At 42.5% G+C, this 72,089-nt stretch overlaps 2 protein-coding genes across 3 annotated transcripts; one reads left to right on the plus strand and one right to left on the minus strand.

Moving 5' to 3' along the window:
* Positions 1–16,304: 16,304 nt before the first annotated feature.
* Positions 16,305–23,609, plus strand: LOC129811375 (GTPase IMAP family member 7-like). Its single transcript, XM_055862623.1, has 3 exons — positions 16,305–17,243; positions 18,993–19,031; positions 20,914–23,609. Exons 1-3 carry the CDS (start codon positions 17,216–17,218, stop codon positions 21,834–21,836), a joined length of 990 nt encoding a protein of 329 aa, XP_055718598.1. The 5' UTR covers positions 16,305–17,215; the 3' UTR covers positions 21,837–23,609.
* A 1,129-nt stretch (positions 23,610–24,738) lies between these two features.
* Positions 24,739–58,244, minus strand: LOC129811374 (probable phospholipid-transporting ATPase IA). 2 transcript variants are annotated; one of them, XM_055862621.1, is made up of 34 exons: positions 57,907–58,244; positions 56,077–56,191; positions 55,820–55,919; positions 55,504–55,602; positions 55,217–55,262; positions 54,813–54,853; positions 52,502–52,575; positions 51,950–52,019; positions 51,665–51,792; positions 50,817–51,094; positions 49,545–49,672; positions 47,779–47,945; positions 45,224–45,296; positions 45,008–45,113; positions 44,282–44,364; positions 44,073–44,122; positions 43,892–43,961; positions 38,416–38,500; positions 37,858–37,997; positions 37,365–37,503; positions 37,171–37,235; positions 36,749–36,921; positions 34,514–34,697; positions 33,803–33,913; positions 33,473–33,547; positions 33,110–33,232; positions 32,742–32,820; positions 32,590–32,651; positions 32,310–32,366; positions 32,098–32,205; positions 31,885–31,973; positions 31,684–31,776; positions 31,083–31,177; positions 24,739–26,167 (listed from the first exon to the last, which is right to left on the minus strand). In XM_055862621.1, exons 1-34 carry the CDS (start codon positions 57,950–57,952, stop codon positions 26,067–26,069), a joined length of 3,453 nt encoding a protein of 1,150 aa, XP_055718596.1. In that variant the 5' UTR covers positions 57,953–58,244; the 3' UTR covers positions 24,739–26,066. The 2 variants fall into 2 exon arrangements, with proteins under 2 accessions (XP_055718596.1, XP_055718597.1); XM_055862622.1 differs by lacking the exon at positions 52,502–52,575 and adding an exon at positions 53,032–53,108.
* Between the last annotated feature and the right edge of the window lie 13,845 nt (positions 58,245–72,089).

Here is a 72,089-nt window from a genome sequence, read left to right on the forward strand (position 1 = left end):
GCTTTCTAATTGGACAGTTTGATTTCACAGAAGTGTGATTGACTTGGAGTTACATTGTGTTGTTTAAGTGTTCCCTTTATTTTTTTGAGCAGTGTATATATAAAAGGTCCCACAGTTGTCAGAGCAGAAACTATATCATGAAGTCCAAGGAACTGTCTGTACATCGCTGAGATGGTATTGTGATGAGGCATGTATCTGGGTAAGGGTATACAACTATTTCTAGAGTGTTGAACGTTTCCAAGAGCGCAGAGGTCTCCATCATTGGCAAATGGAAAAAATATGGAACTACCCAGACTCTGCCTAGAGCTGGCCATCTGACCAAATTGAGCAACCGGGCAAGAAGGACAACCCAATGATCATTCGGACAGAACTACAAAATTACATACCCAATACTAACTGTAATCGCTGCCAAAGGTGTTTCTACAAAATATTTACTCAGGACTGTGAGTAATTATGTAAATGAGATATTTCTGTATCTCAATTTCAATAAGTAAGCAAACCATTTTTTAATTGTTTTTTTCACTTTGTCATGGGGTATTGTGTGTAGATGAGTGGAACAATAAATGTAATCCATTTTGAATTCAGGCTGTAACAACAAAATGTGGAATAAGTCAAGGGGTATGAATACTTTCTGAAGGCACTGTATGTGTTAGGGTTTATAGATTGGTTATTTGTATGTGTTCGGCTTTAGCTGAGATTATTCTTTACAATGTCAAGTCTATTTGTCCAGGCCTAAATTGTTTCTTGACTAGCACCATTTATTCTTGCTGTTGATAATTCAAACTTCTAATAGTAGCTATCAACTAGTGGATTGGGTGTAACGGCTTTCGTTGGTGGAAGGAGAGGAGGACCAAAATGCAGCGTGGTACGTATCCATAATAACATTTAATGAGAATGAAATACAAAAATACAAAAAAAGAATAAGAGAATCAAAATGGAAACAGTCCCGAATGGTGAAAACACTAAAACGGAAAACAACTACCCACAACCCATAGTGGGAAAACAGGCTACCTAAGTATGATTCTCAATCAGAGACAACGATCGACACCTGCCTCTGATTGAGAACCATACTAGGCCAAACACATAGAAATATAACGTATAGAAACAAAACATAGAAAAACAACAGAATGCCCACCCAAACTCACGCCCTGACCAAACTAAAATAAAGACATAAAAAAGGAACTAAGGTCAGAACGTGACATTGGGAGAGAGTGGGGTGATTGCTATCTAAGAGCCAACATATTTTTTTGTTGTGGCATTGCTGACTACCAGATTCAAGGAGCTATCATCGTTACGTAACATAGCAGATGCAACACATTGAATATTTACATTCATGCATTTCTAAATGAATGTACATTTTGTCCCAGAAGCATTTAACTGCAGGGCACTCCCACATCATATGAAGCATTTATGTAATCAAAACAAGTACATAAAGACTTCGTTATTCATAAAGGTCATGGTAACTGACTGATATTATCTCATAGAACAAAATGTTTAAAATCTCTTAAGCCTGTGTTAACCTCTGACCTTATTTTAAGGGTTCATCCCAAACCCCATTCTTTCCCCCATAGGAATGGCTGAACAAACCTAAGGTAACTCATTTCCGGCTTTTAGGATTGCAAGCTGGCTAGCTCTATGATCCTCTAAGTTAGCGCAAGCTGCCTCACGGACTAACGATAAAGAAAGCAAATTACAGGCTACCTTTCAACAGGTTGCATGTGGTATATTGTAGTCAATTGAGCCCTTAACAAACATCCTGTTTTGAAACCGGCAGACAAACACTATTGTGTTTTGTGTGTGTGTGACAAGATCTCAGGCTGTAATACAACAAAATGTAAAAAAAAAAAATGTAAAGAGTTGTGAATACTTTCTGAAGGCAAATTTGTTCAGCGTAGGGGAAAACATTTACACACAACGTTTCAAGTCTTTAGGTCAAACGGAGTGACGGATATGAGGGTTTAAGTGAGATTGCTTATCACAGCGCCACCTATAGGCCAATCGGTGCTATTCTTTTAGACCAAGTTACTCATGGCCTTTAGTTTCTGTGTGCCAAATTAGAAAAAACCGATACCAATCTATATTTGAGTAGGTTTAACCCCGAATTACATTAAATAAATTAAAAATAATAAGAATAGAAAAGTACTTTGTGTGCTTACTATCTTCTTAAGTATTTCTAGTTGTGGAATAAGTTGTAGTAGTAGTGACTGCAGTAGTAATAGTAGAAGTAAAAGTGGTGAATGGCAGTAGCAGTGGTGGCAGTAGCGGTGGTGGTAGTAGCGGTGGTGGTGGTAGTAGTAGCGGTGGTGGTGGTGGTAGTAGCGGTGGTGGTGGTGGTAGTAGCGGTGGTGGTGGTAGCGGTGGTGGTAGCAGTGGTGGTAGTAGTAGCGGTGGTGGTAGTAGCAGTGGTGGTAGTAGCAGTGGTGGTAGTAGCGGTGGTGGTAGTAGCGGTGGTGGTAGCGGTGGTGATAGTAGCAGTGGTGGTGGTGGTAGTAGCGGTGGTGGTAGTAGTGGTGGTGGTAGTAGCAGTGGTGGTAGTAGCAGTGGTGGTGGTGGTAGTAGCGGTGGTGGTAGTAGTGGTGGTGGTAGTAGCAGTGGTGGTAGTAGCAGTGGTGGTAGTAGCGGTGGAGGTAGTAGCAGTGGTGGTAGTAGCAGTGGTGGTAGTAGCAGTGGTGATAGTAGCGGTGGTGGTGGTGGTGGTAGTAGTAGCGGTGGTGGTAGTATTAGCGGTGGTGGTAGTATTAGTGGTGGTGGTAGTATTAGGGGTGGTGGTAGTAGCAGTGGTGGTAGTGGTGGTGGTAGTAGCAGTGGTGGTGGTAGTATTAGTGGTGGTGGTAGCATTAGTGGCGGTGGTAGTAGCAGTGGTGGTGGTAGTATTAGTGGTGGTGGTAGTAGCAGTGGTGGTAGTGGTAGTAGCAGTGGTGGTAGTGGTAGTATTAGTGGTGGTGGTAGTAGCTGTGGTGGTAGTAGTAGTGGTGGTAGTATTAGTGGTGGTGGTAGTATCAGTGGCGGTGGTAGTATTAGCGGTGGTGGTAGTAGCAGTGGTGGTAGTATTAGTGGTGGTGGTAGTATCAGTGGCGGTGGTAGTATTAGTTGTGGTGGTAGCATTAGTGGCGGTGGTAGTAGCAGTGGTGGTGGTAGTATTAGTGGTGGTGGTAGTAGCAGTGGTGGTAGTGGTAGTAGCAGTGGTGGTAGTGGTAGTATTAGTGGTGGTGGTAGTAGCTGTGGTGGTAGTAGTAGTGGTGGTAGTATTAGTGGTGGTGGTAGTATTAGTGGTGGTGGCAGTAGCGGTGGTGGTGGTGGTAGTATTAGTGGTGGTGGTAGTATTAGTGGTAGTATTAGTGGTGGTGGTAGTATTAGTGGTAGTGGTAGTATTAGTGGTGGTGGTAGTAGCGATGGTGGTAGTAGTAGTGGTGGCAGTATTAGTGGTGGTGGTAGTAGCGGTGGTGGTGGTGGTAGTAGCAGTGATGGTAGTGGTAGTATTAGTTGTGGTGGTAGTATTAGGGGTAGTATTAGTGGTGGTGGTAGTGGTGGTGGTGGTAGTAGTGGCGGTAGTATTAGTGGTGTTGGTAGTAGTTGTGGTAGTATTAGTGGTGGTGGTAGTAGTGGTGGTGGTGGTATTAGTAGTGGCGGTAGTATACGTGATGGTGGTAGTATTAGTGGTGGTGGTAGTATAGTGGTAGTATTACTGGTGGTAGTAGTGGTGGTGGTTGTAGTAGTGGTGGTAGTATTAGTGGTGGTGTTAGTAGTGGCGGTAGTATTAGTGGTAGTATTAGCTGTGGTTGTAGTATTAGTGGTGGTGGTAGAATTACTGGTGGTGGTAGTTGCGGTGGTGGTAGTAGTGGTGGTGGTAGTATTAGTGGTGGTGGTAGTATTAGTGGTGGTGGTAGTATTAGTGGTGGTGGAAGTATTACTGGTGGTGGAAGTATTACTGGTGGTGGTAGTATTAGTGGTGGTGGTAGTATTAGTGGTGGTGGTAGTATTAGTGGTGGTGGTAGTATTAGCGGTGGTAGTATTAGCGGGGGTGGTAGTATTAGTGGTAGTAGCAGTGGTGGTGGTAGTATCAGTGGTGGTAGTATTAGTGGTGGTTGTAGTAGCGGTGGTGGTGGTGGTGGTAGTAGCAGTGGTGTTAGTGGTAGTATTAGTGGTGGTGGTAGTATTAGTGGTGGTAGTAGTGGTGGTAGTATTAGTGGCGCTGGTAGTAGTGGTGGTAGTATTAGTGGTGGTATTAGCAGTGGTGGTAGTAGTGGTAGTATTAGTGGTGTTGGTAGTATTAGTGGTGGTGGTAGTATTAGTAGTGGTGGTAGTATTAGTAGTGGTGGTAGTATTAGTGGTGGTGGTAGTATTAGCGGTGGTGGTAGTATTAGTGGTAGTACTACTGGTGGTGGTAGTAGTGGTGGTAGTATTAGTGGTGGTGGTAGTAGTGGTGGTGGTATTAGTGGTGGTGGTAGTATTAGCGACGGTATTAGTAGTGGTGGTGGTATTAGTGGTAGTGTTAGCGGCGGCGGTAGTATTAGCGGCGGTGGTAGTATAAGTGGTGGTGGTAGTATTAGTGGTGGTGGTAGTATTAGTGGTGGTGGTGGTAGTAGTGGTGGTAGTATTAGTGGTGGTGGCAGTAGTATTGGTAGTATTAGTGGTGGTGGTAGTGTTAGTGATAGTATTACTGGTGGTGGTAGTAGTGGTGTTAGTATTAGTGGTGGTGGTAGTATTATCGGTGGTGATATTATTAGTGGTGGTGTTAGTATTAGTGGTGGTGTTAGTATTAGTGGTGGTGGTAGTAGTGGTGGTAGTATTAGTGGTGGTGGTAGTATTAGCGGTGGTGGTAGTATTAGTGGTGGTGGTAATAGTGGTGGTGGTAGTGTTAGTTGTGGTGGTAGTATTAGTGGCGGTGGTAGTATTAGCGGTGGTGGTAGTAGCGGCGACATTATTAGTGGTGGTGGTAGTAGTGGCGGCGGTAGTATTAGTGGTGGCAGCATTAGTGGTAGTATTAGTGGGTGTGTCAGTATTAGTGGTGGTGGTAGTATTAGTGGTGGTAGTATTAGTGGTAGTATTTGCGGTGGTATTATTAGTGGCGGTATTCGTAGTGGTGGTAGTATTAGTGGTGGGGGTAGTACTAGTGGCGATGGTAGTATTAGTGGTGGTGGTAGTAGTATTAGTGGTGGTGGTAGTAGTATTAGTGGTGGTGGTAGTAGCAGTGGTGGTAGTAGCGGTGGTGGTGATGGTAGTAGCAGTGGTGGTGGTAGTATTAGTGGTAGTAGTAGTAGTAGTGGTGGTAGTAGCGGTGGTGGTAGTAGCAGTGGTGGTGGTAGTAGCAGTGGTGGTGGTAGTAGTGGTGGTAGTATTAGTGGTGGTAGTAGTGGTTGTATTAGTGGTGGTAGTAGTGGTGGTATTAGTGGTAGTATTAGTATTAGTGGTGGTGGTAGTAGTGGTGGTGGTAGTCTTAGTGGTGGTGGTAGTATAGTGGTGGTAGTAGCAGTAGTAGAGACTACAGTTAAGTAGTAAACACAGCTATAGTATCTACTGCCTTCTCAAAGATATTGGTACAAATGGCAACTTACAATATAACAATTGTCATGTTTAAGTAATCAATGTATGTTATTGTACTGCTTGATAAATAAAAAAAGATCTGTCCTGGTTTTCCCCAGTATAAATGGATGGAAAATTAATTAACTTGTTTTCCAAATGCACAATTAATATTTTCCTACTTAATTTTTGGTCGTAAAAGTCGAATGCAGCTGTTTTTTATTTCAATATATAAATAATTTCTCTGTAACAATTAAGTATGTTAATGTGATTATTTTTAATAAAAATTGTCCCAAAAAAAACAGAAATAGCTTCTTAGCAAGACCAATTTCTCAATCATGAATTTTTCTGTCTGGGAGTGGTCTGAGTGGGGAGGGGAAAACCGAAAACTAGCTGTTACTGCAATGACTTTTGGAAGTCTCTTTCTTGATGTTTTTGACTGCACTGGGCCTTTAAACAGTCATAATTTGTATCACTTTGGGCTAAAATTGCATTATAAAACGTATCCTAATAAACACATAGTTTTTTATTCAGGCTGTTTATTGTGACACTGAGATTTGAGTCATTATACGGCTGATAGTTTTTCAGAGATAAGGCAGCTATTGCTAGAGTTTCTCAACAGGACAGGAGAATGCTTTGGTTTCTGCAACAGGATGGAAAGTACAGGTTGTTGCGATCATTATTGCTGTGCTGCAGAGGGCCAACCACAACGCCTTAGCAGAGACATGAACACAGAGAAAGAGTTGTGTGGGTGGGGGGGGGGGTGTTGAGGCATCTCTGATAAACTAGGTATATCACAATTAATCTGATAAGACTAACTATATTAGTGCTGCTTTGTTTTCAGCTAGCAGCAGCATTGCTAGGTCTTCTTTGCTGCATCTCACCATTTACCAGACAGTAATCAAGATGGGACAAGACCAGAGACTGAACCACTAGCAGAGCTTTGTGTAAAAAACAAACAAACAACCACAGATCTTATTTTGAAATTGTTTAAAGTAGCCCACAAGTAGTAGTGGCAGTACAGTAGTTTCGTTCCACGAATATTGCCTGGTAGTGTAATTTGTTCAAAAATAACAATTTATTTCACCTAATTCTACAATTCTGTCATAAACAACACGTTCAACTTAATGACACTTTTATTTTACAATTTCAAGAGGTTAATTTGAGAAAGAAATACTAGAAAAGTGACAGCGTTGACCGTAACGGGGTGGACCGTAACGGGGTGGACCGTAACGGGGTTCACGATATTTTCTTAAATTAGCCATTACTCTCCTTGTGACAGAGGGAATGGAAGCTTGTTATGTTCAACAGGGACGGGCAATTGAATTCAAGCTTTAACATTTTTTTAATGTGCTAAAACATTTCTAGCCTACTTACAGTATTTATGAGTAACACGATTGACGTATTATGCTCAATGCAATCAGTTTTTCACAAAACATCAGAAAATGGCCAAATAGTCAAATCATAGTGTTAAAGCAGGGGAGTTGGTTCTACTCTAATAGATGTTCAATGTTTCTTTAGATAAAAAACATTTGATTTAGTTTCCTTTATCTTCTGAAACCTGCACGTAATGTGTGACCTAAAAGCATGAACTAAAACCTATAAAAAGGCAGAGGCTGGATCCGAAGGTAACCACCCCGTTCCACCCCAGTCCCTACACCCCTGAAGCCTCTTCCCCAGAACTGAAGATTCAAATCACGTTTTCCACATGTGTTTCTTTATCTCTAATTTACCCACACATTTTGGTGGTCACCCTCCCTTCAAAATCAAAACAAGTTATTTTTTTGTCACAAGCTTCGTAAAAAACAGGCGTAGACTAACAGTGAAATTCTTACTTACGGGCCCTTCCGAACAATGCAGAGAGACAGACAATAGAAAAATAAACACATAATAATAAAAGTAATAATAAATACACAGAGTAACAATATTTACACGGGGTACCAGTACCGGTCATTGTGCTGGGGTATGAGGTAATTAAGGTAGATATGTACAACTAGGAATAAAGTGACAGATAATAAGCAGTAGCAGCAGCGTATGTGATGAGTCAAAAAAGTTAGTACAGAAAAGGTCAATAGTTTAGGTAGCTATTGGTTAACTATTTAACTAACTACAGTATTTAGCAGTATTATGGCTTGGGGGTAGAAGCTTTTCAGGGTCCTGTTGGTTCCAGACTTGGTGTAAAGAGTACCGCTTGCCGTGCGTTAGCAGAGAGAACAGTCTGACTTGGGTGGCTTGAGTCTTTCACAATTCTTAGGGGCTTCCTCTGACACCGCCTGGTATAGAGGTCCTGGATGGCAGGGAGCTCGGCCCCAGTTATGTACTTGGCCGTACGCACTACCCTCTGTTGCACCTTGCGATCGGATGCCAAGCAGTTTTCATATCAAGCAGTGATGCAGCCAGTCAAGATGCTCTCAATAGTGCAGCTGTATAACTTTTTGAGGATCTGATGGCCAATGACAAACCTTTTAAGCCTCCTGAGGGGGAAGAGGAGTTGTTGTGCCCTCTACAAGACTGTGTTGGTGTGTGTGGACCATGCTAAATCCTTGGTGATGTGGACACAGAGGAACATGAGGAACCCACTCTACTACAGCCCTGTCGATGTGAATGGGGGCGTGCTCAGCCCTCCGTTTCCTGTAGTTCACGATCTGCTCCTTTGTCTTACTGACGTTGCGGGAGAGGTTGGTGTCCTGGTACCACACCGGCAGGTGTCTGACCTCCTCCCTATAGGTTGTGATTAGTTGATCATTCCTGCCACCGTCAACTTAATGACGTTGTCATGCACGGCTACGCAGTCATGGGTGAACAGGGAGTACAGGTAGGGACTAAGCACGCACCCACGAGGAGCCCCCGTGTTGAGGGTCAGCGTGGCCTATGTGTTGTTGCCTACCCTTACCACCTGGGGGCGGCCCATCAGGAAGTCCAGGATCCAGTTGCAGAAGGAGGTGTTCAAGCCCAGGGTCCTTAGCTTAGTGATGAGCTTGGAGGGGAATATGTAGTTAAATGCTGAGTTTTAGTCATTGAACTGCATTCTCACACAGGTGTTCCTCTTGTCCAGGTGGGAAAGGGCAGGTGTGGAGTGCAATAGTGATTGTGTCATCTGTGGATCTGTTTGGGCGGTATGCGAATTGGAGTGGGTCCAGGGTGTCTGGGATGATGGTGTGAGCCATGACTTTCAAAGCATTTCATGGCTACAGATGTGAGTGCTACGGGCAGATAGTCATTTAGACAGGTTACCTTGCCATTATTGGGCACAGGGACCGTGGTGGTCTGCTTGAAACAAGTAGGTATTACAGACTTATTCAGGAAGAGGTTGAAAATGTCAGTGAAGACACTTGACAGCCGATCAGCACATGCCTTGAGTACGTGTCATGGTAATCCGTCTGGGCCTGCGGCCTTGTGAATGTTAACCTGTTTAAATTTCTTAGTCACATAGACTATGGAGAGCGCGATCACACAGTCATCCAGAACAGCTGATGCTCTCGTGCATGGTTCAGTGTTGCTTGCCACGAAGCGAGAATAGAAGGCATTTAGCTCTTCTGGTAGGGTCACATCACTGGGAAGCTCGCGTATGGGTTTACCTTTGTTACCCGTGATACAGTCCTGTTTACAAGCGTCATAGCCGGTGTAGTAGGATTCTATTTTAGTCCTGTATTGAAGCTTTGCCTGTCTGATGGTTTTTCTTAGGGCATAACATGATTTCTTATAAGCGTTCGGATTTGAGTCCCGCTCCTTTAAAGCGGAAGCACCAGCCTCTAGTGGTTAGAGCGTTGGGCCAGTAACCGAAAGGTTGCTGGATTGAATCCTCGAGCTGACAAGGTAACATTTCTGTCGTTCTGCCCCTGAGGAACTTCTTTGTGATAGGGGGCAGCATTTTCACTTTTGGATGAATTGCGTGCCCATAGTGAACTGCCTCCTACTCTTTCCCAGATGCTAATATATGCATATTATTGGATTTAAAACACTCTGAAGTTTCTAAAACTGTTTGAATGATGTCTGTGAGTATAACAGAACTCATATGGCAGGCAAAAACCTGAGAAAAAATCCAAACAGGAAGTGAGAATTCTGAGGCTGGTCGATGTTCAACTCATCGCCTATTCAATTCCCTGTAAGATATGGATCTGTTTGCACTTCCTACGCCTTCCAATAGATGTCAACTGTCTGTAGAACGTGGAATGAAACCTCTACTGTGATGTTGAGCCGGATGGGAGGTGTTTCAGTCATTGGTCTGGCAGAATGCCAGTTCCTGGTCACGCGCGTTCCAAACAATATCGTCTTGCTTTCCATAACTTCTAGAGACACAAAGGAATTCTCCGGTTGGAACGTTATTGGATAGTTATGATAACAACATCCTGAAGATTGATTCTCTACTTAGTTTGACCAGTTTATTCGACTTGTTATATAACTTTTTGAAGTTTTCATCCGAGTTCGCCTGCATCTGCGCGAGCGTTTGGACATGTGCACTAAACATGCTAGCAAAAGTAGCTACTTGGACATTATCGAACAAAACAACAATTTATTGTGGAACTAGGATTCCTGGGAGTGCATTCTGATGAAGATCATCAAAGGTAAGGGAATATTTATGATGTAATTTCGTATTTCTGTTGACTCCAACATGGCGGAGAAATGTTGTTATATCTGAGTGCCGTCTCAGATTATTGCATGGTGTGCTTTTTCCGTAAACTTTTTTTGAAATCTTACACAGCGGTTGCATTTTAAGAACAAGTGTATCTTTAATTCTATGTAAAACATGGATCTTTCATCAAAGTTTATGATGTGTCACGTTCATCGTAGTGAGGAGACCAAAGCGCAGCGTGATGTGAATACACACTTTTAATGGAAGACGAAATAACACGAAGAACACTAAACAAACTAACAAAATAACAAAACGAACGTGAACGCTATAAACAATGAGTGCAGACATGCAACATCAACATAGACAATAACCCACAAAACCAAACTGGAAAATGGCAACCTGAATAGGATCCCCAATCAGAGACAACGATAAACAGCTGCCTCTGATTGGGAGCCAATCTAGGCTACCATAGATCTACATAATGCCTAGACTACACACACACACCTAGACATACCAAAACCCTAGACAAGAAACAAACACACATACCACCCTCGTCACACCCTGACCTAACCAAAATAATAAAGAAAACAAAGAATCCTAAGGTCAGGGCGTGACATGATGAGTATTTCTGTTATTTGACGTGGCTCTCTGCAATTTCTCCGGGTATTTTGGAGGCATTTCTGAACATGGCGCCAATGTAACATGATGTCCTATGAGTGTCATCTGATGAAGATCATCAAAGGTTAGTGATTAATTTTATCTCTATTTCTGCTTTTTGTGACTACTATCTTTGGCTGGGAAAATGGCTGTGTTTTTCTGTGGCTATGTACTGACCTAACATAATCGTTTGGTGTGCTTTCGCCGTAAATCGTTTTTGAAATCAGACATGTTGGCTGGATTCACAACATGTGTAGCTTTAATTTGGTGTCTTTCATGTGTGATTTCATGAAAGATTGATTTTTATAGTAATATATTTTAATTTGGCGCTACATTTTTTCAGGCTTTTGGCCAAGTGGGACGCTACCGTCCCACATATCCCAGAGAAGTTAACCCACTGTTCCCCGGGCGCCGAAGACGTGGATGTTGATTAAGGCAGGCCCCCGTACCTCTCTGATTCAGAGGGGTTGGGTTAAATATGGAAGACACATTTCAAATTGAAGGCATTCAGTTGTACAACTGACTAGTTATCCCCCTTTCCCTTTCCTTTCCCTTTAGTTTAGTGTGGATATTGCCTATAATCCATGGCTTCTGGTTGGGATATGTACGTACGGCCACTATGTGGATGATGTCGTCGATGCATGTCCTTCACATTTCACACTGTCAATCGTGAATGATAATAAAGCATCTTCATGCCAATCATTTGATCTCAATCAGTTTCATGGGAATATGCATTTAGATCTTTTTCAGTTGTTTTGAAGTACAGTGTTGTTGTGAAGTACAGTGTTTTGAATTATGTGCAGTGAGCGAATTTTAGAGCAGATGGTGTTAACAATCTGTACCTGTTTATTTTTTCAATCCAAGTACATATTTTGCCTAGTCCTGCACGCTGTTAAAGTTTCGGCCACATGAGAGAAAAATGTGACCGTTCGCACAATCATCCTAAAATCGAATTTAAAATGTGTGATGTTTTTTGTCCAACAGTAACAGTAATATGGTATTATATTCGGTTCTGTTAAGCAGAGACAGTGCGTAAAGTAGAATCCTGCACACATTTGCAGAAGATTCAGTCTTTTAGCTGTCGTGAAGAAGGTTCCAGAGAGTTCAGATCCGCAGCCCAAAAAAAGACTGTGCTCTCCCAGTATCTGCCTGCACCCCCCCCCTCCTCTCCTCTTCTTCTGCTCACTTATTTAACAACACCACGAAGGACAAGACAATAAGCAATACTGCAAGGCTGTTATGGTTTTAGGTATTTTTTGTTGTTAATTAAGTGTAAACAAGTTATCTAAATTCCTACTCTTTTGCTTGTAGGTGTGGATGTCTCTGTTCAATTTCTGGAACACTTTTTGGATCACAACTGCCTGACCAAGGGGGCGCAGACCACCATTACAGGGTCAGAGGGCTATGTACTGTATGGGGACCAGGAAGACAGAGGCCCAGGGGGCGCAGACCACCATTACAGGGTCAGAGGTCTATGTACTGTATGGGGACCAGGAAGACAGAGGCCCAGAGGGCGCAGACCACCATTACAGGGTCTGAGGGCTATGTACTGTATGGGGACCAGGAAGACAGAGGCCCAGGGGGTGCAGACCACCATTACAGGGCTTGAGGGCTATGTACTATATGGGGACCAGGAAGACAGAGGCCCAGGGGGCGCAGACCACCATTACAGGGTCAGAGGGCTATGTACTGTATGGGGACCAGAAAGACAGAGAGGCCCAGGGGGCGCAGACCACCATTACAGGGTCAGAGGGCTATGTACTATGTGGGGACCAGGAAGACAGAGGCCCAGGGGGCACAGACCACCATTACAGGGTCAGAGGGCTATGTACTGTATGGGGACCAGGAAGACAGAGGCCCAGGGGGCGCAGACCACCATTACAGGGTCAGAGGGCTATGTACTATGTGGGGACCAGGAAGACAGAGGCCCAGGGGGCGCAGACCACCATTACAGGGTCAGAGGGCTATGTACTGTATGGGGACCAGGAAGACAGAGGCCCAGGGGGCGCAGACCACCATTACAGGGTCAGAGGGCTATGTACTGTATGGGGACCAGGAAGACAGAGACCCAGGGGGCGCAGACCACCATTACAGGGTCAGAGGGCTATGTACTGTATGGGGACCAGGAAGACAGAGGCCCAGGGGGCACAGACCACCATTACAGGGTCAGATGGCTATGTACTGTATGAGGACCAGGAAGACAGAGGCCCAGGGGGCGCAGACCACCATTACAGGGTCAGAGGGCTATGTACTGTATGGGGACCAGGAAGACAGAGGCCCAGGGAGCGCAGACCAGAGTCTAATGAGTGAACCTTTCCTGTTAACAATCTCCTTAACTAGAGAAAGATACTTCACATCTTTCTGATCTGTTTGGTTTCAAAGAGCTGTGGTCTTAAATTGCAAGAAAAACAACAACTAAAAATGACATTGAGCATCACCGACCATCCAGTCCATCACACAATACTGCATGACAACACTGCATGACGTACCACACCAAACAAGATATCCTTTCTCCGTCTGAAGACTGCATCAAAAGTAAATTGGGCTACCTGTGAAACAATGCTTCAACAGTAATTACTTCAAGAGCGTGAACAGACTAGCATCAAAAATCTTCACGGACTCCAACCATGTCCTCCACTCAGAATACATAGTCCTGCCCTCAGAAAGACGCTACAGAGAACCACTATGCAAAGTAAACCGATACAGGAACTCATTCATCCTACAGTCAATCAAACTATTGAACCATGGGGTCAGATCAGGAAAAAGACCCAGACACTGCTGCATGATTTCAACCCTCCCTGAGGTGATTCCTGACATGTGATCTTCTTTAATCACCTGTATAGTGCCTTTTAGAAATGATTCATACCCCTGGATTTATTCCACATTTTGTTGTTACCACCTGAATTCAAAATGGATTTAATTGATTGTTTTTTCTCACCCATCTACACAAAATAAACCGTAAAGACAAAGTGAAAACATGTTTTAAGAAATTGTTGCAAATTTATTGAAAGTGAAATACAGAAATACATGTTACAGCAGTGAGTCTTTCTGGATAAGTTTAAGAGCTTTGCACACCTACAATTCTTCAAGCTCTGGTAAGTTGTTTGTTGATCATTGCTAGACAGCCATTTTCAAGTCCTGCCATAGATCTTTAAGTCAATTTAAGTTAAAACTGTATCTAAGCCACTCAGGAACATTCAATGTCGTCTTGGTAACCAACTCCAGTGTAGATTTGGCCTTGTGTTTTAGGTTATTGTGCTGCTGAAAGGTACATTTGTCTCCCAGTATCTGTTGGAAAGCAGACTGAACCAGGATTTCCTCTAGGAAAATAAAAATAAAAATGTTTATTTTGATCCTAAACAACTCCCTTGCCAATGACAAGCACATCCATAAGATGATGCAGCCACCACCATGCTTGAAAATATGAAGAGTGGTACTTGTGATGTTTTGTATTTGACAAACTCCAAGCGTGCTGTCATGTGCCTTTTACTCAGGAGTGCCGTCCGTCTGGCCACTCTACCATAAATGCCTGATTGTTGTCCTTCTGGAAGGTTCTCCCATCTCCACAGAGGAACTCTGGAGCTCTGTCAGATTGACCATCGGGTTCTTGCTCAACTCCCTGACTAAGTCCCTTCTCCCCCGATTGCTCAGTTTGGCCAGGCGGCCAGCTCTAGGAAGAGTCTTGGTAGTGCCAAACTTCTTCCATTTAAGAATGATGGAGGCCACTCTGTTCTTGGGGACTTTCAATGCTGCAGAAATGTTTTGGTACCCTTCCCCAGATCCGTGCCTCGACACAATCCTGTCTCGGAGCTCTACAGACAATTCCTTCGACCCCATGGCTTGGTTTTTGCTCTGACATGCACTGTCAACTGTGGGACCTTATATAGACAGGTGTGTGCCTTTCCAAATCATGTTCAATCATTTGAATTTGCCACAGGTGGATTCCAACCAAGTTGAAGAAACATCTCAAGGATGATCAATGGAAACAGAATGCACCTGAGCTCAATTTCGAGTCGCATAGCAAAGGGTCTGAATACTTTACATAAATAATGTTTTAAGTTTTTATTTTTATTTTTAGTGATGGGTATTGCTGGTAGATTGAGGGGAAACAATTATTTAATCCATTTTAGAATAAGGCTGTAACGTAACAAAATGTGGAAGAAGTCAAGGGGTCTAAATACTTTCCAAATGCACTGTACATATATGTGTGTGTGTGTGTGTGTGTATGTATGTGTATATGTACAGTTGAAGTCGGAAGTTTACATACACTTAGGTTGGAGTCATTAAAACTCGTTTTCAACCACTCCAAAAATTTAAGGTTAACAAACTATAGTTTTGGCAAGTCGGTTAGGACATCTACTTTGTGCATGGCACAAGTCATTTTTCAAACAATTGTTTACAGACAGATTATTTCACTTATAATTCACTGTATTACAATTCCAGTGCAGAAGTTTGCATACACTAAGTTGACTGTGCCTTTAAACAGCTTGGAAAATTCCAGAAAATGATTTCATGGCTTTAGAAGCTTCTGATAGGCTAATTGACATCATTTGAGTCAATTGGAGGTGTACCTGTGGAGGTATTTCAAGGCCTACCTTCAAACTCAGTGCCTCTTTGCTTGACATCATGGGAAAATCAAAAGAAATCAGCCAAGACCTCAGAAAAAATTATAGACGTCCACAAGTTTGGTTCATCCTTGGGAGCAATCTCCAAACACCTGAAGTTACCACGTTCATCTGCACAAACAATAGTACGCAAATATAAACACCATGGGACCATGCAGCCGTCATACCGCTCAGGAAGGAGACGCGTTCTGTCTCCTAGAGATGAACGTACTTTGGTGCGAAAAGTGCAAATCAATCCAAGAACAACAGCAAAGGACCGAAGATTCTGGAGGAAACAGGTACAAAGTATTTATATCCACAGTTAAACGAGTCCTATATCGACATAACCTGTAAGGCCGCTCAGCAAGGAAGAAGCCACTGCTCCAAAACTGCCATAAAATAGCCAGAATACGGTTTGCAACTGCACATGGGGACAAAGATCATACTTTTTGGAGAAATGTCCTCTGGTCTGATGAAAGAAAATAGAACTGTTTGGCCATAATGACCATCGTTATGTTTGGAGGGAAAAGGGGGAGGCTTGCTAGCCCGAAGAACACCATCCCAACCGTAAAGCACGGGGGTGGCAGCATCATATTGTGGGGGTGCTTTGCTGCAGGAGGGACTGGCGCACTTCACAAAATAGATGGTATCATGAGGCAGGAAAAGTATGTGCATATATTGAAGCAACATCTCAAGACATCAGTCAGGAAGTTAAAGCTTGGTCGCAAATAGGTCTTCCAAATGGACAATGACCCCAAGCATACTTCCAAAGTTATGGCAAAATGGCTTAAGGACAACAAAGTCAAGGTATTGGAGTGGCCATCACAAAGCCCTGAACTCAATCGCATTGAAAATTTGTGGGCAGAACTGAAAAAGTGTATGTGAGCAAGGAGGCCTACAAACCTGACTGAGTTACACCAGCTCTGTCAGGAGGAATGGGCTAAAATTCACCAAATTTATTGTGGGAAGCTTGTGGAAGGCTACCTGAAACATTTGACCCAAGTTAAACAATTTAAAGGCAATGCTACCAAATACTAATTGAGTGTATGTAAACCTCTGACCCACTGGGAATGTGATGAAAGAAATTACATCTAAATTAAATCTCACTCTCTACTATTATTCTGACATTTCACATTCTTACAATAAAGTGGTGATTCTAACTGACCTGAGACAGGACATTTTTACTAGGATTAAATGTCAGGAATTGTGAAAAACTGAGTTTAAATGTATTTGGCTAAGGTGTATGTAAACTTCCAACTTCAAATGTAAGTGTGTGACTTGTTAAGCACAGTTTCACTTATTTAGGCTTGCCATAACTTAGGGGTTGAATACTTATTGACTCAAGACATTTCAGCTTTTCATTTTTTATTCATTTGTCAAAATTACTCAAAATAATTATACTTTGAAATTATGGGGTATTGTGTGTATGTGGAAAAAGCCAAGGGGTATGAATATTTTCTGAAGGCACTGTTTTTTTTTTACATTTCCTGTTGTTGCTTTTATGTCTTGTGAAGAGTTTAATGCTATCAGCTGACATTAAGTTGAAGACGGATGATGACGATGTTGATTGCTGTAAATAAAACAAAATACTTAAATGTTAGGACTATGAAATAGACCTTTTCAACGTCAAGTGTTCACAAAACTGAAACTCAAACCTCTGCTTTGTACAGGGTTTATATTTGTCCCTCTGCACCTGCATTGAAACATGGGGTTGGCCACAACATCGTCACATGTCAGTTCTGATATCATACTGTATATCTATAGAGGAAGGAGTGAGGTACAGTCACGTCCTTCGTTATTATTGCCTCGGTGTGTGTAGAATATTATTACCTTGGTGTGTGTAGAATATCGGAGATAAAGAATGACTGAAAGAATGGCTGAGGACGAGCGTGAGTATTGAACAGTATAAATATTTACATTTCGCAATATTATCCGTGTTAAACTGATTGAATGTTGTCATGTTTCCAAATGTACTGAATTGAGTAGTTTAAATGGGATCTCTTATATTGAACAATTAAACAGAGCCTGGTGTCACGCCAGGACATGTTCAACGCATCTGATTCTGAGTATGGCATGTGACATGTATTTCACATTTTAGTAAGATTTTATTCATGTTTTTTTTAACAATACAAAAAATACACACAAACGACAGCATACAGACAGACGCACACAAACATCAACTACATCACCCCTTTACAGACCCACTTGCTCACATCCCGATATCCAGCGCCCGTATCACACTCCGCAACATGTGCGCCCACAAACTGTGCCCCCAGAAAATATTTTCCCTTGCCCACGCATTTTCAACGTTTAGATAATAAAGCATTGACCTTTCCATTGTGTTATCGATGGAAGATTAGTTGATTTCCAGTTTTTAAGTATACGTTTTTTTTTCTCAAAACTATTGACGAGAAAAGTATCGTCCAACACATTGGGTATTTCACCCTCATATGCCATGTCTGGAAATATGCAGACAGACACATTACAAGTATATTTGCATTGTAATACTTATTGAGACATCGAGTCATTGTTAGTTTTACACTTAAGACACGACTCGTCCGTTGTGCTGGAGAACTTGTGAATTTTGTCTCTTGTATAATACGTTCTATACATTCGTTTTTATAGTGGATTAAGCAGCATTTTCGTTAACTGTAATCTCGTTAGTTATTTCCAGCATTCCCTCCATCTTGTGTCAATATCAGATATTTTTAAGTCTTGGTAGTTGTACAGCTTACTTATCATATGAACATCCTTTTATGACTCAAATAGGATTCCCTCAAGATTGCTCTGATGTCCAAAATATTTCAAATAGACCTTTCTTGATATTAACCTTTTAAGTTGCATGTATTTGAAAATATCTACATTGGTCAATCCAAAATTGCTTTTTAATTCTGTCTTGGAAATAAATGTATTTCCTTTTACCAAGTCATTTATGGTATCCATTCCTTTAATTTCCATGCGGGCCAATTTATCTGTGAATTCTGAATAGTTATCCAAGGGCTGTTCCATAGGGTTGTGTTTTCAGGAAGTGATATTGGTTCTTGTAGAACACGTTTCATTTTCTTCCATATTGTTTTAGTGTTATTAACTATGAAGTTGGTCATGTTCTTAGGATTATCCTTTGAAAACAGATGCATGAACATATGTACCCGTTGTTCCTCTTTAGTGCGTTTAACGATATGTTGCAAGTAAAAGCCCTGGGTGGCTAGATGATACAATTCCAAGTCTGCAAGGTTAAAACCACCATTTCCCTTTTTCAGTCTATGAGTTTTATTTGCCTATATAAAGTCTGTGTTGACCGAGGATACTTTTTAAAGAATGCCCCAGGTCTGGTAATTGGTATTACAGAGAATAAATCTAAAAACTTTGGGAGCCATTCTGATCAGGTTTATTCTACCTGTAAGATATACTGTATATGAAGATTATTCCATATAATTAGATCTGCTTTCATATTGTTCAGTAATAGGATAAAGTTATCATTATATATGTATTGTTTGTTGTCACTTATTAAGCATCCAAAGTATTTGATATTTGTTGTGGTCCGCTTAAAATGATTGCTGTATATAATGAGTTATTCTTTTTCCTATTGCCATTCTAAAAAATGTCTCACTGTGTTTTATTTTGTTAACACCATTCAGTTGTTCCCTTGGTAGCCCAAGACAAGACCTCCTCTACTGGTGAGTTCATTCATCTCCAAAAATACCACCCCAGATTATAAGGACTTTAATATTTCCATCAACTGAGCCGATTCAGATCTATACTCAATCTACAGTGCATTCTGAAAGTATTCAGACGCCTTGACTTCTTCCACATGTTGTTACGTTAGTCTTATCCTAAAATCGATTATCAATCTGCACACAATACCCCATAATGACAAAGCGAAAACAGGTTTAGATTTTTTTGCAAATTTATTAAAATAAAAAAAATGAAAACTTATTTACATAAGTATTCAGACCCTTTGCAATGAGAGGCAAAAATGAGCTCAGGTGTTTCCATTGATCATCCTTGAGATGTTTCTACAACTTGGACTCCACCTGTGGTAAATGCAATTGATTGGACATGATTTGGAAAGGCACACACCTGTCTATATAAGGTCCCACATTTGACAGTCTATGTCAGAGCAAAAACCAAGCCATGAGGTCGAAGGAATTGTCCGTAGAGTCCAAGACAGGATTGTGTCGAGGCACAGATCTGGGGAAGGGTACCAAAAAATGTCTGCAGAATTGTTCTCCAGAACACAGTGGCTTCCATCATTCTTAATTGGAAGAAGTTTGGAACCACCAAGACTCTTCCTAGAGCTGGCCGCCAAGCCAAACTGAGAAATCGGGGAAGAAGGGCCTTGGCCAGGGAGGTGACCAAGAAACCAATGGTCACTCTGACAGAGGTTCAGAGTTCCTTGGTGGAGATGGGAGAACCTTCCAGAAGGACAACCATCTCTGCAGCACTCCACCAATCAGGCCTCTATGGCAGAGTGGCCAGACAGAAGCCACTCCTCAGTAAAAGGCACTTGACAGCCAGCTTGGAGTTTGCCAAAAGGCACCTAAATAACTCTTAGACCATGAGAAACACGATTCTCTGGTCTGATGACACCAAGATTGAACTCTTTGGTCTGAATGCCAAGTGTCACGTGTAGAGGAAGCCTGGCACCATCACAACGGTTAAGCATATCTTTCTTTTCTTTTGTGTTATTGACTGTACGTTTGTTTATGTGTAACTCTGTGTTGTTGTTTTTGTCGCACTGCTTTGCTTTATCTTGGCCAGGTCGCAGTTGTAAATGAGAACTTGTTCTCAACTGGCCTACCTGGTTAAATAAAGGTGAAATAAAAAATAAATAAATATTGGTGGCAGCATCATGCTGTGGGGTTGTTTTTCAGCGGCAGGGAATGCGAGACTAGTCAGGATCGAGGGAAGGATGAACGGAGCAAAGTACAGATAGAACATTGATGAAAACCTACTCCAGACCTCTAAGGACCTCAGACTGGGGCGAAGGTTCACCTTCCAACAGGAAAATGACTCTAAGCACACCCCCAAGACAACACAGGAGTGGCTTCGGGAAAAGTCTCTTAATGTCCTTGAGTGGCCCAGCCAGAGCCCGGACTTGAAACCGATTTGAACATCTGTGTAGGGACCTGAAAATAGCTGTGCAGCAACACTCCCCATCCAACCTGACAGAGCTTGAGAGGATCTGCAGAGAGGAATGGGAGAAACTCTTCAAATTCAGGTGTGCCAAGCTTGTAGCGTCATACCGAAGAAGATTCTAGGCTTTAATCGCTTGCAAAGGTGCTTCAACAAAGTACCGAGTAAAGGATCTGAATACTTCTGTAAATGTGATATTTCAGTTTTTTATTTGAAAATACAATGGCAAAATAAAAAAATAAAAAAAGTTTTTGCTGTTATTACGGGGTATTGTGTGTAGATGAGGAAAAAAATGAAATGTAATTAAAATGCTGTAACTTAACAAAATGTGGAAAAGGTCAAGGGGTCTGAATACTTTCCCGAATGCACTAAGAAAGAATAAAACAACAGAACATCTTGTAGTGAACAGTCCTGTCTTTTTAGATTTGTTTAGGATTGTTCTGGTGGGTAAGACTGGAGCAGGGAAGAGTGCAACCGGAAACACCATCCTGGGGAAAACGGTGTTTGAAGTGAACGCCTCTCTCAATTCTGTGACAGACAAGTGTTACAAAACAATTGGAGAGGTGTGTGGGATGCGGGTGCATATTGTTGACACTCCTGGCATCTTGGACACAGCGAAGACGGATGAAGAAGTGAAAAAGACAGTAGGGGAGTGTGTCAACATGTCTGTTCCGGGACCCCACGCATTCCTGCTGGTGATCAGGCTGGGGGGGAGGTTCACAGAGGAGGAGAGGAACACCGTGAAGTGGATCCAGGAGAACTTTGGAGAGGACGCTTCATTGCACACCCTCTTACTGTTCACCTGTAAAGATCAGCTGAATGGTCAAGAAGTGGTCAACGTTCTGAGAAAGTCCAAGGATGTACAGAAACTTCTCAACACCTGTGGGGGCAGATATCACTCGTTCAATAACAACGAGAAAGACCCCACTCAGGTTACAGAGCTTCTGGAGAAAATAAAAGAAATGGTGGAGAATAATGGAGGAAATTACTACACCAATGACATGTATAAGAAGGCTCAGAAAAAGATCAAAGAGGAGGAGGAGAAGAGGAAAGCGGAGGAAGAAAAGCAGAGGCAGGAGCAGGAAAGAATCATAGAGCAAAGAATAAGACAGGAGATAGAAGAGAAGGGGAGGAGAAAGATAATGTTCCGTATGATATTGCTTGTTGCTATTCTGTTAATCATAGGAGGGGTGATTTTAGTAGCTACTATAGGGGGAACAGTGGCAAAAGCTATTGGAATAACATTAATTTTTGTAGGAGTAGCAGGTGTCATAATAGCAGGTGTCATAATAGCTAAGATTTTCAAGACACAAAGAAGTGAAGCTGGCACACTTGCCTCAGTGTAAAATTGGGCCTGTTCCAGACAGACCTGGCACCTATGAACCTAATGAGAGCCAGGCGGAGCTGTGCCCTTGCAGATTTGGTTTTTCCTAATTTTTTATTATAATGAATTTCTTTGGTCCACATGCATTTGTCCAACAACACAAGTAATCAACCGCAAAATCAGACAACCCCATTGTGGAATAGTTTACCTATTCAATTGGTCAGCTTGTCGCATTCTATGTGAGAAAATAATATTTATCTTGAGGCGCTTTCAAATTGAGAGTGCCACAAGGAAAGAAACTTGCATGCCCCAGTCATTGCACAACATTCAGCTTTGATGGCTACTGTTAAAAAGAGCAGGATCACAGCTTTTTAGTGCTTCTACATTTTATTTCTGAACTCCAGAAAATGTGCGGACTGCACCCTTTTAAAACCAGAGTTTTTAGCAACAGCAGGGATGATCTGTTTTAGAGCTCGCCAATGGCGTTGAATGCATAGGGGAGATCGATGTTATATGTAACTTGAATGAGTGCCAGTGGAATGTTTTTTGAGGGACATTCAATTCATCAATATGTTGCTAACTAGCAATAAGATAAGGTTTATAGTTTGTGATCGAGCTAATGATATAGCCACTATGCTGCATCAGTCGGGCTACAGGTAATACTTGTTATTGATAAATAGCACACCTGCTTGCTAATATGGACCAATATGTTATTGGATAATTTCTGGAGGGGGTATTTATATTTTAGATGGTGACAGCATAATTGCATTTTTATTCATTTTGGAGTAGAATCCTTTTTGAAAAAGTCACCAGAACGGACCTTCGTTCTACAAAACGTTTTTTAGGTCCATCCGTGACCTTGTCACCATTGCTACAAAAAAAATACAGGGAAACACTTACCAAGAATGTTTTAGTTGTTACAGCTTGGACACTTACTTTTGTTTACCAATTTGTTCAATTATTCTTTAGTCCTTTAACAGTGCCTTCATTTTCATAAAATAATTATGAAAATATTTTGGGTGTAGAAGCTTAATTAGCAATGAAGTTACCAAATAAACATCCCTGTGTGTCCATTTTTATTTTTGCATTTTTTATTTAACCTTTATTCAACTTGGCAAGTCAGTTAAGAACAGATTCTTATTTACAATGACAGCCTACCACAGCCAAACCCGGACGGCGCTGGGCCAATTGTGTGCCACCTTATGGGACTCCCAATCACGGACGGATGTGATACAGCCTTGATTCCAACCAGGGACTGTAGTGACACCTGTTGCACTGAGATGCAGTGTCTTAGACCGCTGCTCCACTTATGTTAGTAAAAACAGGAAGTCATCATTGTTTTTGTTAACAAAAAGGGAATTATGAAAATGTTTGTGCCTTTATCTGAATTTACAGTAGAATGTTTTATATATCTAGTTGCAAATTGTTTAAAACAAATTGTGTTTCTGCTTCAATGGAAGTCTACAAACCTATGAGCAGACAAGCCTATCAACTGAATGCATGGAATTGTATTGTGATGATACCAGTGAATGAATCCTGCACACAATATGCTTATCAGGAGTAATATTTGATGTGTAAAATTGTTTGGTGAAATATGCATAAAAGGATAGTAATCACCCATAATTCTGCACCTTTCGATAGTTGTATTTCCATGTTTCATGATTTAGTGACTGTAAAGAAAATCTATTAATCTACTGGGATTTTGTAAAAGACTGACTAAGTATTGATGAAAGTATTTATGTTTTGAGAAGGCTACTTCATTGTTCCCAACAATAAAATTGGGGAGGGGACTGTGGATCGGTCTTCGTACGTTAGTCACACAAAATATTTCATATAAGGACTGGCCTGACTTTGACGAAACTTATGTGAATGATGCGTCTTGCCATAGATATGCAGCATTTACAAAATTGACCAGATGGTGGCGCTATAACAAGATGTTGAAAATACAAACTTTGAAAGGTCACACCCCTCACCCCGTTTGACATTTAGTCATGAAATTCAGTACATAGGTCCCTCTCCTCACAAAGGAATACATTTTCCTCAGGGACCCATGATGGATTTTCCGGCATTTAGAATTTTGTTTAAAACACTTAAAACGCTACTCTTCTGTCACCGTATGGCCAATCTGCTCAAAACTTGATATGTGGCATCTATGGACATAGGTCTTTCAATGCAATATTTTACAGACTATTAACCAATAAACATTCACATGGGCGTGGTCTAGCACATTAATCAGTCAGATTTTGGTATTGTAACATAATTTGTTGCAAACACTGTCAAGCCTCAACATATGCAAGAACATTCATATCGACCACATGGTGGCGCTATAACAGGCACATGTTTATATCTCTTGATCGATTTGACTCAGAAAAGAAAATGGCACACTTGCTCAGGGATTTGAGTCTAGCTAATCCACGTGATATATCAGACACTACTGGCCTGATTTTGATTCAACTTGGGTGAATGGGTCTTGCCGTAGAGATCCGCCATTTACAAAATTACACTGATTGGCCCAAGGGGGGCGCTGCATCATTCGTGGGGGGGTGACATGTTTGCTGTTGCCTTGCTTTAAAAATGCATTCACTGTTTTGCAAAAGGCCACAGAGTTCTGTGTCTTGTGAAAAACATTTTGAAAATCGACATTGCGTACAAGCATTGAACGAAACAATTGAGAAAAACTAACAATGAATGTTCACACTTTTAGTTGAACTTTTGTACTCTACTCTGTACCGTTTCTGGGCTAAACATGTGGTTGGACATTGCCACATCCTGTACAAGCATAGCATACCTCCAATTCTATAAGCACACACTGCTTATACAGATATATGAGTGAGGTACACTTGTATACTCATCATTATTGTTATAGTGTTTAAAATATCTGTGAAAAGTATGAAGAAAGAAATCTGAGTGCACAGACTAGAAGGTTGTATTTGAGTGTTACAGTGGTTTTATTTAGTCGTCCCTTTATGCATCTGAGAAGGAAATATTAAATAAGTTATAGAAAAAGTAAACTTGTTAAATTATGAATTCTTCTTTTTGACTCAAGGAACATAAGAACACATGAATACATTTTTTTTTCTCTGAACAAAAACCAAGGTATATCCAGCTTTTACGGGCATGAAGTTTGAGTGGTATTTCTGGGTAAGAGTTATTTCTGTTTCCCCAGAAATACTCATCCCTCACATTCATCCCTCACACTCACTCACACAACATGGATACAATTCAAATGAATAAATTAACGCATACTTCTTTTTCCCGGTCAGTGAGAGAACATTTGCATTGCGGTGAAAAGAGCCATAAACGGATTTTAAACCATGCAAAATACAAAGAAACACATGCACACACGCTATAGCGTTACACTACTGCATGAGAGAAACTCTCTGAAAGGCACTGTTGGGATGGATTGACTAGAGAGAAACATGGAATGCAAGGAATCTTTCAGAGATATAATCTTAAAATGAGAAGCCCATCATCAAGTCTTAACCTGTAGTGCTTGTTCGCGATATCATTCTGGAGTGCAATGATTGAATGCAAATGGCATTCAATCATCATAGACTACATTCAAACCCCAATTGGTTACACACATTACTCTTTGGCAAGCAACATCACAGGGTTTCCCATTCTCTAACAAATTTCAGGTTTAGGGATGATTCGTGGATCGTTTTGGTCCAACACTGCTCTTTATGTGGCATGTACATCTTGTTTGAGTTTGGTCTTATGCCACACCAAAAATAAAATATGAGACGTTCCCTCTTCCAAGGCCACCCGTTGCTTAGAATGGAACTCTTCCACACACAAATATAAAAACAGGTCAAGTCTTCAGGACAAAGACACATTAAAAAGTCAGTGCTTGGGACAAACCAAAAGTGAAAACACTTTCTGTAAATGTCATCTTGCAATGTTATTTTTTTTTTCTTCTCTTCGGTGCTTTCCAGAAACAGCCCTTAGCTCCACCTTCTACTTCCTCTGCACTTCAGTAGATCTGAAAGATAGGTCAGGTATAACCAATATGATATACATACCACCTCCCCAGAGGGGAATTTGCCCCATATTGCTGACACCTATCCAGTCTTCTCAGATCAACATAAGTTCCTCAGGAGGTTATGGGTTTTGGGGGGGTTGTTTCTGGACGGGGCCAGAAGTTGACCGGCCCCACTTTGTGAGGTGACTTCCTGTCAACCTCCTCCAATGGGGATGGCTGAGTGCAGCATGTGATAGGAGGGCATCGCTGAGGGGGAGGGGAGAGGCTTCACTACTTGGGCTGAGCGGGCCTCTGCTTGGTGGTGTCGTACGACCGGATCACGTCAGACTGTGACACCGCTCCGTTTTCCTCCTGAGAGAAGGCATAGCCGTCTAAGGGAAAACAAGCACATGATACTTATATATAAAAATTTCAGACGCCATTACAAAATCTCACGCTGACCAATAAGGATGTATAACCTCACCCCCACCTCTCAAAGGGTTTGTTCAGCCGACAGCCTACTGACTGGTCTACAAACCACCTTGCATAATAAATAACTACTCATTATTATTTGTAGATCAGTAAGTCTGTCACAATTTACCCACAATTCACCACAGGTGCAGTCAACTCGAACACACACAAAGCCTGTACCAAAGTTTGTTCCCTTTCCCTCGACAAAAAAACACCTGTGTTTATAATCCAGGCTACACGCGAAGCACTACTGCACACAGTACATTATCACACACTACATTATCAGAAAGCCAGGACAGTTAGAACAACAACCCACAGCTAAATTAGATATAGAGCTATATAGATCTAATAACTCAATATTAGGTGAAGGTAAATGTCTAACACAGGATGTGATGGATGAGTCGGACTGGGGAGGGATCCAGCAGCTACCTACACAGTTCCTTCAGAAAGTATTCAGACACCTAAAAATTCTAAAATTGATTAAATGAAATTATTTTCCTCATCAATCTACACACAATAGCCCATAATGAAAAAGCAAAAACAGTTTTTTTTAGAAATACCTTATTTACATAAGTATTCAGACCCTTTGCTATGAGACTTGAAATTGAGCTTCGGTTCATCGTTTTTCCATTGATCATCCTTGAGATGTTTCTACAACTTGATTGCACTCCACCTGTGGTAAATGTAATTGATATGACATGATTTGGAAAGGCACACACCTGTCTATATAAGGTCCCACAGTTGACAGTGCCTGTCAGACCATAAACCAAGCCATGAGGTTTAAGGAATTGTCAGTTGAGCTCCGAGACAAGATTGTGTCGAGGAACAGATCTGGGGAAGGGTACCAAAAAACATCTGCAGCATTGAAGGTCCCCAAGAACACAGTGGCCTCCATCATTCTTAAATGGAAGAAGTTAGAGCTGGCCGCCCAGACAAACTGAGCAATCGGGGGAGAAGGGCCTTGGTCAGGGACTAAGAACCCAATGGTCACTCTGACAGAGCTCCAGAGTTCCTCTGTGTAGATGGGAGAACCTTCCAGTAGGACAACCACCTATGCAGCACTCCACCAATCAGGCCTTTACGGTAGACGGAAGCCACTCCTCAGTAAAAGGTACATGACAGTTTGACAAAAGGCACCTAAAGGACTCTCTGACGAAACTAAGATTGAACTCTTTGGCCTGAACGCCAAGCGTCACGTCTGGAGGAAACCTGGCACCATCCCTACAGTGAAGCATGGTGAATACTGCATAATGATGTGGGGTGGTCTTTCAGCGGCAGGGACTGGGAGACAAGTCAGGATCGAGGGAAAGATGAACGGAGCAAAGTACAGAGAGAACCTTGACGAAAACCTGCTCTAGAGTGCTCAGGACCTCAGTCGGGGTCAAAGGTTCACCTTCCAACAGGACAACGCAGGAGTGGCTTTGGGACAAGTCTCTGACTGTCCTTGAATGGCCCAGCCAGAGCCCGGACTTGAGCCCAATCTAACATCTCTGGAGAGACCTCAAAATATGTAATCAAACCTGAAAGAGCTTGAGAGGATCTGCAGAGAAGAATGGGAGAAACTCCCCAAATACAGGTGTGCCAAGCTTGTAGCGTCATACCCAAGAATACTGGAGGCTGTAATCGCTGCCAAAGGTGCTTCAACAAAGTACTGAGTAAAGGGTCTGAATACTTACGTAAATGTGATATTTCAGTTTTTATTTTTAATAGATTAGCAAACATTTCTAAAAACATGTTTTTGCTTTGTCAATATGGGGTAATGTGTGTAGATTGTTTTTTTCCCCCTCATCAATTTGAATCAATTGTAGAATAAGGCTGTAACGTAACAAAATGTGGATAAAGTCAAGGGGCCTGAATACTTTCCGAATGCACTGTACACTACATGACCAAAGGTATGTGGACACCTGCTCGTCGAACATTCCAAAATAATGTGCATGAATATGGAGTTGGTCCCCCCTTTGCTGTTATAACAGCATCCACTCTTCTAGACTTTGGAACATTGCTGCAGGGACTTGCTTCCATTCAGCCACAAGAGCATTAGTGAGGTTGGGCGATTAGGCCTAGCTCGCAGTTGCCGTTTCAATTCATCCCAAAAGTGTTCAGATGAGGTTGGGGTCAGGGCTTTGTGCAGGCCAGTTCTTCCACACCGATCTCAACAAACCGTTTCTGTATGGACCTCGCTTTGTGGACGGGAGCATTGTCATACTGAAACAGTAAAGAGCCTTGCCCAAACTGTTGCCACAAAGTTGTAAGCACATAATCGTCTAGAATGCCATTGTATGCTATAGCGTTAAGTTTTCCCTTCACTGGAACCAAGGGGCCTAGCCTGAACCATGAAAAACAGCCCCAGACCATTATTCCTCCTCCCCCAAACTTTACAGTTGGCACTACGCATTGGGGTAGGTTGCGTTCTCTTGGCATCCACCAAACCCAGATTTGTCCGTCAGACTACCAGATGGTAAATCGTGATTTATCACTCCAGAGAACTGCCCCAGAGTCCAATGGCGGAGAGCTTTACACCATTCTAGCCGACACTTGGCATTACGCATGGTGATCTCAGGCTTGTGTGTGGCTGCTTGGCCATGGAAACCCATTTCACGAAGCTCCCGACAAACAGTTATTGTGCTGAAATTGCTTCCAGAGGCAGTTTGGAACTCGGTAGTGAATGTTGCAACCGAGGACAGACGATTTTTACACGCTACACGCTTCAGCACTCGGTGGTCCTGTTCTGTGAGCTTGTGTGGCCTAACACTTCGCGTCTGAGCCGTTTCTACTTCAAAGACAGCAGGGCAGAAATTTGACAAACTGACTTGTTGGAAAGGTGGTATCCTATGACGGTGCCATGTTGAAAGTCACTGACCTCTTCAGTATGTCCATTCTACTGCCAATGTTTGTCTATGGAGATTGCATGGCTGTGTGCTCGATTTTATACACCTGACAGCAACGGGTGTGGCTGAAATAACCGAATCCACTAATTTGAAGGGGTGTCCACATACTTTTGTATATACAGAGCCTTGCAAAAGTATTTACCCGCCTTGGCATTTTTCCTATTTTGTTGCATTACAACCTGCAATTTAAATGTATTTTTATTGGGATTTCATGTAACGGACATACACAAAATAGTCCAAAGTGGTGAGGTGAAAAAAAGAAACTTGTTTCAAAGAATTCAAAAAAATAAGCAAAAATGTTTGTTGTTCACCAAAAGGCATGTGGGAGACTCCCCAAACATATGGAAGAAGGTACTCTGGTCAGATGAGACTAAAATTGAGCTTTTTGGCCATCAAGGAAAACACTATGTCTGGTGCAAACCCAACACCTCTCATCACCCCGAGAACTCCCTCCCCACAGTGAAGCATGGTGGTGGCAGCATCAACCTGTGGGGATGTTTTTACATCGGCAGGGACTGGGAAACTGGTCAGATTTGAAGGAATGATGGATGGTGCTATATACAGGGAAATTCTTGAGGGAAACCTGTTTCAGTCTTCCAGAGATTTGAGACTGGGACGGAGGTTCACCTTCCAGCAGGACAATGACCCTAAGCATACTGCTAAAGCAACACTTGAGTGGTTTAAGGAGAAACATTTAAATGTCTTGGAATGGCCTAGTCAAAGCCCAGACCTCAATCCAACTGAGAATCTGTGGTATGACTTAGATTGCTGTACACCAGCAGAACCCATCCAACTTGAAGGAGCTGGAGCAGTTTTGCCTTGAAGAATGGGCAAAACTCCCAGTGGCTAGATGTGCCAAGCATATAAAGACATACCCCAAGAGACTTGCAGCTGTAATTGCTGCAAAAGTTGGCTCTACAAAGTATTGACTTTGGAGGGGTATATAGTTATGCACTCTCAAGTTTTCATTTTTTTTGTCTCATTTCTTGTTTGTTTCACAATAAAACATATTTTGCAACTTCAAAGTGGTAGGTATGTTGTGTAAATCAAATGATACAAACCCCCCCAAAAATCTATTTTAATTCCAGGTTGAAAGGCAACAAAATAGGAAAAATGCCAAGGGAGGTGAATACTTTCACAAGCCACCGTATAGTGTATATCCTAACACAGTACATATCCTACACAATAGTTTCTATTCTTCTAGCCCACAGAATACAGTAAGGTCCGTCTATTCAAACTACAGGGACGATTCTAACCTACCCAGTGTCAAAGCTCTATGAGTCCAGGGAAGTTTACCTACTTTACACAGATCCAACCTTGTGAGGGGCTCACTAACCTTCACACCTCGAGTGACCATGACAATCTCACCCCCTCCATGCCTGCATGTGTATGGAGGCAGTGAGGGAGGGACACATGGCATTGTGGGAAATGTAGTCAAAGAGTGTTGTCAGACAGTACAGTATGAAGATAGACAAACTGATTCTCCAATAGAAATCCCCGATCACACTTGTAGGCCATGTCATGGCGACGTTGGCTAGCAAAGCTCACGCGTAGAAGCACGTCATTGGGTCTAACGGTCTTCTATCTATCCCATGTGCAGACCATCAATATCAAAGGCACTCCTTCGATATATAGTTGTTTTTTGACTAAAAGAAAAGCTTTTCAGTTTGTCACTTTCACGAGGTTGGAGTAATAACATGTTCAACTACTTAAAGACATTGGCTCCAATCTAGGTTGTGCCTTTAGGATGAATTTTACACTTCTCTCATTGACTTCTCAAACCCCGGCCTGGTCTGTTTGGTCTGTTTCGCAAGCGTTTCCGGACATCTTGTGATGTTGTGCCTTCTGGGTTTAGACACTGTTCTAGGTGGTGATGTTCTACTGTACTATAGAAGGAAGAGAGATGGACAAGTGTGAAGCACCACATTCTGTAAGGCGTGTGACTTACGTAGCATGTTCTGAGGGACGGACTCTGTGCTGTATGCCGACGATATGCTGTTCTTCTTAAACGTGTTCTTCAGGAGCTGAGCTCTCTCTGACAAGCTGCACACACACACACACACACACACACAGAGAGAGAGAAGAGTACATCAGAAAAATAAAAAGCATGCACACATTGACTCTGTAACGGTACCCCCTGTATATAGCCCCGCTATTGTTATTTACTGCTGCTCTTTAATTATTTGTTATTCTTATCTTTTACTTTTTTTCTTCTTCTTAAAACTGCATTGTTGGTTAAGAGCTTGTAAGTAAGCATTTCACTGTAAGGTCTACACTTGTTGTATTCAGCATTTCACTGTAAGGTCTACACTTGTTGTATTCAGCATTTCACTGTAAGGTCTACACTTGTTGTATTCAGCATTTCACCGTAAGGTCTACACTTGTTGTATTCAGCATTTCACCGTAAGGTCTACACTTGTTGTATTCAGCATTTCACCGTAAGGTCTACACTTGTTGTATTCAGCATTTCACTGTAAGGTCTACACTTGTTGTATTCGGCGCATGTGATATTTTTATTTTTTCAATACAATTAGACGGTATAAAAACACCTTTTCCCATGAACCACTACTCCAGGGTCCTGAGCCTTAGCCTCCAGCTCCTGCACCTCATCAACCAGGTTCTTCCAGAAAGACCTCTTTACCCTGAGCGAGAGAGAGAGAGATGTAAATTATATCATAGAATGAAAGGGCTGTTTAAAGCGTAGTTGTTCCTCGGAAGCTAGTACTGTATGTATTAAGGTCTGGACTCACACTCTGAACGCCACGTCAAACAGCAGTGAGGTGGCAGGGATGAAGAGGAGACTCATCCAGAACACTCCTGAGGTGAACAGCATCTCTGCCTGCAACACACACACTTAAAACTTTCGAACACGTGAATAGTAAGTTTGTTTCTGTGTTGCATATTGTGCAACATATTTGTCCAACAAATGCATATTGTTGGACATAGAGTGATCTGTACTTTACCTGACCAGACATGTCTGGTGCAATAGCTATAGCTGGCCACCAGGTGGAGTAGAGCCAGAAGAACAACACCCACAGGAACACACTGCCCCAGATGGCAATGTGACTGAACTACAGAGGGAGCAACAGAGCAGGTCAGGAAAAACATCACACTTTGCAATTGTTTCTCATCGTCATATTCTGAATGACAGAAATGGGAAGCCTACTGAACCCACCAGTGTCCACGATGAAGTCTCCAGTCCAGCTTTGAGACAAACGGTTATCACCACAAACTGGGGGACGGAGAAGAGAGAAAACACCAAGTCACTTTACCAGGCAACATTTCATGAGGATATAGAAAATCAGAGGTGTCGTGTCTCTATCGAAGTCTTGCTACTGTGTGTATACTAAATTCAGAAACAATTTTAGCAAAGTGTTTTCAGATATTTCATTGAGAGCTGGGAAGGCTATCCAAAAACAAACCAGACCTTTCTTTTGGGCATGCAGTCAACCTACCGTGTAAACCATATTTCCTAAGAGAAGATAGTCTGGAGTCTTCCCGTTCCAAGACACAGTATCTGGAATAAAAGAAACCAAACATGCAGGACTGCTTAATACTAGAACGGACCGAGACAGCTAGACAGACAGGACAGACACACACAGCATACCGTGCTGGAACATCAGCAGGGGTAGCCAGAAGAGGATGACAGAGTGGAGGAGGCCGTTGAGACAGTGAGCCCAGAACACCTGCAGTGGGACAGGGGGAAACATATGAACAAAGAGGGCCTAGTTCCAACTTCCAAATGGACCTTAAGACCCTAATGCTATAAACATTTTGATTGTGCAGGCATTGTTCGTTTATCTGTTTATCTTTGAAAACTTGGTAAAATGCCCAAATGTTGAAATGTGGGGAAAAAATGATTATGCAAATGTTATACGCCCAAATTCGTGCTTCTCACGATTGGTAAATGAGAATGGCCTCTCGTCTCCTTTTCACAAGGCGATAATGACCGGGGTTAATGGGTGGAGGGTGTACCTTGGTGTTGAAACCCAGTGCGTTCTGGGAGGTCTTGTAGAGTTCTGGGTATTTTAGCATGTTCTCTTTCTTGCAGCAGCGCTCAAATATACCCAGGGCCAGAGGAGGCATCGCTGTGAAGATCTGTCTCACACACACACACACACACACACACACACACACACACACACACACACACACACACACACACACACACACACACACACACACACACACACACACACACACACACACACACACACACACACACACACACACACACACACACAAAGACTAAAAAGTGATACATTCATATTTTACTAGGGGGGTAAATCAGGGAGAACTCCATGTAAGGAGTGAATTAAGGAGTGTACACACACTTACCACATTGTAAAGACCAATGCACCAACGTTCAAATAGAATCTGACCAGAGAACCCGTTCACGATCGCAAACCAGATCTGAAAAACAAGATGAATGAGTGACTGAGGTTCTCTGTTACACACTGACATCCATGTTGACCTCAAAGGGTTGCAGAATTCTGGGAACTTTTACAAAATCCCAATGAGACATTAGAAGAAAAAGAAAAAACCTGGTTGGATGATTTCCTGCTTATTCCTTTCTAATTCTGGGAATCTTCCAACTGGGACTTCTGGAAACTCTGGACCTTTTGTGAAAGTCCCCAGAATTGTGCGGCCCTCCTGAAGCAGCCCTACCTCTATGATGTACAACACTATGTTCTTGTAGAAACAGTACAGGATGCATTTGGACACTCGGTTGTAGTTCCACGCCCCATGGACTAGAAGAAGATTCCTCAGGTACTTAAACTGAAAAGACAGGGAACGAAACAGAGAGAGACAGAAAGAGAGACATAGACGGACAGAGCGAGACAGACAGAGCGAGACAGACAGAGCGAGACAGACAGAGCGAGACAGACAGAGCGAGACAGACAGAGCGAGACAGACAGAGCGAGACAGACAGAGCGAGACAGACAGAGCGAGACAGACAGAGCGAGACAGACAGAGCGAGACAGACAGAGCGAGACAGACAGAGCGAGACAGACAGAGCGAGACAGACAGAGCGAGACAGACAGAGCGAGACAGACAGAGCGAGACAGACAGAGCGAGACAGACAGAGCGAGACAGACAGAGCGAGACAGACAGAGCGAGACAGACAGAGCGAGACAGACAGACAGAGCGAGACAGACAGACAGAGCGAGACAGACAGACAGAGACAGACAGACAGAGCGAGACAGACAGAGCGAGACAGGGACCAGATGCCACGTATTAGGGTTAGGTGATATCCACATGATCAAATCGCCGATTTGCCCTTGTTAAATAATGCCATAAATTATATTATTGCCCCCTAAAAACCAGTCCTCAAATACATTCAGAAGTATTGATGTGTTAAGGTGATAGAGGGGTTACCTGGGCGATAGAGTAGTCGGAGGAGTTGGCGGCCTGCAGGCCCTCGTTGCCAGAGATGCCCACGCCAACGTGAGCCGTCTGGATCATGCCCACGTCGTTGGCACCGTCACCGACGGCCAGGGTGATCACCTTCACCTGCCTCTTGACCAGGTCCACCACCTCCGACTTCTGCAGTGGAGACACCCTGGGGACACACGTGATATTGAATCATCACTGAATATGATTGTTTATAGCAGGGCTCTTCAAGTCTGTGCATGGAGAGATACTGTCCTGTAGGTTTTCACTCCAACCCTGTTCCTGGAGAGATACCGTCCTGTAGGTGTTCACTCCAACCCTGTTCCTGGAGAGATACCCTCCTGTAGGTTTTCACTCCAACCCTGTTCCTGGAGAGATACCCTCCTGTAGGTTTTAACTCCAACCCTGTTCCTGGAGAGATACAGTCCTGCAGGTTAACTCCAACTCTGTGCATGGAGAGATACCGTCCTGTAGATTTTCAATCCAACCCTAATCTAGTGCACCCGATTCTAATAATTGGCTGAATCAGGTTAGTTACAACTGGAGTTGAAGGAACAGGAGGGTGGTTCTCCAGGAACAGGGTTGGAGTTAAAACCTACAGGAGGGTATCTCTCCAGGAACAGGGTTGGAGTTAAAACCTACAGGAGGGTATCTCTCCAGGAACAGGGTTGGAGTGAACACCTACAGGAGGGTATCTCTCCAGGAACAGGATTGGAGTGAACACCTACAGGAGGGTATCTCTCCAGGAACAGGGTTGGAGTGAACACCTACAGGAGGGTACCTCTCCAGGAACAGGGTTGGAGTGAACACTTAGAGGAGGGTATCTCTCCAGGAACAGGGTTGGAGTGAACACCTACAGGAGGGTATCTCTCCAGGAACAGGGCTGGAGTGAACACCTACAGGAGGGTATCTCTCCAGGAACAGGGTTGGAGTGAACACCTACAGGAGGGTATCTCTCCAGGAACAGGGCTGGAGTGAACACCTACAGGAGGGTCTCTCTCCAGGAACAGGGCTGGAGTGAACACCTACAGGAGGGTCTCTCTCCAGGAACAGGGTTGGAGTGAACACCTACAGGAGGGTATCTCTCCAGGAACAGGGTTGGAGTGAACACCTACAGGAGGGTATCTCTCCAGGAACAGGGTTGGAGTGAACACCTACAGGAGGGTATCTCTCCAGGAACAGGGCTGGAGTGAACACCTACAGGAGGGTCTCTCTCCAGGAACAGGGTTGGAGTGAACACCTACAGGAGGGTATCTCTCCAGGAACAGGGTTGGAGTGAACACCTACAGGAGGGTATCTCTCCAGGAACAGGGCTGGAGTGAACACCTACAGGAGGGTGGCTCTCCAGGAACAGGGTTGGAGTGAACACCTACAGGAGGGTATCTCTCCAGGAACAGGGCTGGAGAGGGCTGGTTTATAGTGTCTTACTCTGTCATCTGTCTGTCAAATGTTTTTATTTTGAGGAGTAACAATGACATGAACTTTGCTACTATTGACTGTCTAGTCTACACACCAGTGTTACCTATTGACTGTCTAATCTACACACCAGTGTTACCTATTGACTGTCTAGTCTACACACCAGTGTTACCTATTGACTGTCTAGTCTACACACCAGTGTTACCTATTGACTGTCTAGTCTACACACCAGTGTTACCTATTGACTGTCTAGTCTACACACCAGTGTTACCTATTGACTGTCTAATCTACACACCAGTGTTACCTATTGACTGTCTAGTCTACACACCAGTGTTACCTATTGACTGTCTAGTCTACACACCAGTGTTACCTATTGACTGTCTAGTCTACACACCAGTGTTACCTATTGACTGTCTAGTCTACACACCAGTGTTACCTATTGACTGTCTAGTCTACACACCAGTGTTACCTATTGACTGTCTAGTCGACACACCAGTGTTACCTATTGACTGTCTAGTCTACACACCAGGTTGTAGTGTTTTATGGAGGGTTCTCATTGGTTGAATTTGCGTGATTGTCATTTTGAATCCTTGAAACCGTGAGATGATCACACCACTTGAAGTGATTGTTTGGCTGTTTATAACAAACTATTAATAACTCCTCTTTGAACCAATGACTTAGTCTATAAACTGCTTGTCCACTTTCTATGAACCCTTTATGAAGTAACATACCATGCTACTGTAACTTCAGTTGTAATTCATAGCAACAGCATGAATGGAGGGCTCCTATGCTGTGATTGGCTACCTGCAGCAGATGACGGCCTTGCAGGATAGGGCCAGGTCCAGGAAGTACTGGCGCACCTCCAAGCTGAGGGCGTACTTCAGCGTCTCGCCGTCCATCACCAAGGCAACGTCGTTCTCCCTGTGGAGCGCCTCTCCCAGCATGCCACAGTGATGACCCAAGGCCGCTCGCGTCCCCTAAGATATAGTAAGTTATTGAATGTATGCCATTTAGCAGATGCCTTTATACAAAGCAACTTACAGTACATAGATGTTTTCTTACATACGGTTCCTCTGGGAATGGAATTCTGGGCCGTGGTGTTGCTAGCGCCATAATAACACATTTATGAACGACATGCTCAGAACAGAAAAGGGCCTCATATCCAGTTGTTGTGTTTTGTTTTCTGTTGTTGACGACAGGAGGGCGAGATTGGGATTGACACTTACTTCCAGTGTCTCCTCGTTCACGACCAACAGCCCCATGTTCTTCCTCAGCAGCCTACACGAGTGACCTTGAGAGGCAGAGGGTAAGAAGGATGTCATTTGATGGTACTGATCTATAGTGGACCTAAGTGGGTCTGAGCACTTTTAGTGTGTACTGGCAGGTGGAGTTGTGTGTGTGTGTGTGTGTGCCTCCTCACCTATATTGATGGCAGTCTCCTGCTTGTCTCCGGTGAGGATCCAGATCTTGATGCCAGCTCTGAGCAGAGTCTCTATGGTTTCGGGGACTTTGTCTTGTAGCTTGTCCTCTATGGCCGTGGCACCAAGCAACTGCAGGTTCTGGGAAAAAAATACAAGTAAAATACTTTTCAAATACTTGAGGTGCACTTGATATAGCTTACCTGGTCCAATGGAACCAGTGGAGCAACGGCAAAAAGTACAAATTCTTCCCACCCTGCTTTCCGTCAAGCTTAAATCAAGCACATAAAGATATGGAGGCAGACTACACCAATGCCACATTGTAGCTACATCAAACTCTTGAAAGAATCCATTTTGTATCGTCTTACGGGAAACGCTGTCGCTTTATGATAGTATTTTCTGACAGGCAGAAGGCACAGGGTCCTTTAGAAAAAAACACGGTGTCTACGGTGTGTCTTTAGTTTATTGTAAAGACAGGGTTCTTCTATTGGTTACCCTCTCGATGAGCTCATAACTCTCCTCCATTTTCAGAGCTCGGTTGGCAAGGGAGGTGGCGGCTCTCTGGTACAACTCAGCCCACTGCTCGTATGACTCATCTGAGATGTTGGTCACAGCGTAACACAACGTCCTTAATCCTGACAAAACACACACAGAGACACAGAGAGAGACAGAGGGAGAGACACACAGAGAGACACACAGAGAGACACACAGAGCGAGACACAGAGAGAGACACAGAGAGAGACACAGAGAGAGACACAGAGAGAGACACAGAGAGAGACACAGAGAGAGACACAGATGATACAATGCTCCTGTACAGTACAGATCTGAGAGAATTGGATAAGTATAAGAAACATAGTGAAAATTCAGCCCAGCCAATCAGAGGGCAAGGTGGAGCTATGACCATATAGGTTAAACCTATCAGATCTAACCAGATCATAACGACAACAGTAAATTACAACACTATACTTGCATGTGAAGGGGTTCATTGGCTAGCTAGTCCTACTCTATAACAATGCCATTGGAATGCATGAGAACAGTGAAACTCTAGCTCACCCTCTGTGGCAAACTGTTCCAGGTGGTTGAGAGTGATGTCTTTGTACTTGGAGCTGTCCGCCAGTCTCTCGTAGATGACAGAGTCCTGTCAGAAAACACACCCAGATTGTTGCAACAAACGTGGCTAATTATTTGAATGTGCAAGATATCATAACTGTTTTTTACCACAAAATGGACATTGCACTGCTGCAAACTCGTTTTATTTTTTTGTATATTTCGAAACATTTAACTTTGAGCTAATTTACAACATGCATTTAATTTACACTGAATTTTTCAAAAAGGTCCTCATTAATAGTTTGTAATAGAATAAGAAAACAAGTGTGACTATCATGAGAAAGAACAATATGGCAAAGATTTTTTTTTCTTTCTTCAAATGCATTGTATCTGAAAGCAACAAAATATATAATTTACACTCAGTGACCAGTTTATTATGTACCGGGTCAGACACCCCTTCGTCTCCAGAACAGCCTGAATTCTTCAGGGCATGGATTCTATGTTCAGATACGATGTGGAGTTCAAACGTTGCTCAATTGGTATCAAGGGACCCAAACGATTACACCACCCCCACCAGCCTGTACCGTTGACACCAGGCAGGATGGAGCCATGGACTCATGTTGCTGACGCTTAATCCCGACTCTGCCATCAGCATGACAACAGGAACCGAGACTCATCAGACCAGGCAATGTTTTTCAACTCCTCAATTGTCCAGTGAGTGTGATCGCGTGCCCACTCGAGCCCTGTTTTTAGCCGATATGAGTGGAACCCGGTGTGGTCGTCTGCTGCAATAGCCCATCCGACGAGTTGTGTGTTTCGAGATGTCGTTCTGCACACCACTGTTGTACTGTGCCGTTATTTGCCTGTTTGTGGCCTGCCTGTTAGCTTGCATGACTCTTACCATTCTCCTTCAACGAGCTGTTTTCAACCACAGGACTGCCGCTGACTGGATGTCTTTTGTTTGTCCAATCCCGGTAAACCCTAGACACTGTCGTGTGTGAAAAGCCCAGAAGGCCGTGCGTTTCTGAGATTCTGGAACCGGTGTGCCTGACAGCGACGATCATACCACACTCAATGTCGCTTAGGTCACTCGTTTTGCCCATTCTAACGTTCAATCGAACAGTAACTGAATGCCTCAATGCCTGCTTTCTATAGCAAGCCACGGTTCACTGTCTGTAGGAGCGAATCATTTGTGAACAGGCTTGTGTACCTAATAAACTGGCCTCAGTGTATATCAAGAGCAATTTGTTCCAGAAGCAAAAAACATTAAAAGGCTTTTACTAATATAATCACTTTTAGCAGCTGAGAAAAGTAGGTTGTAATAAAAAATGCAGAAATTGCAAATCCTAACGTTAGAACATAAACTACTATAGACATAAATAGGTAGGCTACATAATCCAATATACTGTACTCATCAACATAGATAATGAGAATTTCAAGAGAAGATAATTACAATTCAATATTCAATAACAAATAAAATAAAACTTCCAGATAGGTCGTTACGATAGCAGGGGTAGATAAATGTTAGGACTAGCTTTGTCTGTTGCAGTGACTCTCTGTGCCAAGGCCCTTCAGTCCGGGTCCTGTGGCGATCCTCTTCAGTCCGGGTCCTGTGGCGATCCTCTTCAGTCCGGGTTCTGTGGTTATTCTCTCCTCTGCATGTTCTTATACACTGGGGGTTGAGCATCTCTCTGAGGAGATGTGTGCATGTCAATGGCGTAGTCCCTCACACTTGCCAGTGTGTCGTACTCAAGGGACTTGGACATTATGTTCAGAGCTGTGTACGTGTCATTGTTGGGGTTAGGGTGAACACTATGTGTGACTGTTATGGTATCACCTCCTCCTGTGGACCTTCCTCTTCAGAATCCAGCAGATGAGGACTAGAAGAGCTCCAGCATCCAGGACAGACCCCCGCCCCCACCACAGGAACCCAGGAAAACACTGGAGTCTGGAGAGATGCTACAATGATCATCTCAGCGCTTGGAGTTCATCCATCCTCTTTCATTCTTGGCCTCACAATGGTATTGTCCACTGTCCTCAGAGCTGACGTTAGTGATGCGATAACTGTGTCCGAATACACTTCGCAAAGTTGTATTATTGAAATACAACAAGTATAAAATGTCCACTGGTGGGTTGGCATCACTGCTGCAGCTCAGTCACTGAACTGCCCTCCACTATTTCACCAGAGGGACTGATTGACACAAAAGGTGTTTTTTGGGCCGTATCTGTTCAGGAGAGTGGAGATCCTCACGGCCCTTTACAGCACAGGAGTAGCGGCCTGTATCCTCAACACTTACTGGGTCTAGGTACAGGCTGATGGAGTAGGCATCATTCTTTGGTACAGGCTGTCTGTTCTTATACCAAATAAAGTTTGTGTTGAGATCCAGAGTACATTTCATACGGCATTTTAGGACAACTCTCTCCTCCTCAGACACAGACGTAGGATCCATCGCTAACAGGAGGTCTGTGACAGTCAGGATAACCCCAGGACTGCCAGCATATTCCTCAGAGAGTGAATGTGTCGTTCCTAATCTGAACCTGTACCTCAGCTGAGTCACTCTCTCTCAGGCCTTTAAATTGCCAGGATGGAGTCACTCCCATTGTTCCCATAGTATTCCACACAACCAGTGTAGTCTGGGTCCAGCCTCAGATCTTCAGAATTCTTCTTTAAAAACCACCATGAACCTTGTTCTGTGTAATGACTGGGATGTGTGTAAGTACTGGATTTGGCCACATATGAGCCCCTCAAGGCACAGATACTCCTCTAGGCACCTATTGCCTACCTCCTCATGCCTTTTGCACACATTGTATATAGAATCTCTTTTTTTTCTTCTTTTCTACCATGTTATTGACTTGTTTATTGTTTACTCCATGTGTAACTCTGTGTTGTTGTCTGTTCACACTGCTATGCTTTATCTTGGCCAGGTCGCAGTTGCAAATGAGAACTTGTTCTCAACTAGCCTACCTGGTTAAATTAAGGTGAAATAAAAAATAAATAAAAAAAACTGACGCTCCAAAAGTCTTGATCATAAAGACACACTGCAGGAGAGTGGAGATATCCATGGCCTTTTACAGCACACGAGTAGCTGGATTTAAATTTCGTCCACAAATGGTAGCACGAGATGATGTAAAAGGGGAAGTGCTCTCATATAGTCATGTTGTCCATTCTAGTACCAGATGTCGGTGGGGTTTCCAATCAGAGTGCTGGTGATGCTACAGTTCAGTATATTCCTCCTTATCACCTGCAGGTCTGTGACAGAGAGGGCGACTCCACCTGAGCCATCTTTCCAACCCGACTTGTAGGTTTTATACATGAAGTAATACGTTGCGTTTGTCACCTTTTCTCAGGTCTGATGGTCAGGGTGCAGTCCTCCTTTCTAGTCCCACGGTAACTCCACACGACCTGCATACCGCCGATCCTGTTTCAGATCTAAAAACATAAATAAAAAAAAGGTCCACCCTTCACCCATTGATTACACCAGACTTTTTCTGTGACTCAACTCCAACTGGGATTAGCTGAGAGGACAGGGCAGATCCACCAATGACGCGTTCAAGGCACAGAAACTCCTCACATCGTTTTGTCCCAGAACACCTGCCACAGACAAGAGAATGACCACGTACACAAGTCCTGCCATTGTTGCATCTCCGACGGTGCAGGAGGCTGAAGTGGTGAGGTCTTCCTGACAGTGCAGGGGGAGCAGACAGTAGTTGACTAAGTGTTCAAAGAACCAGGGTAAGGGACGAAGCTGCTATAGAGCTGGCTTCCCTTTCTATAAATCTGAGTACATAACAGGTCATTCCACAAAATGAGTGCCTTTTGCGTCCCTTTGAATGAAATTATATTTTAAGTAGAAATTGTGCACAAATACATTTAAAAAAAGCCTGTTACTGTATATGAAATGAAGTACCCTTTAACATAGACCACATGGAAAATTCAATAACTCAGATTTTAATATGAATCAAGATTCTTCATTTTGACATGTCCTTCTGTGTATCCTCTGTGTTTTCTAGGAAGATTTTAACCCACTTAACCCCAACATTTCCCCATGTTTTCACCATCATTGTAAAGCCATAGTTATTTTGTTGCTTTGACAAAGTCATTTCTGGAGATGATTATTTATTTCCTGTTATTAGTGATTCATTTTAAGATGTAAAACAACAACCTGCTACTCATTTTAAGGTCAACCCTGTTACGTGAACCCAACTCTGGTTTTAATATGCTGAAACTAGCATTTTTAAAAAAAATACATTTTTCAAAAAGAAACATTGAACATTAAAAGTCAAATCATAGGTGTAAAACCAGGTGAGCTGGTTCTACTCATTTTGGCAATTTTCTGGTATTTTGTGATGGAAAACTGAGCGGGCCGAACATAACACGTCAACGCTGTTACCCATAAATAAACAGGCTAGGAATGTTTTAACAATTTAAAATGTTTTGGTGAAGCTTGCATTCAGTTGCCTCTCCCTGTTGCACACAACAAGCTTCCATTCCCCCTGTCAAAAGGGGATTCATGGATGATTTAAGATGCTATTGTCAACCTTGTTATTTTATTTGACACTTAATATAGTACTTTCTTTTATTTAACGTCTTGATAAAGGGAGAAAACAAGTTTTATTAAGTTGACAGAATTTTTTAATTAGGTGAAATAAAATGTTTTAGTTTCCCCCCCAAACAGGCACCTAATTGGTGGAACAACCTAACAACAAGCATGTCAGTTAATGCTTTAAAGAGCGACTGCCACTAAAAAGCAACTTCGCCTATGTGTTATCAATATGAGTCAGAAACATTTATTTTAGTGTCAAAATTGACTACAAAGTGTAAATAGGATATTTTTGGTCATAAAGTCAGTCTTGTACAAAACAGATTTGCGAGCATTTGATAGCATTTCTTCCTATGTAATGCCCATGGTCAATTTAGTTTGACATTCCATATCCCTATGGAGCAAGTTAGGGACCATCAGTAAATTACATGAGACAATGTTTTGAAAAAGTTCAATAGCTCCAAATCTCTTAACCTCAAACCGATTAGAAATTGTAGAAATTCATATACAAATATTGAAAGCATTTAATGTGAAAACTAAAAGATGAAGAACATGAAAATATTGTCCCATTTACAATGTGTCATTTATTGATGGACGCTAACTATCCCCAGAAATGGGCTATCCAAAGTGAAACCAATTTTGTCACGGTTGCACACCAGCTGGCTGAAGTTATTTGGCAAAATGATTTGGCTAACTCTTCCCACCTCTGAAGACACACAAGAGACACCCACATCAAACCACATCCCGAAACCAACTAACGTTTGAATTCAGTCATGGCAGCTAGCATTTCTTAATTAACCAAATCTAAAATGAGGCCAAATCAGGAAGTACAAATCGCCCTTTAAAGAATGTGTGAAAAGCAAACTCTGGAGTTGCATTATCTTCCTTTGAGGAACACATAAAACACATAAATGTGTGTAGTCTTAGTTGTCCATACTAACCGCTCCTTTGCAGTAAAGTCGGATCCGCCCGGACGGTGTGCGCATGATGACCGACATCCTTTTGCGATCACTAAAGAAAGAGTAAAGTTCAGGGTTTTCAAATGAGAACCAAGAGACAAACACAGTCCAACAATAGACAGGACACATCTACAAGACTCATCAAATGCATACAAAAAACTACCTTGTAAATTCGAGGACATTCAGCAACTCAAACCTTTGCTCTGTTCCCAGCTGTAACAAAGACAAACAATGGTATGTGTTCCTATACAGTAATATGTAGCATAAATAGCAGCTAGAAATCCAAACTATTCATCTAAATATATGGCTCTGATTCAAACAAACATTGTTTAACACTAATTCTGCATCGCATAATAAGTTGGTTCCACTTACAGCGTGTATGATGACTGAGTCTGGGGTTCGTCCAGAGAATACAAAGCCCAGGCTGCTGGCTGCTCTCACCAGGGCCCCCTCATCTAGACAGGGGAAAGGAACATCGTAATAAGTAAACTTGAGATTGTTGGGAATATTCATATTCAGGAGTGAAGGTGTAGAATCATTCTAGAATCAAAAATTAGACTGTACAACGTCATAAAGACAATAGTAGAAGAGCTATAATATATTAAAAGAGATGTAATATAGTAGAAGGGCTGTAATATAGTAGAAGGGGTGCAATATAGTAGAAGGGGTGCAATATAGTAGAAGAGGTAGAATATATGTAATATAGTAGAAGAGGTGTAATATAGTAGAAGAGGTGTAATATAGTAGAAGAGGTGTAATATAGTAGAAGAGGTGTAATATAGTAGAAGAGGTGTAATATATGTAATATAGTAGAAGAGGTGTAATATAGTAGAAGAGGTGTAATATAGTAGAAGAGGTGTAATATAGTAGAAGAGGTGTAATATAGTAGAAGAGGTGTAATATAGTAGAAGAGGTGTAATATAGTAGAAGAGGTGTAATATAGTAGAAGAGGTGCAATATAGTACAAGAGGTGCAATATAGTACAAGAGGTGCAATATAGTACAAGAGGTGCAATATAGTACAAGAGGTGCAATATAGTACAAGAGGTGTAATCCAATGCATTTGAGAGCTGGAGCATGGTATTGTAGACGTGTGTACCTGGGGAAGAGGCCTGATAGACGATAGTGTCCTCAGTCTTCTCAGGAACAGCAGTGTGGCACACAGCCATCATGGTCAGAAAGTCTTGGATAATAGTGGCTGTGGGCTGGGCGCACACACACAAACACAATTAATACATGACACACACACAAAAAAAGAGATGAAAAAAAACGTTGATACTGACAGCTAGTACATAGTCTAATGTTCTGTACTCACGTGATCATTGTGGAGATTCTCCGGTAAAGTCGGATCGCCAAAGCCCTCTTCCTCAGGACTGTCTGTGTTGTGCCTTTCAGACAACAACAATAACTAATATTACATACTGACATGTTTGGTTTATCAACTATTTTAAATATGTTTACAATAGAGATGAGAATAAAGATCTGTACTACACCACATAACTGTGTGGACAAGCACTACAGTAAAAGACAACGAGATACAGTTGAAGTCGGAAGTTTACATACACTTAGGTTGGAGTCATTAAAACTTGTTTTTCATCTCTTCCACAAATTTCTTGTCAACAAACAAGTTTTGGCAAGTCGGCCAGGACATTTACTTTGTGTATGACACATAATTTCCCCAAAAATTGTTTACAGATTATAATTAGATACAGATTATAATTCACTGTATCACAATTCCAGTGGGTCAGAAGTTTACATACACTAAATTGACTGTGCCTTTAAACAGCTTGGAAAATTCCAGAAAAAGATGTCATGGCTTTAGAAGCTTCTGATAGGCTAATTGACACCATTTGAGTCAATTGGAAGTGTACCTGTGGATGTATTTCAAGGCCTACCTTCAAACACAGTGCCACTTTGCTTGACATCATGGGAAAATCAAAAGAAATCAGCCAAGACCTCAGAAAAGCAACTGTAGACCTCCACCAGTCTGGTTCATCCCTGGGAGCAATTTCCAAAAGCCTGAAGGTACCACGTTCATCTGTACAAACAATAGTACGCAAGTATAAACACCATGGGACCACGCAGCCGTCATACCGCTCAGGAAGGAGAAGCATCCTGTCTCCTAGAGATGAACGTACTTAGGTGCGAAAAGTGCAAATCAATCCCAGAACAACAGCAAAGGACCTTGTGAAGATGCTGGAGGAAACAGGTACAAAATTATCTTTATCCACAGTAAAAACAAGTCCTATATCGACATAACCTGAAAGGCCACTCAGCAAGGAAGAAGCCACTGCTCCAAAACCGCCATAAAAAAGCCAAACTACGTTGTGCAACTACACATGGGGACAAAGATCGCACTTTTTGGAGAAATGTCCTCTGGTCTGATGAAACAAAAATATAACTGTTTGGCCATAATGACCGTCGTTATGTTTGGAGAAAAAGCGGGAGTCTTGCAAGCCGGAGAACACCATCCCAACCGTGAAGCACAGGGGTGGCAGCATCATGTTGTGGGGGTGCTTTGCTGCAGGAGGGGCTGGTGCACAAAATAGATGGCATCATGAGAAAGGAAAATTATGTGTATATATTGAAGCAACATCTCAATACATCAGTCAGGAAGTTAAAGCTTGGTCGCAAATGGGTCTTCCAAATGGTGTAGGAGTAAGTGCTTAGACATATAGAGACAGATATGACACAATTGAGCAAAAGATAGGTGTACATTAGACTACACGAGGAGAAGGAAACACGTGAGTGCATTTGCCATTCTGGTAAAAACAGGAAACCTAGAAATAACAGATGGTATAATGGCCGAAGCCATACGTGCTTGAAAGTGCATAACTGCGTCGGGTAAAAAGGAGGATGTGACACAAAGTGCATTTATGGAAAGAGCAGGACACCATTATGAAGATTAAATAGAGGAAAGGCCGTAAGTGCTTAGGGTAAGATAGACATATAATAATTTTAGGACACGAGAGGGTCCTGCCACCATTGTAATCTAATCAAGAGCGGATACAGGCGTTATTGGGCGTAAACAAGCAGGAAGCCTGAGATGAAAGATAATGGTGCCAGATGACCTAAGGGAAGTAATTTAATTAACATATGTGATTAACTCATATGCTGTGTGTGTATAAAGACAGAGCCAGTGCTCTGGGAAGGTGTGTGTTCCACGGACCATCTAGGCTAATGATATACTTTGTATTAAAGCCTATATTGAATTCACAAGTTCTTGTAAGAGGGTTATATTTCTGAGACGATTCTCCAAGACAATGGACAATGACCCCAAGCATACTTCCAAAGTTGTGGCAAAATGGCTTAAGGACAACAAAGTCAAGGCATTGGAGTGGCCATCACAAAGCCCTGACCTCAATCCCATAGAACATTTGTGGGCAGAACTGAAAAAGCTTGTGCGAGAAAAGAGTCCTACAAACCTGACTCAGTTACACCAGCTCTGTCAGGAGGAATGGGCCAAAATTCACCCAACTTATTGTGGGAAGCTTGTGGAAGGCTACCCAAAACATTTGACCCAAGTTAAACAATTTAAAGGCAATGCTACCAAATACTAATTGAGTGTATGTAAACTTCTGACCCACTGGGAATGTGATGAAAGAAATAAAAGCTGAAGTAAATCATTCTCTCTACTATTATTCTGACATTTCACATTCTTTAAATAAAGTGCTGATCCTAACTAACCTAAAACAGGGAATTTTTACTGGGATTAAATGTCAGGAATTGCGAAAAGTTGAGTTGAAATATATTTGGCTAAAGTGTATGTTAACTTCCGACTTCAACTCTACCTATCCAGCAAAGTACATAGTATTATTCATGCTAATTCATGCCTATAAAATGGTTGGATTAATGCCAAGTCCTTCTCACCCGTAGGCGACACCGGCGATGCTGCACTTTTTAAACTGCATCACGTTGCAGGTGAGGGTGCCTGTTTTGTCAGAGAAGATGTATTTGACCTGGCCCAGTTCCTCGTTTAGGTTGGACGTCCGTGCCACGGCAGAGGTATCCGTAGGCTCATAATGCATATCCATGTCCTGAACACAAACACATTCACATCCCCAATACACAAGATGTGGAGAAAGTCATTGTATAAATTGAATGTCCCAAATCTACCATAGTACGGACATCAATTTGTATGCTCACTCACGTATACTAGATCAAATTCCATATTTGCCAAAACTTAAATCGAACTTTTTAAGTAGATACATTTACTCCTGTGGTATTATTCCATTTAAACTTCTACTTAGTGTTCACTACCAGAATTAAATTGAAATTGACCGCCACTGAGATACCAAGTAAGAGGTTGTGTAATGCAGTGACTTTCCCACCCAGTTGATGAAGTAAGAGGCTGTATAGTGCAGTGATTTTCCCACCCAGTTGTTGAAGTAAGAGGTTGTGCAGTGCAGTGATTTTCCCACCCAGTTGATGAAGTAAGAGGCTGTGTGATGCAGTGATTTTCCCACCCAGTTGATGAAGTAAGAGGCTGTGCAGTGCAGTGATTTTCCCACCCAGTTGTTGAAGTAAGAGGCTGTGTAGTGCAGTGATTTTCCCACCCAGTTGTTGAAGTAAGAGGTTGTGCAGTGCAGTGATTTTCCCACCCAGTTGTTGAAGTAAGAGGCTGTATAGTGCAGTGACTTTCCCACCCAGTTGATGAAGTAAGAGGTTGTGCAGTGCAGTGATTTTCCCACCCAGTTGATGAAGTAAGAGGTTGTGCAGTGCAGTGATTTTCCCACCCAGTTGTTGAAGTAAGAGGTTGTGTAATGCAGTGATTTTCCCACCCAGTTGATGAAGTAAGAGGCTGTGCAGTGCAGTGACTTTCCCACCCAGTTGTTGAAGTAAGAGGTTGTGCAGTGCAGTGATTTTCCCACCCAGTTGATGAAGTAAGAGGTTGTGCAGTGCAGTGATTTTCCCACCCAGTTGATGAAGTAAGAGGCTGTGTAATGCAGTGATTTTCCCACCCAGTTGATGAAGTAAGAGGCTGTGTAATGCAGTGATTTTCCCACCCAGTTGATGAAGTAAGAGGCTGTGTAATGCAGTGATTTTCCCACCCAGTTGATGAAGTAAGAGGCTGTATAGTGCAGTGACTTTCCCACCCAGTTGATGAAGTAAGAGGTTGTGTAATGCAGTGATTTTCCCACCCAGTTGTTGAAGTAAGAGGTTGTGCAGTGCAGTGATTTTCCCACCCAGTTGTTGAAGTAAGAGGCTGTATAGTGCAGTGACTTTCCCACCCAGTTGATGAAGTAAGAGGCTGTGTAATGCAGTGATTTTCCCACCCAGTTGATGAAGTAAGAGGCTGTGTAATGCAGTGATTTTCCCACCCAGTTGATGAAGTAAGAGGTTGTGCAGTGCAGTGATTTTCCCACCCAGTTGATGAAGTAAGAGGCTGTGTAATGCAGTGATTTTCCCACCCAGTTGATGAAGTAAGAGGCTGTGTAATGCAGTGATTTTCCCACCCAGTTGTTGAAGTAAGAGGTTGTGCAGTGCAGTGATTTTCCCACCCAGTTGATGAAGTAAGAGGCTGTGTAATGCAGTGATTTTCCCACCCAGTTGTTGAAGTAAGAGGTTGTGCAGTGCAGTGATTTTCCCACCCAGTTGATGAAGTAAGAGGTTGTGTAATGCAGTGATTTTCCCACCCAGTTGATGAAGTACGCCTGGATGAACTTGATGACCTCCAGGGTGACCAGTAGACTGATGGGGATGAGGTTGTTGAAGAGAATGATGAAGGTGAGGAAGTTGAGGCCAAAGTTGGCAGCGCCTCCATCTGTTAGGAAGGAGTTAGAGCAAGTTACACAGAGAAATTACCTTCAATCTAATTTGAATGTCAGGTGCCACAACAAACCCTTTCTTTTGACCTGGAACATGTTCATTAGGGATAAAAAGGTGCAAAACAGAGTTGAACAAAATAGGGATTTATAATCTGAACACTCGCTTTTTGTTTTGCTACAGTACGCCTTTAAAACACGACTAGCTAGGTAGACACGAGACACATTGTTTACCATGGGCCATCGAATTCACATATCAAATCATCTACAGCTCTACTTCTAAGCAAGCTCTATTTTAATGAAGAACGAGGTCTAAGTCACTAGTCTGGGGGATACAACCAAAAACATTTCTACAGGCCTCTGAGAAAGGTTGTTACCTGGAGCTGTTAAGACAACAGTGGTAAAGAAATAAAAACAAAATGTCATTACATTTACTGAAAGGGTAATGGTTAATGTAAATTATTATACATCAGACATTTACTGAAAGGGTAATGGTTAATGTAAATTATTATACATCAGACATTTACTGAAAGGGTAATGGTTAATGTAAATTATTATACATCAGACATTTACTGAAAGGATAATGGTTAATGTAAATTATTATACATCAGACATTTACTGAGAGGGTAATGGTTAATGTAAATTATTATACATCAGACATTTACTGAAAGGGTAATGGTTAATGTAAATTATTATACATCAGACATTTACTGAAAGGGTAATGGTTAATGTAAATTATTATACATCAGACATTTACTGAAAGGATAATGGTTAATGTAAATTATTATACATCAGACATTTACTGAGAGGATAATTGTTAATGTAAATTATTATACATCAGACATTTACTGAGAGGATAATGGTTAATGTAAATTATTATACATCAGACATTTACTGGGTACTAAATTGGGATCATACACAAGTTACAGATAGATCAAACATTACATTGGAATTATCCAATAATATATCAGTCTGATATAAAGTGCCTCCATGATCGTATCCATCCTACATCACGTTGTACTAATAGAATAAAGTCAAATAAAGTAGAATAACGTAAAGTAGAATAACGCAAAGTAGAATTTAACGTAAAGTAATAAAACGTAACATAAAGTAAGTTAACATAAAGAAAAGTAAAGTACTCACAGTTGAGGTCCATGTACCAGGCGAAGTCCCCATGCTGGCTCTTCCAGAGTGTCTGTCCGGCCGAGCAGACCAGGGAGATGACCAGCAGGCAGCCGAACAGCGCCAGGATCAGGGTGTTGGTGATGTGCTCCACGCTGGACAGCTTAAGCGGAGGCCGCGTGCTGTTCTGCATCAGCTTGGTGTCGTGCCCCGTGTACACCACCACGCCGTTCACCCACTGCGTGTTCCGGAGCCGGGCTCCACGGAGAAGGATCTGCTCCGGACCTAAAGGCACGGGACTGGGGAGAACGGATCGGTGGATATCAGGGGTAAGAGACGGAATTAGTAGGGTTTCCCAGGTTTTCCCAGAAACACTGGTTGGAGGATTCCTTGGGAAACCCTAGGAATGAATGATTCACACTGGCTATGTAAGCTGTGTCAGAGGGTGGATACTTTCTGAAAGGACTGTATGAAAGAATAGTAAGACAGAAGTGTTCCTTGGCACTGTGCTGCTGTATGCTCTATGGAGGTCTAGGCCGGGTTACTGTTGCTGTAGAAAGGGCTAGGACCTATACATATATATATATATATATATATATATATATATATATATATATATATATATACATACATACATACATACATACATACACACACACACACACACACACACACACACACACACACACACACACACACACACACACACACACACACACACACACACACACACACACACACACACACACACACACACACACACACACACACACACACACACACACACACACACACACACACACACACACACACACACACACACATATATATATATGTAATTGATTGATAGACAGGTAGATCTCTCTCACCTACGACCCTCTAATCGGATGACGCCTACAAAGTCGTAGAGGTGGCGATTGGGGCTTTCGCACTCCATGCACCCGCTCAGCCGCGACAGACTATCAGCAACCTTGTCATCCGCTGTGACCTGAAGACCCTGGTTGGGGAAGGAAGAGGTGCAGGGGTGAGTTGATGAGCTGACTCCTATCTGGGCCACAATGTAACGTAATAAGTGGTATGTTTGTGTGTGTGTGTGTGTGTGTGTGTGTGTGTGTGTGTGTGTGTGTGTGTGTGTGTGTATTAAGAACCTTCACCTGTCGTATCTTTAGGTTGGTCTCCCCGTCTAAATTCGAAGTCTCGATGTAGCACATAGCATGTGGCTCGCTGGTGAAGAGAAAGTGACCGTCAAAACAATCTAGAATTGCTCTATAATGGTGTTCACAGAAGTTATCTAACAATAGGGAAAGAGATCCAGGGAGAGAACAGCAATGCTACAGTAGCCATAGCAACAGGGAGACAGTAAAGCACTAAACTCCAAGATGAGTGCTCTGTGGTCTAATAACTAGGTTTGTTATCAGTACAATAACCTAGCTAGTCCTTTGATTTTAGACAGTAACGCAGAGAGGAAGAGATGATGGCCTGGTACAAACAGAGATCGTGTCAACAAGGGGAGCAGTCCCGCTCCGCAGGATTCAAGTATGACACGGGGCATTTGGCATTGAGCATGTTCAAATAATTAAAGTAGGATCCTTTCTTCCTCTTGTGTCCTTTACAACCAAGGTGGACTAGTAAAAAGGTGATAGGTGCAACACTGTACAAAGGGTTTGATTTCAGCCCCATAGCCAGTAGACTACAAGACCCCCGACCTGGACGCCAGCAGGACGAGGTCCGCCGGGAGGTGGTCCCCGTCACTGGCTCTGACTACGTCCCCGACCGTCACCTAAGTTACCCGCAAAAGAACGTATCAGGAGCAACCAGGGAACGGTAGGGGGTGGGGTCAGAAACACGGGCACACAGACAGAACACAGGGAACGGTAGGGGGTGGGGTCAGAAACACGGGCACACAGACAGAACACAGGGAACGGTAGGGGGTGGGGTCAGAAACACGGGCACACAGACAGAACACAGCGAACGGTAGGGGGTGGGGTCAGAAACACGGGCACACAGACAGAACACAGGGAACGGTAGGGGGTGGGGTCAGAAACACGGGCACACAGACAGAACACAGGGAACGTCGGGAAGGGGAGAGGAAGGGAAAGAAAGAGTGAGACTACTTCAAAACAAGACATCAGAACAACTAACACAGATAGCGTGACCTACTGAAGCTAGAAAGGGTCAGAGGTTACCGAAGCCTAAAGCAGAGAAGCATAACCACAACAAACTGTGTTTCTAGCACTAACTGAAGGACAGCACGATCGAGTCTGCAGGGATGTATTCTCTCCCATTTAATGTGACTACATCTCCCACCTCTACCTGCAAAGAACACTATAGCAGTTACTAGACATTATGTAGATAAACACAAACTCAGCAAAAAAAGAAACTTCCCTTTTTCAGGACCCTGTCTTTCAAAGATAATTCGTAAAAAATCCAAATAAATTCACAGATCTTCATTGTAAAGGGTTTAAACACTTTCCCATGCTTGTTCAATGAATCATAAACACTTAATGAACATGCACCTGTGGAACGGTCGTAAAGACACTAACAGCTTACAGACGGTAGGGTCCCTGCTCATCTGCGTGAACGTGCCTTAGGCATGCTGCAAGGAGGCATGAGGACTGCAGATGTGGCTAAGGAAAAAAATTGCAATGTCCGTACTGTGAGACGCCGAAGACAGCGCTACAGGGAGACGGGACGGGACAGCTGGGACAGACGGGACGGCTGATCGTCCTCGCAGTGGCAGACCACGTGTAACAACACCGGCACAGGATCGGTACATCCGAACATCACACCTGCGGGACAGGTACAGGATGGCAACAATATCTGCCCGGGTTACACTAGCAACGCACAATCCCTCCATCAGTGCTCAAACTGTCCTCAATAGGCTGAGAGAGGCTGGACTGAGGGCTTGTAGGCCTGTTGTAAGGTAGGTCCTCACCAGACATCACCAGCAACAATGTCGCCTATGGGCACAAACCCACCGTCGCTGGACCAGACATGACTGGCAAAAAGTGCTCTCCACTGACGAGTCGCGGTTTTGTCTCACCAGGGGTGATGGTCAGATTCGCATTTATCGTCAAAGGAATGAGCGTTACACCGAGGCCTGTTCTCTGGGGAGGGATCGATTTGGAGGTGGAGGGTCACAGCATCATCGGACTGAGCTTGCTGTCATTGCAGGCAATCTCAACGCTGTGTGTTACAGGGAAGACATCCTCCTCCCTCATGGGGTACCCTTCCTGCAGGCTCATCCTGACATGACCCTCCAGCATGACAATGCCACCAGCCATGCTGCTAATTCTGTGCATGATTTCCTGCAAGACAGGAATGTCAGTGTTCTGCCATGGCCAGCGAAGAGCCCGGATCTCAATCCCATTGAGCACGTCTGGGACCTGTTGGATTGGAGGGTGAGGGCTAGGGCCATTCCCCATAGAAATGTCCGGGAACTTGCAGGTACCTCGGTGGAAGAGTGGGGTAACATCTCACAGGAAGAACGGGCAAATCTGGTGCAGTCCATGAGGAGGAGATGCACTGCAGTACTTAATGCAGCTGGTGGCCACACCAGATACTGACTGTTTCTTTTGATTTTGACTCCTCTTTGTTCAGGGACACATTATTCAATTTCTGTTAGACACATGTCTGTGGAACTTGTTCAGTTTGTCTCAGTTCTTAAATCTTGTTATGTTCACACAAATATTTACACGTGTTACGTTTGCTGAAAATAAACTCCGGTTGACAGTGAGAGGACGTTTCTTTTTTTGCTGAGTTTACATGTGTTTAAATCAGTAGCTAGGTCTGAATCCTAAGTCTCTCCCCCCTAATGAAGAATAAACTACTAGGCAATGTAAAATATGACAACTTAAAATATGACAAGTTAAATGTACACCCTATTCAGTGACAGACCGCGGCTCAATTTAACAATTGAATCACTAGACATCAAACAACAACTAGGATTTAGCCCATCTGAAGGCAGAGAAAGTAAGCAGAAAATACCTGACTCTGGCCTGAGATTGAGGGACATACCTTCTCCCAGTGAACAATCTCCCATGCTCCATTTCTCAGAACTGACAAAGAGAGAGAAGGCAGAAATAGGGAAAGAGGAAGAGGAGAGGGGGACACAGAGAGAAAACTATGTTAGCAAATGGGGCGGCAGGGTAGCCTGGTGGTTAGAGCGTTGGACTAGTACCCGAAAGGTTGCAAGTTCAAATCCCTGAGCTGACAAGGTACAAATCTGCCTTTCTGCCCCTGAACAGGCAGTTAACCCACTGTTCCTAGGCTGTCATTGAAAATAAGAATTTGTTCTTAACTGACTTGCCCAGTTAAATAAAGGTAAAAAAATCTAATAAGATCCTGATACTAAAATATGTCCAATAACCTACAGCTGTTTGAAAAGCAGTAATAGATAAATGATTTCAACAGTTTCTTACCTTGGGCCTCCCTCCTGTTGACCACCCTATCTGCTTTGTGACGTTTCTGTTGGGCAGAACATTCAAATGTGAAATTATCTCTGTCCAATGTTTTATTATATGTCAAGCATCCTTCATCCAAAGGACCTTTTTATGGAATCAGTTTCAAGAAAATCAAAAACCACACGGTCAAGAACGACTTTCAGACATGCCATGCACTTGGGCACGTTTTCAGAGAACACATAACGGATGTCCTCTCTATAGAAATATAGATATATTTAATGTCATTCTAGTTCTATGGTCCTCACCAGATCCTCAACGATCTCCTTCAGGGCTGCCACCAACAGGATGAGGATCAAAGGAACCAGGGTAGTCCACCGTCCTGTGGGAGAAACATCCGGAATTTGCTACCAGGAGAATGGAGACATAGTTAGTCTGTGTGTTAAAGCCATAGTTAACCCTTTTTTACAAAACCGATTTTCGATTAAGTCGTTTAATAAGGTTAAACTTCAAAAAGTTAACTATCCATTTAACAACCACGATGTGTGTCTGATAGGTGAGAATTTCTGTCTGCTAAACAGTGCTGAAATGTGCAAAATACATTGTATAATTATTTAGACCCACCTGCAGTAGTGCAATGAACAGGAAGAATGAGTTAGCAGCCCTCCTGAACTGAGCGTATAGGAATCGAGGAAGGAAGGTAAGCACATTGTATTTGGCTGTGCTGGAAAAGGCCAGAGAGAAACCCACAACAATATTCAGCAGCACGGTACAGACATTATCAGGTGTTTACCAAGAATTGACTTGGCAAAATGGTCATTACAAACTAATAACATAGGCCTACAAATTAGTTTATTTATAAATGTAAACATTCGGGCTACCTGACATGATTGGTGCAGAACTTAGTGAGTTGAGGCTGATTGATGAATATAAGTCTGGCATCCTCAAGGTCAGCTATAGAGGTCCTCGATGTAGCTTCCTCAATCTTCTCATATCCTATGGGTTAACGGTAAAAAAGACATCTTGCCCCATCAGGCTTTACAACAACTGATAGGCTTTTAACATACCAGGTTTCTGTGTGTAATTACTTTCTCCTGCACATTCAATCATGGTGCAAGACCATCGCCGCCCTGTATGGCACTGGCCTATAGGCTAAATGGATTAGAGTGTCTAAGACAAACACTGCATCTTCTCGCACTCCTACAGACTGTAAACTCATTTAGACCCAATCAATGATGTATATAAGCCCTAGAATGCATTTTGCTATGTATTGGCCATTGAGAGGATTTGAACGCACGGTCGGCCATATTGGCCCTCCCTAGTAGGAGCAGTCCTCCATAGGAATAAAATAGAATTATACCGTATTTCAATTAAACTTTTGAAGGACAAAAATCACATGTACAGTATTTAAGTATTTTTGTTGTTGTGGCGGGGACAGTAACTTTAGTAATCTCAGAAAATATACATTAAGGAAAATGTTTTTTTTATTTTTTATGTTTAGCTCGTATAATATAATTTCAAAGTATGCATTAAGGTGTTTGCAATATAATAAATGTGGCAAAAACGAATGTAGACATTAATGAATGCATTTTTGGGGGAGTGCCAAGATGGAGGCACGGTGGCATCAAAACAGCACCCCCAATCAGTCATCTAGTGTATATATATATATATAAATCATTGGGCCTAATCCTGACTCGATATGCACGAGCAACAGAAGCTTACTCTACACACAAATCTTCCATTGACATCAAATCAAACCTGAATCATAATAATTTTATTTAAATCTTTAGTTATATCAACAACACTTTCACTACATAGGCTGTGGAACCTTCAAAACCTAGCTAAGAGCTTAATTCAGTGGCCATGCCCACATAAACATGGTGTGATCTCACGACACACTAAGAGCGATTTTGCCCACACGGAATCCACATACAGTACCATATAACCAAGACAAAGACAATTGATTCCACTGTTACTCATGCATAACTCTGTCACTGCATCGTCTTCAAGAGGAAATTGGGGGAGAACTCAATAGGCTCTGTCATTAGCTGGTACAGCCCCTGCTTTCTTAGTAAATGCAAGATTTGGAGACAACATTGTGAATTGAATAGACGACCACAGTCATCCACATGACCTTAATAAATGCAGCCATTAACTTCTGGGGTTTTTGTGCTTCAGTTCAGAAAATCATTAACAGGATATAATATCTTGAGAGTCAGTATAGACACATGCACTGATGACGGTCAGAACTGCATTTCCTCATCAGACTGATTCAGTTACTAGCTACGTCTCTGACAAACACAGGGAAGAGCAGCAGGGTTTAGGGGCATGATCCTCCAGATTAATGTGTAATCAGTAGTGGAGGAGCCTTTGCCCTTCGACCCTAAAGGTGTGGGTTGGAAATGCAGGACAGAAATAGACATTAGACAGGAAGTGTAGTGCAAGTTGAAATGCTGTATATCGTTCAATTCTCTTGCAAACACCATTTCTACTACTTTTCATTGTCAATGATGTGATATGAAAAGCCATTTTCTATAAACCTAGCTAATTCACAATCATATCGAGCTAGAGAAACGGTAAATAACGTTAGCTAGTCAGTGAACATTATGTTAATTGAGATCATTTTTTTAGAACATGACCTAAAACTAGCTAGCCTGTACCTAGGAGTAGTAGGACATCATTGGAGTATATGATAGACAAAGAACACCTACCCTCCAACCGTGAACGGAGATCCGAGAGAGTTCTTTCGATAGGCATCTCACCACAGTGAAAGCACTTGACAGTGACCAAATCCAGCAGTGACAGGTCGCCAGATGGCTTGTTTACAGTAGCCAAGCTAGCAACTAACGTTAGCTACGTCAGAACACTCCTTTCTGAACTACCACTACTAACTTGGCAAGAGGCTAGTACCGTTAGGAGTTAATTCGTTACAATATCACGTCGACCTGAGCCGTTAAATCATTTTTTCCGTTCCCTTCATTTTGTAGATTTCAGGAAAATGCATTATCATATCAGCATGTTATCAACAATACTAAAAAAGTACTTCCGTGTCACGAAATTCCGCAAATGTTCAAAATAAAAGCCCCCTGTATTTATTCACGGGATACGAAAAATAATTGTCTAAACATTTAACAATTATTCATATTTGTTGATATTTAAGTGACATTTGCAATGTTCCAAAGCCAAATAAATGTCCCAAATGCAAATCACTGTACATGGAAAACATATTGGCGTATAAAGCAAAAATTATTCTTGGTGCCATATTAAAGGTATTGTAGGGAATACTCAGTAGGGTCTGTGGAATGTATATAGTGTCATTTCATGGGGCACTGAATAATACGGAGTGAATCATTTACTGCACCCATTCGATTTGACACAATGCGATTCGCTTTATATGGAATGCTTATGTCTTTCGGATGGGCGCCGTCTTTCAGATGGGACGTTAAACGGGTGTTCTGACTCTCTGTGGTCACTAAAGAGCCCATGGCAGTTATTATAAGAGTAGGGGTGCTAACCCTGGTGTCCTGGCAAAATTCCCAATATGACTCTAATACCGTCATGACCTACTAATCATCCCCAGCTTCCAATTGGCTCATTCATCCCCCTCCTCTCCCCTGTAACTATTCCCGAGGTCGTTGCTGTAAATGAGAATGTGTTCTCAGTCAACTTACCTGGTAAAATAAAGCTACAATGAAAAAAATTATAGAGCAAAAACTATTCTATGTGCCAAAGTAAATGTGGGGTTGGAATTACTCAGTAGGTTCTATAGAATATATATATGTTGTTATTTCATGAGGGACTGAGTTCTATATGCCCATCAACACTTGTTACTCCACCCACTCCTTTGGTCACAATGCAACACACTACACAGAGTGTACAGAACATTAGGAAAAACATTCCTGAAATTGAGATGCATCCACCTTTGCCCTCAGAACAGTCTCAATTCGTCCGGGCATAGACTCTACAAGGTGTCGAAAATGTTCCATAGGGATGCTGACCCATGTTGACGCCAATGCTTTCCAAAGTTGTGTTAAGTTGGCTGGATGGGTGGTGGACCATTCTTGATACAAACGGGGAAACAGTTGAGCGTGAAATACTCAGCAGCGTTGCAGTTCTTGACACACTCAAACTGTTGATCCTGGCACCTACTACCATACCCTGTTCAAAGGCACTTACATCTTTTGCCTTGCCCAATCACCCTCTGAATGGCATACACAATCAATGTCTCAATTGAAAATCCTTATTTTCACCTGTCTCCTCCCCTTCATCTACACTTGAGCCTTGGTTTCTCAAATGACTGCCTCGCCTGGTTCACCAACTACTTCTCAGACAGAGTTCAGTGTGTCAAATCGGAGGGCCTGTTGTCCGGACCTCTGGCAGTCTCTATGGAGGTACCACAGGGTTCAATTCTCGGGCCGACTCTTTTCTCTGTATATATCAAAGATGTCGATCTTGCTGCGGGTGATTCTCTGATCCACCTCTACGCAGAAGACACCATTCTGTATACATCTGGCCCTTCTTTGGACACTGTGTTAACTAACCTCCAAACGAGCTTCAATGCCATACAACACTCCTTCTGTGGCCTCCAACTGCTCTTAAATGCTAGTAAAACCAAATGCATGCTTTTCAACCGTTCGCTAACCGCACCCACCCACCCGACTAGCATCACTACTCTGGACGGTTCTGACTTAGAATATGTGGATGGTAAACTCTCCTTCCAGACTCATATTAAACATCTCCAATCCAAAATTAAATCTAGAATCGGCTTCCTATTTCGCAACAAAGCCTCCTTCACTCACGCCGCCAAACATACCCTCGTAAAACTGACTATCCTACCGATCCTCGACTTCGGCGATGTCATTTACAAAATAGCTTCCAATACTCTACTCAGCAAACTGGATGTAGTCTATCACAGTGCCATCCGTTTTGTCGGATGGCTGCAGTTGCTGCAGGGGGTGCAGAGCTGTTGGCCAGAGTAGGGGTAGCCAGGTAGAAAGCATGGCCAGTCGTAGAAAAATGCTGATTGAAATTATCGATTATTGTAGATATATCGGTGGTGACAGTGTTTCCTAGCCTCAGTGCAGTGGGCAGCTTGGGATGAGGTGCTCTTATTCTCCATGGACTTTACACTGTCCCAAAACTTTTTGGAATTAGTACTACAGGATGCAAATTTCTGTATTAAAAAGCTAGCCTTTGCTTTCCTAACTGACTGTGTATATTTGTTCATATATAAAGTTGCATATCGTGGGGGCTATTTGATGCTAATGCAGAACGCCACAGGATGTGTTTGTGCTGGTCAAGGGCCGTCAAGTCTGGCGTGAACCAAGGGCTATATCTGTTCTTAGTTCTACATTTTTTGAACGGGGCATGCTTATTTAAGATGGCGAGGAAAGCCCTCTTAACCTCTAAGAGGTTTTAAAGAGCAACCAGGAATCCTCTACTGATGGGATGAGGTCAATATCCTTCCAGGAGACCCGGGCCAGGTCGATTAGAAAGGCCTGCCTGCTGAAGTGTTTTATAGAGTGTTTGACAGTGATGAGGGGTGGTCCGCGGACCAGGGTGCCCATGGTTACGGATTTAGGGTTGTACCTGGTAGGTTCCTTGAGAATTTGTGTGAGATTGAGGGCATCTAGGATGGCCGGGATGTGGCCGGGATGTTAAGCATATCCTAGTTTAGGTCACCTAACAGCACAAACTCTGAAGATAGATGGGGGAAAATCTATTCACATATGGTGTCCAGGGCACAGCTGGGGGATGAGGGGGGTCTTTAACAAGTGGCAACGGTGAGAGACTTGCTTCTGGAAAGGTGGATTTTTTTAAATTAGAAGCTTGAATTGTTTGGGCATAAACCTGGATAGTATGACAGAACTCTGCAGGCTATCTCTGCAGTAGATTGCAACCCCTTTGGCAGTTCTATCTTGTCGCAACATGTTGTAGTTAGAGATGGACATTTCAGGATTTTTGGTGGCCTTCCTAAGCCAGGACTCAGACACGGCTAGGACATCAGAGTTGGCGGAGTGTGCTAAAGCAGGGAATTAAACAAACTTAGGGAGGAGGCTTTTTTGATTACTGAAGTCAACAAATGAGAGCGCCTGGGGAATGGGAGTGGTGCTGGGGGCTGCAGGGCCTGGGTTAACCTCTACATCACCGAAGGAACAGAGGAGGATTAGGATAAGGATACGGCTAAAGGCTATAAGAACTGGTCGTCTAGTGCGTTCAGAACAGAGAGTTAAGGAGCAGATTTTTGGGCGTGGAAGAATAGATTCAGTGCATAATGTACAGACAAGGGTATGGTAGGATGTGAGTACAGTGGAGGTAAACCTAGGCATTGAGTGACGATGAGAGAGGTTTTGTCTCTAGAGGCACCAGTTAAGCTAGGTGAAGTCACTGCATGTGTGGGGGGTGGGACAAAAGGGCTATCTAAGGCATATTGGGCAGGGCTGGGGGCTCTACAGTGAAACATAGACAATATCCACTAACCAAAACAGCGATAGACAAGGCATATTGACATTAGGGAGAGGCATGTGTAGCCGAGTGATCATAGGGTCCAATGAGTAGCAATAGGTGGGTCAGGGAGCCGATTCAGTAGTCGCTACTATGCTAAGCGAGCTAGAGACACGGCGATTCAGACAGCTAGCGGTCAGGGGCTAGCAGATGGGCTTTCGGCGATGTTGCAACGGAAGAGCCTGTTGAAACTACCTCGGGTGATTACGTCGGCAGACCAGTCGTGATGGATCGGCGGGGCTCCGTGTCGGCAGTAAAGGGTCCAGGCCAATTGGCAAAATAGGTATTGTGGCCCAAGAATTAGCTGGTGGACCTCTTCGGCAAGCCGGGAGACGGGCCTAGCTCGAGGCCAGCTCAAGGCTAATTGGTGCTTGCTTCGGGACAGAGACGTTAGCCAGGAGTAGCCACTTGGATTGCAGCTAGCTTGCTGCGATGATCCGGTGTAGAGGTTCAGAGCTTGCGGTAGGAATCTGGAGATGTGGTGGAGAAAAAGCAGTATGCTCTGGGTTGATATCGCGCTGTGCAGACTGGCAGGTAATGACCGAGCTGAGGCTGGCTGTTGTCTGAGTTAACGGTGAAGACCGCTAGCAGTAGCTAACATGACTAATAGCTAGTAGCTAGTTAGCTGACTAACTGGTTCCGATGGGGGGTTCCGGTTCCAAGGTATAAAAATAGCAGATCCGTACCACATTGGCTGAGGCGGGTTGCAGGAAAGTATATTCAGTTGGTAGATGGAAAGTGAGATTAAAATATATACGAAATATATCCCCCCCAAAAAACGAGGAAAACGATATATAAAGGACAGGACGGGACAATACAAAACACACGTCCGACTGCTACGCCATCTTGGAACAGAGGATGGTTGGAACATCTTGATGGTTTTACAGTCATCTCAAATAAAACTGTGAAGAACATCTGCGTTACTCTGGATCCAGATCTCTCATTTGACGAAGATATACAAAATATTTCAAGAGCATTTTTTTCAATTTTCGTAACATTTAAAAAAATCTGAAACGTTTTGTCCAAAAAGCTATTCCACTATTCCAAAGCTATTCCACTCTACTCTCTGGCTACTCAGATAAGGCAGTAAATTAACTTAATTTAGTGCTTAATACGGCTGCTAGAATCTTGACTAGAACCCCATGATTTGATCATAATACTAGCCTTCCTGTTAAAACTTCTTGTCAATAGGGGGGCGCTGTTTTCACTTTGGAAAAAATCGTGCCCAATTTAAACGGCCTCGTACTCTATTCTAGATCATACAATATGCATATTATTATTACTATTGGATAGAAAACACTCTCAAGTTTCTAAAACTGTTTGAAATTTATCTGTGAGTAAAACAGAACTCATTTGGCAGCAAACTTCCATAGAGGAAGTGAAAAATCTGAAAACGAGGCTCTGTTTCAGGGCCTGCCTATTCAATTGACTTATATTTATCGATATGCATGCACTTCATACGCCTTCCACTAGATGTCAACAGGCAGTGGAAGGTGAAATGGGGTGTCTAGCTTGATCTGAGGTCGAACAAGAGCTTTTGGAGTGACAGGTCAGCCATTTTGTCAGTTTTCCAAGGCGCGCGAAGGACCTCGACATTGTCTTCTGATAAGCGTTCGGTATACACGGCGAATATCTCCGGCTCTGATTTTATTTGATACATATTAGAAAAACATCATAAAGTAGGTTTTTTCAACCGAGTTTTATCAGTTTATTCAACGTTTATTGGGACTTTTGGAGTTTTCCGTTCTTTGCGCCAAGAGAGGATGGGAATGTTAGTAACCTTGGCTAGCATTGTGATGCGAATTCGACAGAAGAAATGGACATTCTAAAACCAAACAACGATTTATTCTGGACCAAGGACTCCTTGTACAACATTCTGATGGAAGCCAGCAAAAGTAAGAAAACATTTATGATGTTATTTCGTATTTCTGTGTAAAATGTTGACTCCTATTATCCTCCGTTTTGGTGAGCGCTGTCTCACAATAACGCAAGCTGTATGTTATGGTAAAGTTATTTTAAAAAATCTAACACAGCGGTTGCATTAAGAACCAGTGTATCTTTCATTTGCCATACAACAAGTATTTTTATGTAAAGTTTATGATGAGTTCTTTGGTCAGATTAGGTGAGTGTCCAAAATATCTCCGGACATTCTGGGATAATCTTGCTACATATTCACAATGTATAACCACGATTGCAGCGCTAAATATGCACATTTTCGAACAAAACATAAGTGTATTGTATAACATGATGTTATAAGACTCTGATGAAGTTGTCCAAAGGTTAGTGATTAATTTTATATCTTTTGCTGGTTTTTGCGAAAGCTACCTTTGCGGTGAATAAATGCGTTTGTGTGTTTGGCTATTGTGGTAAGCTAATATAATTCTACATTGTGTTTTCGCTGTAAAACACTTAAAAAATCGGAAATATTGGCTGGATTCACAAGATGTTTATCTTTCGTTTGCTGTACACCATGTATTTTTAATAAATGTTTTATGATGAGTATTTATGTATTTCACGTTGCTCTCTGTAATAATTCTGGCTGCTTTGGTGCTATTTGTGATGGTAGCTGCAATGTAAAACTATGATTTATACCTCAAATATGCAAAAATTTTCGAACAAAACATAAATGTATTGTATAACAGGTTATAAGACTGTCATCTGATGAAGTTGTTTCTTGGTTAGTGACTAATTATATCTCTATTTTGTCAGTTTTGTGAAAGCTACCTATGCTGTGGAAACATGGTGAAAATATGCGGTTGTGTGTTTGGCTATTGTGGTTAGCTAATAAAAATACATATTGTGTTTTCGCTATAAAACATTTTAAAAATCGGAAATGATGGCTGGATTCACAAGATGTTTATCTTTCATTTGCTGTATTGGACTTGTGATTTCATGAAAATTATATTATATGATATCCCTGTCCTGTTAGGCTAGGCTATGCTAGTCAGCTTTTTTGATGAGGAGGATCCCGGATCCGGGATGGGTATCACTGAAAGTTTTTAAGGCAAGGGCTGATTTCAAGTTTTTACTGCTAAACCTACAAAGCGTTATTTCAACTTGCTCCTACCTATCTCTCTGATTTAAACCTGCTGTAAATAGTTACACGTACGCTACGGTGACAAGACGCAGGCCTCCTTATTGTTCATAGAATTTCTAAGCAAACAGCTGGAGGCAGGGCTTTCTCCTATAGAGCTCCATTTTTATGGAATGGTCTGCTGATCCATGTGAGAGACGTAGACTCGGTATCAACATTTAAGTCTTTATTGAAGACTCATCTCTTCAATAGGTCCTATGATTGAGTGTAGTCTGGCCCAGTGGTGCGAAGGTGAACAACAAGGCACTGGAGTGACAAATCACCCTTCCTGTCTCTGCCTGGCTCCCCTCTCTCCACCTGGATTATCTGCCACAGTCACTGGCTTGTGCTCTCCCATGCTGTCCTTAGGAGGGATGCATCACATCATGCCGTGCTTTTTTCGCTATACTCGACTTGAGTGGGTTGAGTTTGTTTTTGCGCTCCCTCGGCCTCATGCGGTGGGGGAGATCTTCATGGGATTTACTCAGCCTTGTCTCAGGGTAGTAAGTTGGTGGTCTGTTGATATCCCTCTAGTGGTGTGGGGGCATGCTTTGGCAAAGTGGGTGGGGTTATATCCTGCCTGGTTGTCCCTGTTTGGGGGTAACTTTGGACTGGGTTACAGTGTCCCCCGACCCCCCATCTCAGTCTCCAGTATTTATGCTGCAATAGTCTATGTGCAGGGGTGCCAGGGGCACTCTGTCCTGTCTGCTGTAATTTTCCTGTCTTATCTGGTTCCTGTGTGATCTTAGGTATGCTCCCTCTAATTATTCCATCTCTCTCTCTCTCCCCTCCCGGAGGACCTGAGCCCTAGGACCATGTCCCAGGACTACCTGGACTGACAACTCCTGGCTGTCCCTTTCTTCAATCCACCTGGTGCTGCTGATCCAGTTTCTGCTGTTCTGCCTGCGGCTATGGAACCCTGACCTGTTCACCAGTTGTGCTACCTTGTTTCGGACCTGCTGTTTCGAGCCTATCAACCCCCTCTCTCACGCTTTCTCACACTTTCTCTCTCTCTACCATAGTTGCTGTGTCAACCTCTAAATGCTTGGCTATGAAAAGCCAACTGACATTTACTCCTGAGGTGCTGATCTGTTGCACCCTCTAGAACCAATGTGATTATTATTTGACCCTGCTGGTCATCTATGAATGTTTGAACATGTTAAAGAACAATCTGGCCTTAATGGCCATGTACTCTTATAATCTCCACCTGGCATAGCCAGAAAAGGACTGGCCACCTGTCACGTTCAGTGAAATGAGCGGACCAAGATGTGGCGTGGTATGTTTCCATCCTTTATTTTTGAGTAGAAAACTTAAAGAATAAAATGAACAAACGAAACGTGAAGCTCAGAGTAGTGCTCACAGGCACCTATACCTAGACAAGATCCCACAAAGCACAATGGGGAAATGGCTACATAAATATGATCCCCAATCAGAGACAACGATAAACAGCTGCCTCTGATTGGGAACCATAACAGGCCAACACAGATATACAATTCCCCTAGATAACCCAACCTTAATCACACCCCGACCTAACCAACATAGAGAATAAACAGCTCTCTATAGTCAGGGCGTGAAACCACCCCTCAGAGCCTGGTTCCTCTCTAGGTTTCTTCCTAGGTTCCTGCCTTTCTAGGGAGTTTTTCCTTGCCACCATGCTTCTACATCTGCATTGCTTGCTCTTTGGTGTTTTATGGCTGGGTTTCTGTATAAGCACTTTGTGACAACTGCTGATGTAAAAAGGGCTTTATAAACACATCTGATAATATTATTTATCTTATTAAAGTAGTAATTCTTTTTAGTTTAGGTTTTTCCCTGATGCAGTTATAATTTTGTAATATAATTTTAACATAATGAACTATGTAAAAGTGCAAAAATGATTTATATCGTACCGCACGTATAGCTTTGTAATGCAGATTTTTATTTCTGAAGGCAGAACCGGAAAACCAAAAGTCTTAATGCTGCTACATGGATGAATGTTGCTGTCATGATGCTAATATCACAGATATATGAGATATTTCACTGGATGTATAAATTTGAGACATCAAGTTGATGTTTTCTTTCCTTACCAAATATGGTAGTGAGAGGAAGCCCAGTGGCCGGCAGTGGGAGAAGACTGAGCTAGATGGATTTTGGCCGACATTCTGCTAATTTTCTCATAAATGAAACATTTGATCTCCATACAGTTTTACGTAATTGCTTATAGAGATGACTTTGTTTAGGACGAGTGCACTAGATAGTGGGCGTTTTCCTAATGAATTGATTTCCAGCTGGCTAGCTAATTCACAACTAAAAAAACTAAAACAAAACGTGCAAAACACGCTCAACAACTACATCACACCAGTCATCCAACAGATTCCCATTCAGAGCGACACACAGAAGCATCCAGGGTCAATGCCCTGCTCAAGGGCACTTTGACAAATCTACCACCAGGCCCAAAAAATGTGAACCCGAACCCTCCAAGATCCTCCCCACAGTTCCCCAATAGCTGTCCCTCAACCATTCGAGACCCTTCCCACAGTCCCCCCCAAGAAGAAAAATGAAAAATACAAATAATTCCATTCCCCACCCCCAAGAACCCCCCCAACGCATCAACAACCAAGAGAATGAACTAAAGAGACAAAAGGAAAAGGCAGAAGAAAACAGCAAACAACAATGCAATTAAAAAAATAAAATAATAATACATTTAAAACAAAGAACGTCAAGGACAACTAAAATCATAACAGCAATGCCAACTGTATATGTTTGTGTGCATGTCTGGCACTATTGCAATTATGTATGTGTTCTTTTATGTGTTTATTTATGAGAGTATGTTTATATGCATGTGTACAAACACCTGCACGGCATCAGCCTCAGGCAAACCGGCATTAGTTGTAAAAACACTGCCCCTCAGTGTCATTCAAACAGACTTTTTATTCAGTTTTATTTGGATTTTTTTTAAAACTTTTTTTACTTTTATGTTTGACCATCATTCTATCTCCCACACAGCAACTCCACTCCCACTTGTCTCCAATATCACATCCCAACCCTCAGCTTCCCTCAGCCCATCCCATCTATCTCTGCTGGCCACCCGCTTTGGGTTTCTACGCAACACGCATCTTTCAACTATGCTGTGATGTTTAACGTACAATTTCAATCTATCTAATCTAATAGAATCTACAGATTGCGAGTTGAAGATAAATACTTTTACTAAGAGTATTAGTATATTAGTAATTGACTGACCCGGTCTCTCCAGATCTCCTAGCAGTACTATTTCTAGGGTCAATTTTAGATCAATGCTATGCATTTTCAGCCATTCCTGAACCTGTACCTGAGACCAGGAACAGGCTACCTGAGGACAATACCAAAATAAAATGGTCTATTGATTCTGTATTCTCACAACAACATCTGCAGAGCTTCGAATACTTTATGCCCCAAATATTCAACATTTTGTTGGTGGCAAGAATTCTATATAATAATTTTAGCTGAAAAGCACGAAGTCTTGAATGTTGCATTGTTTTATAAATCAACTCATACCCCCTGTACCATGGAATCGGTGTCACGCCCTGACCGTAGAGATCCTTTTTCTGTCTCTATTTTGGTTGGTCAGGGCGTGAGTTGGGGTGGGCATTCTATGTCTGGTGTTCTATGTTGTCTATTTCTTTGTGTTTGGCCGTGTGTGGTTCTCAATCAGAGGCAGCTGTCTATCGTTGTCTCTGATTGAGAACCATATTTAGGTAGCCTGTTTTCCCACTTTGAGTTGTGGGTGTTCATTTTCTGGTTAGTGTTTGTTGCACCTGTTAGAACTGTTCGTTGGTCGTTTTTGTTTGTGTATTTGTGTAATTGTTCCTTTTCTCAATAGGGGGTGCTGTTTGCACTTTATAATAATTTCGTTCCCAAATTAAACTGCCTCGTACTCAATTCTTGCTCGTACAATATGCATATTATTATTACTATTGTATAGAAAACACTCTCTAGTTTCTAAAACCGTTTGAATTATATCTGTGAGTGAAACAGAACTGGACTTAGAGCAATTTCCTATGTGGATGTGAGAATGCAGAATTCTGCAAGCTGCTCTGAGATCTGTTTATAAATCTGCCTGTCTTCTATTGGTTGAGATGCACTGCATACGCCTTCCCCTGGGTGTTAGCGAATAGTGAGAATTGGAATGGAGTTGCTAGGCAGATCTGAGGCCTTATAAATGGGCTGGCAACATGGGGTCCTCCCTTTCTTCTCTTCGCCATGACGCAAAAAGGACCTCAGGATGTCGTTCTAGAAAGCTCCCGTTATAGCCCTTAGATATATCCGCCTCTGTTTTTATTCGATATAGGTGTTAAAAGACATCCTAATGTTGTTATTTTAAACCGAGTTATATCAGTTTATATCAGTATATTGCGATTTTCGGGTATTTATTTGTGCTGCGTTCTAGGGAGTTGGGCACGTCTTGCCCACATGGCTAATGTTTACTGCTAATTCCAAAGTTGAAGGCGACAATCTACAACCGAGCAACGATTCTTTTGGAAAAAGGACAACTTGCCCAAGATTCTGATGGGAGCGCATCAAAAAGTAAGAACTATTTATGCTGTTAATTCGTTGTTCTGTTGAAAAATGTAAAATGCATAAGCCGCCATTAATTTCAGTGCAGCCTCGCTTTAACGCACGCTGTATGTTGTAGTAACGTTAATTTTAAAAATGTAACACAGCGATTGCATTAAGAACTAATTTATCTTTCATTTGCTGTCCAACCTGTACTTTTTAGTCAAGTTTATGATTATTTATCGATTAGAATAGGTGCCTCTCCCAAGATTTCTCCCTACATTTTCTTGGCAGCTTGGCTACTTTTTTCATTGTGTAACCTCGATTTGTGCCGCTAAATATGCACATTTTCGAACAAACTCTATATACATTGTGTAATATGATGTTATAGGACTGTCATCTGAAGAATTCTGAGCAGGTCAGTGAACAAATTAATATATTTTGGTGGTTTATGTGTTATCGCTATTTTTGGCTTGAATCAATGCTGTTGTGTGGTTTGCTATTGTGGTAAGCTAATATAACGCTATATTGTGTTTTCGCTGTAAAACACTTAGAAAATCTGAAATATTGGCTGGATTCACAAGATCTGTGTCTTTCATTTGCTGTACGCTGTGTATTTTTCCTAAATGTTTTATGACGAGTATTTAGGTAATACACGATGGTCTCTGTAGTTATTCTAGTTGCTTTGGTGAGAGTTGTGATGGTGGCTGCAATGGTAAACTATGATTTATTCCTGAAATATGCAAATTTTTCTAACAAAACATATGCTATACAATAAATATGTTATCAGACTGTCATCTGATGAAGTTGTTTCTTGGTTAGTGGCTATTTATATCTTTCTTTGGTCGAAATTGTGATAGCTACCTATGCAGGAAAAAAATGGTGGAGTAAAAAAAGTGGTGTCTTTTGCTAACGTGGTTAGCTAATAGATTTACATATTGTGTCTCCCTGTAAAACATTTTAAAAATCAGAAATGATGGCTGGATTCACAAGATGTGTATCTTTCATCTGGTGTCTTGGACTTGTGATTTAATGATATTTAGATGCTACTATTTACTTGTGACGCTATGCTAGGCTATGCTAGTCAGCTTTTTTACTGATGGGGGTGCTCCCGGATCCGGGATTGGGAGGAATTAGAGGTTAACCAGAAAGGGCTCATTGAGATTTAAAATCTCTTTTTCAAGAGCGTCCTGGCCAAGATAGGCAGCACCAAGTCATTACAAAAATTACAGACAGACAACATGAAAACTACAAGTAATCTAGTAAAAACCATAGAATTCACAAGAGTATAACAAAAATCTATATTTTGCAAGAGAGAAAGAGACAAGAAAGTAGTCAAGACGACTAGCTTGATTAAGTCTCCTCCATGTATATCTCACTAGGTCAGGACATTAAACCTCCTCCATGTATATCTCACTAGGTCAGGGTATTAAACCTCCTCCATGTATATTTCACTAGGTCAGGATATTAAACCTCCTCCATGTATATCTCACTAGGTCAGGATATTAAACCTCCACCATGTATATCTCACTAGGTCAGGATATTAAACCTCCATGTATATCTCACTAGGTCAGGATATTAAACCTCCTCCATGTATATCTCACTCGGTCAGGATATTAAACCTCCTCCATGTATATCTCACTAGGTCAGGATGTTAAACCTCCACCATGTATATCTCACTAGGTCAGGATATTAAACCTCCTCCCTGTACAGTGGGGCAAAAAAGTATTTAGTCAACCACCAATTGTGCAAGTTCTCCCACTTAAAAAGATGAGAGAGGCCTGTAATTGTCATCATAGGTACACTTCAACTATGACAGACAAAATGAGAAAAAAATCCAGAAAATCACATTGTAGGATTTTTAATGAATTTATTTGCAAATTATGGTGGAAAATAAGTATTTGGTCACCTACAAACAAGCAAGATTTCTGGCTCTCACAGACCTGTAACTTCTTCTTTAAGAGGCTCCTCTGTCCTCCACTCGTTACCTGTATTAATGGCACCTGTTTGAACTTGTTATCAGTATAAAAGACACCTGTCCACAACCTCAAATAGTCACACTCCAAACTCCACTATGGCCAAGACCAAAGAGCTGTCAAAGGACACCAGAAACAAAATTGTAGACCTGCACGAGGCTGAGAAGACTGAATCTGCAATAGGTAAGCAGCTTGGTTTGAAGAAATCAACTGTGTGAGCAATTATTAGGAAATGGAAGACATACAAGACCACTGATAATCTCCCTCGATCTGGGGCTCCACGCAAGATCTCACCCCGTGGGGTCAAAATGATCACAAGAACGGTGAGCAAAAATCCCAGAACCACACGGGGGGACCTAGTGAATGACCTGCAGAGAGCTGGGACCAAAGTAACAAAGCCTACCATCAGTAACACACTACACCGCCAGGGACTCAAATCCTGCAGTGCCAGACGTGTCCCCCTGCTTAAGCCAGTACATGTCCAGGCCCGTCTGAATTTTGCTAGAGAGCATTTGGATGATCCAGAAGAAGATTGGGAGAATGTCAGATGAAACCAAAATATAACTTTTTGGTAAAACATCATGCTTTGGGGCTGTTTTTCTGCAAAGGGACCAGGACGACTGATCCGTGTAAAGGAAAGAATGAATGGGGCCATGTATCGTGAGATTTTGAGTGAAAACCTCCTTCCATCAGCAAGGGCATTGAAGATGAAACGTGGCTGGGTCTTTCAGCATGACAATGATCCCAAACACACCGCCCGGGCAACGGAGTGGCTTTGTAAGAAGCATTTCAAGGTCCTGGAGTGGCCTAGCCAGTCTCCAGATCTCAA

This window comes from Salvelinus fontinalis, chromosome 15 (genome assembly GCF_029448725.1).
Source record: "Salvelinus fontinalis isolate EN_2023a chromosome 15, ASM2944872v1, whole genome shotgun sequence".
Classification (NCBI taxonomy): domain Eukaryota; kingdom Metazoa; phylum Chordata; class Actinopteri; order Salmoniformes; family Salmonidae; genus Salvelinus; species Salvelinus fontinalis.

Excerpts from the sequence above, each read along its gene's own strand:
- LOC129811375 (XM_055862623.1), top strand. The coding sequence starts at position 17,216 with ATGACTGAAAGAATGGCTGAGGACGAGC. Across the intron at positions 17,244-18,992 it reads AAGAATGGCTGAGGACGAGC|TTGTTCCCTTGGTAGCCCAA; the intron begins GTGAGTATTGAA and ends AACACCATTCAG. Across the intron at positions 19,032-20,913 it reads AGACAAGACCTCCTCTACTG|ATTTGTTTAGGATTGTTCTG; the intron begins GTGAGTTCATTC and ends CTGTCTTTTTAG.
- LOC129811374 (XM_055862622.1), bottom strand. The coding sequence starts at position 57,952 with ATGCCTATCGAAAGAACTCTCTCGGATCTCCGTTCACGGTTGGAGG. Across the intron at positions 43,962-44,072 it reads AATGTCCTCGAATTTACAAG|TGATCGCAAAAGGATGTCGG; the intron begins GTAGTTTTTTGT and ends CTCTTTCTTTAG. Across the intron at positions 26,168-31,082 it reads CGTCCCTCAGAACATGCTAC|ACGGCTATGCCTTCTCTCAG; the intron begins GTAAGTCACACG and ends GTTTTCCCTTAG.